We start from the raw sequence: 72,089 nt of genomic DNA, 5'->3' as shown, positions 1-72,089 counted from the left end.
GAAGGGGGGGAAAAGATCTCTCGGAGGAGGCAGGGGGGCCGTCGCTGGCGTCCTTATCCCCTCGGCGATGTGGCGGCGTGGGGCGGCGAGCAGGTCCGGCGGGGACGGCGAGGGGCGTGCGCCCTCGGTCGGTTGAACAGACGAGGAGGGGGGAAGACGACAAGGGGAGGGGGGAGGTGCTGGGCCGCTGGACCGATTCGGCCGGCTGGGCCAGTGGGCCAAGGCCCTTGGGGAGCCGGGGGGGGGGGTTTCTTTCCTTTTGCTTTCTTTTTACCTTTTATTTATTTTTCTTTTCTGTTTTATTTCTAGTTTCTCTTTTATTTTGTTTTAGCAAAATACCAAAATGGCACCTAATTTGTTGTTACCAATTATGTCACAACCACAAAAAGTTTCATCCCAAAATAATATAGTTTAATATTTTACAAAAATACAAAAGGCATTTAATTAATGGTTTTAGCTACTGATTTAATTAGTTTGGTGCATTTAAACATTTTATAAAGACTTGGTTCCTCCACCAATATTACATATGATTTATTTGTCACTTTTAGAACATTTTAGTTTTGGACATTTGAAAAGTTTTATTGTTTGCTTGAATTTGAATTTGAACTAACCCGAGGTTAACTAAAGTGATCATGGTGACATGGCATCGTTAGCAGAGTTTTACTGTAGCTTGATTATCCGGGCGTCACACGACTCATGGGTCTGGCGGCTCATTGGTCAGACAGCTCATGAACCAGACGACTCATGGATGGCCCCGACGACGGGTCAGATAGAGGACAAGGCCCAAGGCCCAGAAGGCCGGCTCACGTTTATGATGGGCCGGCTTAAGAAGAAAGGGATGACGAATATTTCCTTTACGAGGAAGCAAGACCCGGACTTGTAATTAACTTGTAAGAGAAGATAGACTAGTCCTAGTCCTACTAGGACTCCACATGTAACCCGCCCCTCTAACTTATATAAGGAGGGGCAGGGCACCCCAAAGAGGGACAAGCAACAAGAAACAATCTCTAGGGATAGACACAAAGAGCGGGCTTACCGGCGACTCTCTCATGAGCATAATGAGACCTAGCCACAAACAGCATGTAGGGCTATTACCGGATGATGTTTCCCGGGGCCCGAAGCTGTCTAAATCCTTGTCTTGTCTTGCGTCTCTCGATTCCGCCCAACCCCTCTCAAGCTACCACATAGATGTGCTGGCCTCACGACTAAGTCCTGACACTAAGGACATCTGCCGTGACAATTCCACGACAGTTGGCGACAAGTGATACGAATATAATGGAGTTCTACATCTTTAAGCCGGTTGAAGGTCACATGAGTATTTCAAGACCTATATTTTTAAACATTGGGAGCTGAGTCAAATGAATTATTCTTCAGTCTTTCTCTGTGAGAAACCAACGTCAGCAAATTGATTATGAAGTTGGCTTATTGACCCGGATTTTCTAGAAGAAGGGAATACCAAGGAATTAAGGATGATCGGGTGCCGGCTTACAAGAGCTTTTTAACCTGGAGCATAATCTGTCAAAATTGTTCTTGTGTTATTTTACAGGATCAGTTTAACATGGATAAATCCAAATTAAACTGGGGGCTAATGTCGGGGATATACCCCGTGGTATGACCCGGCCGGAAGTATGACCCGGCCGGACTTGGCATTTCGCTGATGACCCGGCGGAGGACTAGCGACTAATGGGTCTGGCGGCTCATTGGTCAGACAGCTCATGAACCAGACGACTCATGGATGGCCTCGACGACGGGTCAGATAGAGGACAAGGCCCAAGGCCCAGAAGGCCGGCTCACGTTTATGATGGGCCGGCTTAAGAAGAAAGGGATGATGAATATTTCCTTTACGAGGAAGCAAGACCCGGACTTGTAATTAACTTGTAAGAGAAGATAGACTAGTCCTAGTCCTACTAGGACTCCACATGTAACCCGCCCCTCTAACTTATATAAGGAGGGGCAGGGCACCCCAAAGAGGGACAAGCAACAAGAAACAATCTCTAGGGATAGACACAAAGAGCCGGCTTACCGGCGACTCTCTCATGAGCATAATGAGACCTAGCCACAAACAGCATGTAGGGCTATTACCGGATGATGTTTCCCGGGGCCCGAAGCTGTCTAAATCCTTGTCTTGTCTTGCGTCTCTCGATTCCGCCCAACCCCTCTCAAGCTACCACATAGATGCGCTGGCCTCGCGACTAAGCCCTGACACTAAGGACATCTACCGTGACAATTCCACGACAGTTGGCGCCCACCGTGGGGCTAGCGCACGATGGTGTTGAGTTCTTGGAGGGAGCTTTTTAGGGATCAAGAAGCGAGCAATTCATCAGATGAAGAAGATTCAAGAAATTAGGGTTGCATTAGGTGTGCCGTCACACGGTTGCCGAGTTAACGAAACCGCTTCGAGACGGACATACTTCTAAAAGAGGACGCATCAAGTCTGAGCCCTGCGTGATCGAGTCGCTGTCACCGCCTTTGTCTATGCGGGTTTCTGTCTCGATCCCCGTGGCCAAATCGCCAGGCCTCGCCTCTCGCCTGAGAGCCGCCTGTTGTTTTTGATTCGTCATCACCGCTGGATTTTTCCTGCTGCGGCACATACACTGCAATAATCGGGTCAGATGCTGTTCGCGAGAAGATAAAGTTTCGGAAAAAAACACATCTTCCGCTGCTATTCCCTAGCATGACGACCGGAGACTACAAATTAATTGGCAAGTACATCTGTACGTACGAGCAAAGACTACTTCTCAATGGCAAGAGTCACGTTTAATCGGTTTACAAGATCTAGATGAAGAAAAGTCAAGGTTGAACCAGCCAGAAGGGAATACGGTCTAGGCCTATTCCACCGCTTGCGCCCCCGCTGTGCTTTCGGAACGGGCCGCCTGCCTCGTCACGCCCGCGGCGACTGGCCGCGTGCGATTCGCCTATGCCGCCGCGCGTTTGAACCGCCGCGCCTGGCCGTTTACTCCTCCGGCATTGCCGCACCTCAAGCATCCTGCTTCAACTCGTCTTGGCCCCGCGCCACCCTCGCTGGAGTAGTTTTTTTGAGTCGCCGCCTCGCTTCTAGGTGCCGACTTGCATCAAACTGCTGTTCCGGCCTCTCCTGCTGCCATCTCTGTGTGACGCGCCACCACGAGCCGCCGCTGGAGAGCCGCCTCGCGCCTCTAGGCCTCCCCGCGATGAGCCATCACCGGAAAATCATCTCTGGAATACAGTGGTCGCCACAAGCTGTCGACCTCGTCCCCGCGCCGGCTCAATGTTCCGGTTCAGCTGTGTTTTGCCAAGAACCGCCGGCGCCCCTCCACCATGGCCTCGAGTTTACCTATCCAAGACCCGTACAGTCTCGAACTGATCCTGCGATGGCTCACCTCGCGACTACCGTCGAGCCGCTGACCTTCCGGGTCACCTCCGAAGCCGGTTCTCGCAAGGGCCAAACCACCAAAAACGGCCGAGTCGCCGCTCACGAGCTGCCACTGCACCTTGAGACGGCCCTGTCCGCAGGCCTCCGCTGGAGCCACACCCGAGTCCCCCGCCGCTGGACTCCGACTTTGTCACAACCCGCCGACCGCCGGCGTCGCCTCTGCGTACGGCCTTGTATACTCGACGCCCGCGCGCGGTTGCCGGGTCACCGCGCGCCCGCGTGCTGCCTCAACCTGCGGCTGTCTCCCCAGCCGCTTGAGCCGCCATCCATACGGCGTTGCCTCGAGCCGGTCCTGTTGCCTCGCCGTACGACCAATCCCCCGCAGCACCGAGCTACCTCCGTCTCGCTTCACCTCTGCCTGCGCTGCCCCGAGACGGCCCGGCGCCCCGCCTCGCCTCACGGGCTCCCCAGTCGGCTGCCGCCCCGCTCTGTCCGCATAGGCTGCGACCCGCGCCGATGCACCTTGGATTCCCTCTGTCGCCGTAAGTCGCCGCGGCCGAGAGGCTCCGCCTCGTCGCTACCTCGCGCTGCTGCGGCCGCCTCCTGCTCCTGAGTCACCTTCGCCAGGGGCCTCTTCGGCAGCGTCCGCGCCGAGTTACCGGCCTTGCTGCCATCTCCGCCGTGGTAGACCGCGCAGAGGGGGGCCACTGTAAACCGCCAGCTAAAGATCATCTGTCGTCTGGACGAATCAGGTGCTATTTATCTTATTTATTTTTAAGCACATAGTATTTCATCCGAACAAAATTACTTTGTCCTGCTGTATTTTATATGCAGGAGAATTATCCATTACAAAGTGGTATTACGCCACGGAGATGGAGGCGTGCCAACATCATTCGGCACAGGTGGTCGTCCTTACTCAACGGACTGCCGCACCAGCTTACAGAGTCGTGGCCGGTTCACCCATCCGCGCAGCCTTACAATGCCACGGACGACTTGCCCGTCCACCCTCACGGCCGGCTCACATGTCTGCACCGGCTTACAAGCTTACAACGCCGCGGCCGGCTCATCTGTCTGCTCCCGCGGCCGACTCGGCCGTGATTGGTTTCAGCTTCACCGTGATGATCATCGACTCCGCGGTGGATAATTTCTGGCCTGACATATCAGGTGAAATCAATCCAGTAAATTTTTATATATTATATATTGTTTTCTTTAAAAGAGCAATTACTCTGGCTTGCGAGGTTTTTGATACAAGACAATTGTTCACTACATCAACACAACGTGGTTGACTCGCCCATCCGCGCGGCTTACCGCGCCGGCGATCGATTCGCCCGTCCGGACCGGCTTACAACACCACGGCTGGCTCATCTGTCTGTGCCGCCTCTGATGCAACGGTCGTAATTTACCATCCGTCTCTCGCGGGTTGGTCTATATAAACACACTAGGCCGAACCTGTATGCATGAGCTGTTTACTGAATATGAGCAAGTCATTGCTTGGGAAGCCTGGTTTTCTTCCAACAAATTGGAGGCGAATTATCATGTATTATCAGCCGCTGTCTGCACTGGATGGTTCAATGGGCAGGCGCACAAGTCGCCGCCACTACAGTTTGGTTAACTTCAAAACATCCAGTTGGAAGGAACCATTGGCCGAGTTGCTGACACGGCTCATACGGGATCATTTATAACCCGCCGCAGTCACTTCAACCTTCTGTGGATTCACATCGCGCTATTAATACCAATGATATACACCTTATGCTATGATCAATATGGAGAATCTCAAAGCGAACTCCTCGAGTCGTCTTGAGACTCGGGGGCTACAATGATATGACTCGGCAGCATTGGTCGGTTTCAATGCATTCAAGAACTCCGGGTCATTGGAGGGAAAAATAACCCGGTCCCGGAGGCTACCGCCATATTGGTAAAAAGTTTAAAGGCCGTCAGTAAATTTCCGGCTTAAAAAGAAGGATTCCGGTTTAGATCCGGCTCAAGAGACTTGACATCTCCCACAAAGCACTGAAGCTCTTAAATATCCGGTTTAAAATCCGGTTCAAGGGAAATTTATCTGCCACAAAGTTTTGAAGCTCTCAAATCCGGTTCAAGGTAAATTTGTTTATCACAAAGCTTTGAAACTCTCAATATCCGGTTTTTCCGGTTCAAAAAGAATTTATCTCTCGCAAAGTTCGAGTTCCCAGGGAAAATTAAAGGGACCAAAAAGAGTCTGTTACAAAGCACAACCCAAACATAGGTACCCTGCTTTAATGACCATTGGGAGCTGATCGTATTCGAATTTAGCTTAAACCTTTTGGTGTGACACTGATCGTATTCGAATCAGAGTCGTTAAATATTCTCATGATCACTAGGGGGCTTCCTGTTCAAACATAGGTCGTATTCGAACCAAAGAGAACATAGCTATCGGTACCCTCTTGATCGGCACACTGCCGAGCTCACTAGCGGGCTTATTGATCGTATTCGAATCATAGCTCAACCCCTTTTGGGAACCGACGTGGATCGTATTCGAATCAGCGTCGTTAAACAACTCTCAAGGTCATTTGGGGGCTTCCTGTTCAAACATAGGTCGTATTCGAACCAAAGAGAACATAGCTGTCGGTACCCTCTTGATCGGCAACGCCAAAGCCACTGGGGGCTATATGATCGAATTCGAGTCTTAGCTTAACCCCTTTGGGACGGTTTTCTGATCGTATTCAAATCAGAAGCCTCAAAATTTTTGAAGTCTCTTTTTGCAAACAATTTTTTGGATTTTATTTGAAGTTCTTTTGATCATATCTGAAGCATATATGTGGCTTCGATTAACCCGGCTTGACTTTGGATGATAAGTCGCCATCATATGACAATCATAAACATTTGGAAGCATTGGCTTCTAAGGATTGGGTTATCGCCCTTACTACACAGGTCACATAAACCGGCAGTGAAAATTCAATATCACAGGTATAATATTATTATTATAGTTATGTTTCAAAGTTATGATTCATAACAGGCTTATCTGTGACTCCTTGTTACACATCAATGGTTATATGTGAGATATTATGACCCGCCCTGCGGTAAACCGCCAAGGGATCTTGTGATCTAATTACGTGCAGGATAAGACTACATTTGGGTGGTTACCCGCCCTGGCTTTTGACGTTAAGTCGTCAGGGCATATGTTGTTTAAACTCTGTGCAGGATTTACAGAGCTATGACTTACATAAATGATTAAGTTCAAGCCCGTCATCAAAGATTGAAATTGGTGTCTCAAAAGGGTTATCAATTCTTGATTTTCTCAAAGGCTATAAGCCGCCGGGTTATAAAAATTCCGGCTTACAATGGAGGCGTATTAATTTGCCATCGGCCAAGAGCCGCCGGATATTTAAACTCCGGATTTACTTATCAACAGATGAGGTATTCAAAGTCGCTTTGGCGCAATGGATATGATTTATTCTACAATGGAAGGAATAGTCCCGAGACGCTGTAGGCTTATGACCCGGCACTTGGGGGCTACATTATTCAAATTGATATTACATCAAATATGCAAGTCCCATGTCACTGCCAGCATGCACCATGGCACTTGGGGGCTAATGTAAAGACAATTTTTTGACCAACTTATTGAAGACCCGACTCATACCATTGTAATGAGACGGCCCTTGGGGGCTACCAATTGCTCATGTCAAAAATTCAAGGTACACAAGCCTCAGTTCATTATATTGAAAGATCCACTACTCAGTTGGTAGAGTACAAAGCTCTTAACCTTATGGACGTGGGTTCAAGCCCCATGGTGGAGATGACATCATATGATGTTATCATTAATGAATTATATACAAAGTCCCAGCTCAGTATTATCTTACTGAGCCGGCCCTTGGGGGCTACACGTTGCTGCTCAAGTTTACAAAGTCCCTGCTCATTATATCATAATGACCCGGCACTTGAGGGCTACAAGTGATACGAATATAATGGAGTTCTACATCTTTAAGCCGGTTGAAGGTCACATGAGTATTTCAAGACCTATATTTTTAAACATTGGGAGCTGAGTCAAATGAATTATTCTTCAGTCTTTCTCTGTGAGAAACCAACGTCAGCAAATTGATTATGAAGTTGGCTTATTGACCCGGATTTTCTAGAAGAAGGGAATACCAAGGAATTAAGGATGATCGGGTGCCGGCTTACAAGAGCTTTTTAACCTGGAGCATAATCTGTCAAAATTGTTCTTGTGTTGTTTTACAGGATCAGTTTAACATGGATAAATCCAAATTAAACTGGGGGCTAATGTCGGGGATATACCCCGCGGTATGACCCGGCCAGAAGTATGACCCGGTCGGACTTGGCATTTCGCTGATGACCCGGCGGAGGACTAGCGACTCATGGGTCTGGCGGCTCATTGGTCAGACAGCTCATGAACCAGACGACTCATGGATGGCCCCGACGACGGGTCAGATAGAGGACAAGGCCCAAGGCCCAGAAGGCCGGCTCACATTTATGATGGGCCGGCTTAAGAAGAAAGGGATGACGAATATTTCCTTTACGAGGAAGCAAGACCCGGACTTGTAATTAACTTGTAAGAGAAGATAGTCTAGTCCTAGTCCTACTAGGACTCCACATGTAACCCGCCCCTCTAACTTATATAAGGAGGGGCAGGGCACCCCAAAGAGGGACAAGCAACAAGAAACAATCTCTAGGGATAGACACAAAGAGCCGGCTTACCGGCGACTCTCTCATGAGCATAATGAGACCTAGCCACAAACAGCATGTAGGGCTATTACCGGATGATGTTTCCCGGGGCCCGAAGCTGTCTAAATCCTTGTCTTGTCTTGCGTCTCTCGATTCCGCCCAACCCCTCTCAAGCTACCACATAGATGCGCTGGCCTCGCGACTAAGTCCTGACACTAAGGACATCTGCCGTGAAAATTCCACGACAGTGCCTCCTGACATTTAGGGGTTGTGGCAGTGTCCCGGGGAGTTGAGCTCCGAGGTGTTGTCGTTACAATTTATCGTTGCAGTTCTGGAATACCTGAGTTTCGCCGACATCGAAAATCTCTTTTATGCAGTTGTTGGTGAGATCACCTCGACGCCGCCCAGTACTGGGGCGGGAGTTCGGGAGTATTGCCATAACTCGTATAACGTATGCTTTTCGAAGGTTGAGGTACACGATTTCCAAAGGTTTCTTGGTTATGTGTTGACGGATGGATACAGCTGGATCTAGGGATTGCTAGTTTGGGTGATATATTTTGTGTCCCCTGTATCCCCAACACCAGATTGCATAACCAGAAAATTTCGGGAGTTTATAGGTGGGATTCATGTAGCTTTTAGCATTTCTTCCCGCAGATATTTGGTTTGTGATTGGGTAATCCTTACCACTTATTTGTTCCACTCGTACCTTCTTATTTTATTCATCAATCTCTTATCAAGTGGCTTCTCACCTTAATGGAATTGTGATGTTTTACTATGGAATTCATTCGTTCATCCTCGTTCGAATGTTTTTTGTGAAGACTATATGTTGCAATTTCTATCCGTTGATTCAATTTGCCTATCTGTCTATCAAGATGCTAACGGATGTCACCCTCTTCAGGATGGCTCCGCCAACGCGTCAGAATCCGGAACGCAATGAAGGGAGTCAGGCGAACCCTCCGCCACCACCTCCGCCTCCGGAGGCATGGCAAGCTATCATGGCAGCCACCAACGCCAATGCTCAGATGATTCTGCAACTCTTGCAAGAACGCACCCAAGGGCAAGGCAATCAAGGAAATCAAGGTCAAGGCAACAATCAGCCTCACTTCGCTACCCTCAACCAGTTTCTCGCAAATCAGCCCAAGTCTTTCAGCTACTGTGCCGAGGCCACAGATTCTGATGATTGGCTCGTGGACATAAACAAGCATTTTGAATGTAGCAATGTCAGGCCTGAGGACTATGTCAAGTTCGCTTTTTTTCAGCTCAAGGACCAAGCTGCTGATTGGTATCAGCAATACAAAGATTCCAGAGGAGGTCGTGTGATCACTTGGACTGACTTCTGTCGGGACTTCAAAGCGCACCACATTCCACAAAGTGTTGTTGAGAGCAAGCGTGAGGAGTTCCGCAATCTCAAGCAAGGCAGCATGTCCGTGTATCAATACAATACTCAGTTTCAGAAACTCGCGCGCTTCGCTAAGCAAGACGTTCCTGATGAAAAGAGCATGATCTATCAATTCAGAGGTGGCCTTAGAGAAGATCTGCAATTACCTCTCGTGCTTTTTGAGCCGACCAAGTATGATGATTTCTACAATATGGCACTAAAGCAAGAGGCTTCTCAGCTCAAGTGTGAGGCTTCTAAGAAGAGAGTCAGGGACGCAATTCAGTCTTCTTCTTCCTCACTAGTGGCTGCTAAGCAATAGAAGTTCTGGTTGCCTCCTCCTCCTCCGTTTCGCCAGCCTTACCAGCAGAAGAACAAAGGTGGCCATGGATCTTCCCACCCACCCAACCCTGGCTATCAGAACAAGTCTTAGAATCAAGCTCCAAAGTCGAATGCTCCTTATCATCGTCCACTCTCAGAGGTGACTTGCAACAAGTGTCAGCAGAAAGGTCACTATGCTAACAAATGCTTCAACCAAAGGCGCCTTCCGCCTCCTCCTCCTGTGAGATCTTCCAGCAATGCAGTGGTCAAGCATAATCCCAAGTCCGCTAAGGTGAACATGATGAATGCAGCTCAAGCGGAGGAATCTACTGATGTGATAATGGGTAATCTCTCAGTTAATGATATTCCTGCAAAAGTCTTATTTGATACTGGTGCATCGCTTTGTTTCATGTCAAGATCGTTCTTTGCAAAGAATGATTTTACTTGGTCTTACCTGGATAAACCATTGGGTGTTGTTTCTCCGGGGAAGTCAATGAGAGCCAACTCAATAGTTCCTGATGTCTCTGTCAAGATGGGGAACTATAAATTTCTGTCTTCTCCAATTGTTTTTGGTGACTCGGATATTGATCTTATTCTCGGGATGGACTGGCTTTCTAAGCACAAGGCTCAACTTGATTGTGCTGCCAGGGAAATTCAATTGACACACTCTTCTGAGGATGTTATCATTTATGCCGCTCGTGATGAAACCATTCGGTTATTTTCTCTCAACGAGAAGGGCGAGTTGAATGCCATCTCTCAAATTCCAGTCGTTTGTGAGTATCAAGATGTCTTTCCAGAAGAGCTTCCGGGTATGCCTCCTCACCGGCCAGTTGAGTTCGTTATCGATCTTGAGCCTGGCACGGAACCCGTTTGCAAGCGTCCATACAAGCTTGGACCCAAGGAGCTGAAGGAATTGAAGAAACAGCTCGATGAACAAGAGCGTCTGGGTCTGATCAGACCGAGTTCATCTCCATGGGGTTGTGGTGTTCTTTTTGTCTAGAAGAAGGATGGCACGGAATGACTTTGTGTCGACTACCGTCCATTGAACAAGAAGACAATCAAGAACAAGTATCCACTTCCCAACATCAATGAGCTATTCGAGCAACTTAAAGGTGCTAAAGTATTCTTCAAGCTTGACCTTCGAATGGGTTATCATCAGATTCGCATTCGTGAAGAAGATATTCCCAAGACAGCATTCAGAACAAGCTTTGGTTCTTATGAATATACTGTCATGTCTTTCGGCCTTGTCAATGCTCCTCCAACATTCTCTCGGATGATGAATTTCATCTTCAACCCCTATACCAATGAATTCGTCCTGGTGTATCTCGATGATATCTTGGTCTTCTCCAAGAATAAGAAGGATCATGCCAAACATTTGCGATTGGTGCTCGACAAGCTCAGAGAGTATCAATTCTATGCGAAGTTTTCCAAATGTGAGTTTTGGCTTGATGAAGTTCTTTACCTTGGTCATATCATCTCTGCCAAGGGCATCGCTGTTAATCCCGAGAAGGTGTCTGCAATTGTGAATTGGGAACATCCTCAGAATGTCAAGCAGCTTCGCAGTTTTCTTGGTCTAGCAAGCTATAGCCGAAGATTCGTTGAGAATTTCTCTAAGATTGCAAAGCCTCTTTCCAACCTCCTCCAGAAGCATGTGAAGTATGTCTGGTCGCCTGAGTGTGACGTTGCTTTCAACACTCTCAAAGAGAAACTCGTCACAGCTCCTGTCTTGACTCCTCCTGATGAATCCAAGCCATTCGAAGTTTTCTGTGATGCTTCTCTTCAAGGTCTCGGTGCTGTGTTAATGCAAGAGAAGAAAGTTGTGGCCTATACCTCTCATCAGTTGAAGCCCAACGAAAAGAACTACCCCACTCACGATCTTGAGTTGGCGGCAGTTGTCCATGCATTAATCACATGGAGACATCTCTTGTTGGGAAGAAAAGTGGACATATTCACCGATTAGAAGAGTCTCAAGTACATCTTCACTCAGCCCAACCTCAACCTCAGGCAGACTCGTTGGGTCGAAATGATTCAAGAGTACAATCCGAGTATCGAATATACTCCAGGCAAAGTCAATGTCATTGCAGATGCTTTGAGCAGGAAGGCTTATTGCAACAGCCTAATTCTCAAGCCATTCCAACCGGATCTTTGTGAAGCTTTCCGCAAGCTGAATCTCCAAGTTGTTCCTCAAGGCTTTCTTGCCAACCTCATAGTCTCTCCTACTTTGGAAGATCAAATTCGTGAGGCACAACTCCTGGATACCATGGTGAAGAAGGTGAAACATGGTATCGACAAGGGCCTTTCCAAATACAAGTGCTATCGCATTGATGACAGAGACACTTTATTCTTCGAGGACCGGATTGTGGTTCCTAAAGGTGATCTAAGGAAAGTCATAATGAACGAGGCGCACAATTCTCTTCTTTCCATCCATCCTGGAAGTACGAAGATGTACCATGACCTCAAGCAGTCGTATTGGTGGACTCGAATGAAGTGAGAAATCGCACAATTCGTGAATGAATGTGATGTCTGTCGAAGGGTGAAAGCAGAATACCAACAACCAGCTGGTCTCCTCCAACCTCTTGCTATCCCAGAATGGAAGTTTGATCATATCGAAATGGACTTCGTGACGGGATTTCCCAAGTCCAAGCGTGGAAATGATGCTATCTTCGTTGTCATCGACAAGCTTACTAAAGTGGCTCATTTACTTCCAATCAAAGAATCCATCACAACAGCTCAGTTGGCAGAGCTATACACCTCCAGGATTGTCTCCTTGCACGGCATTCCATAATTGATTTCTTCAGATCGTGGGAGCATCTTCACTTCTAAGTTCAGGGACTCCTTCCAGAAGGCCATGGGCACCAACATTCGCTTCAGCACAACTTTCCATCCTCAAACTAGTGGCCAAGTCGAGCGAGTCAATCAAATCCTTGAAGATATGCTCAGGGCTTGTGTCATTTCCTTTGGCATGAAATGGGAAGATTGTCTCCCATATGCTGAATTCTCGTACAACAACAGCTTCCAAGCGAGTTCGGGCAAGGCCCCATTCGAGATTCTCTATGGTAGAAAGTGTCGTACTCCTCTCAATTGGTCAGAGACTGGTGAACGCCAACTTCTTGACAATGACTTAATCACAGAGGCTGAAGAAATGTGTAAAGTCATCCGTGAAAATCTCAAAGCCGCGCAATCGCGCCAGAAGAGTTACTATGATAGTAAGCACCGTGATGTGGCTTTCGAGATCGGAGACCATGTCTACCTCCGCGTCTCTCCAATGAAAGGCACTCGTCGCTTCAGTATCAAAGGGAAGCTTGCCCCTAGATACGTGGGTCCTTTCAAGATCATTGGCAAAAGAGGCGACCTCGCCTATCAACTTGAGCTTCCCTCCAACTTCGCGAACGTGCACGATGTGTTCCATGTGTCACAGCTTCGCAAGTGCTTCAAGATGCCTGAGCGCACCATCAATTTCGAAGAGATTGATCTCCAAGAAGATTTGTCTTATCATGAGCACCCCGTTGCTATTCTTGAAGAAACTGAGCGCAAAACTCGCAACAAGTCAATCAAATTCCTGAAAGTGAAGTGGTCGCACCATTCCGACCAAGAAGCCACCTGGGACCACTTCCGTTCCGAATATCCGGAGTTCCTTCAGTCCTAGATCTCGGGACGAGATCCTCTCGTAGTGGTGGAGTGTTGTAACACCCCGGATGTAACTTTCCATATTTGTAACTCCAGCTCTTGCCATTTTCGGCTATGTGTTATGATATTTCCTTCGCGGTCGGGTTTTGTTTTTTCGTTTTGCATTTTGTTCATGTCATGCATCTCATATCATGTCATCATGTGCATCTCATTTGCATACGTGTCCGTCTCATGCACCCGAGCATTTTCCCCGTTGTCCGTTTTGCAATCCGACACTCCCACATGCACCGACACCCCCCTCTTATTTGTTTTCGTGAGCCGGTGTTGAACGTTCTCGGAATGGACCGAGTCTTGCCAAGTGGCCTTGGTATAACACCGGTAGACCACCTGTCAAATTTCGTTCCATTTGGAGGTCGTTTGATGCTCCAACGGTTAATCGGGTAACCGCAAAGTCCTTTTGTGTGTTGCAGCAAAACCCCCCTCCAAACAGCCCAAAACCCCTCTAAGTCTCTTCCATGCTCTAGGTTGTTCGATCACGATCGTGTGGGCGAAAACCGTGCTCCATTTGGAGTCTCCTAGCTCCCTCTACCTACAAATAGGTGATCCCCCGAAATTTTTCTCGCAGTCCAAACCCTAACCCCGCTCCTCCGCGCCGCCGGACGCGTCCACTCCACGCCGGACGAAAGCCGCCGCCGCCCTCGCCAACCGCTGCGCGCCACGTGGCGCCCGTGCGCCCACATTGCCGCCGGCCCGCCCGGGCCCGGGGCAAGCCCTCCCGGCCCGTGCGCGTCTCTCGCCGCCTGCGGCTCCTCCGACCCGCGCCGCCGCCCTCGGCCTCCCGTCCGCCGCCGCGGTCCCGCCTTCGCGCCGGCCGCCGCCTCTGCCGCCTCCGGCGCGGCACGCCGCCGCCGACCGTCCCGCCGGCGCCTCGCCCGACCGCGCCTCCTCCGGTCGCCCTTCGCCATCGCCGCCTCCTCTTCTTCTCCGGCGAGCCACCGCGAGCTCGAGCCGGCCCGATCCGATCTGGATCCACCGAGAGGGTTGACTTTTTATTCCTCCCCGAAATCTTCTGTCTTGAGATATTTGCATTATATGCTCCTGTTCATCACATCATAACTCTCTGCATATAGCTCCGTTTCGTGCGTATAATATATCGAAATGGTCGTCTCGAGATGCTCTTCATTTTGTTCCATTATGACGTGTTCATTTGAGTCCATCTTGACGCCCAAATCTCTGGTGCAAAAGTGCTATATGTTGTTACCTGCTGTTACTTATCAGAACTTGGTGATTTGTTATTTTTGTTGCAATTGATGTGTGCATCTTATGGGCATGAGCTCTACAGGTGTTTTGATATATGCCATGCCATCTTTACAGAGGTGTATGCCATGTATTTTTGTGATCTCTGTGGTGACTAGCACAAGCATGCAAACTAGGCTTCGTGATGTTTCTGTTTTCAGAGACTTGGTAATTTCACTCTGTTTCTGCTGTTATTTTGTTGCCATGTATCCATGTGTCTACAGAGAGATCCATGATCCTTTTGATTATGTTCAGTAAGGATGTTTTGTAGATATAGTTGTGCTCTATCCATCCATTCCCCTGTTTGCAATTATGGAATGCCATAGAATGTCTTAATCTTGCTCTACTTTTGCTATAAAATATTTCTGGCAGATTGTTAACATGATATTCAATTTTGCCAAGGTTGTTGTAGTTGTTTCATACATGCTATGTATTTGCTCTTGCCATGGATACCTTCATAAACATGCCATCTTGATGTACGTATGCTTGTTTTGTCATGCATTGCTTTGTGGTGAGTGCATCAAGCTCACATAGATGCCTTCACAATACTGTTTCTGCCATGCTCTGTTTTCTGCTAAGTCTGGAACCTGTTAACGAAACTTGCTATGTTTACATGGTTGCCATCATATCTTCTTGTCCTTTTTGGCTCATGGTCAGTAAAGGACTTTTATTCTATGAATTTAGTAGATTCATGCCATGCCTTGTTTTGCCATGTTAAGTTCCTGTAGAATGTGTTTAGCTTACTCTGAACATTGCTACCTGATGCTGTTTCAGCCATGTTCAGTAATTTCACCAAGTCTGTGAACCTGATATCTTTTGCACTTTTGCCATGCTTGTTTGAACCTGCTGTGGTGTGATCTAGCCGTAGCTCAGTGTTCATCTTTTGTCAAGCATCTCCTGTAGATTACTGCCATATGCTTTGTTTCTATGTTAGAGTGCTGTAGCATAGTTACTTGATGTATTCTAAGTGGTATCATGCTGTTAATCGTAGATTCGTGTCATTCTTGTTTTGCTTGCCATTTGCAAACCGTGCATCCGTTTCCGGTGATTTTTATATCGATTTCGACCAAAATCATCTCATCTTTCCAGTGGCATGCTTGGTTTGCCAAGTTACTGCCTTGTTCATCATTTTTCTTCCGGAACACGCATATGCATCGCATATCATATCTTGCATATCATTCATGTTTTGCATCATGGTGCTTGTGCATTTCCCGTGATTGATTGTGGTTCCGTTGCTTGTTTTCTTGTTGTGGGTAGAGCCGAGAGACGAGTTCGTGAATGAGGAACCTGTTGAGTACGCTTACGAGGATCAAGCTTTCGTCAACTCTGAGAACCTTGCAGGCAAGATGACCATACCCTCGAAATCACTTCTATCTTTGCTTTGCTAGTTGTTCGTTCTATTGCTATGCTGCGATACCTACCACTTGCTATATCATGCCTCCCATATTGCGATGTCAAGCCTCTAACCATCCTTTCCTAGCAAACCGTTGTTTGGCTAAGTTACCGTTTTTGCTCAGCCCTTCTTATAGCGTTGCTAGTTGCATGTGAAGTTGAAGTTGGTTCTAAGTTGGAACTTGGATATTTATCTTGGGATATCACAATATCTCTTATTTAATTAATGCATCTATATATTTGGTAAAGGGTGGAAGACTCGGCCTTATGCCTGGTGTTCTGTTCTACTCTTGCCGCCCTAGTTTCCGTCATACCGGTATTATGTTCCTTGAGTTTGCGTTCCTTACGCGGTTGGGTTATTTGTGGGACCCCCTTGACAGTTCGCCTTGAATAAAACTCCTCCAGCAAGGCCCAACCTTGGTTTTACCATTTGCCACCTAAGCCTTTTTCCCTTGGGTTTTCGCGAGCCTGAGGGTCATCTTTATTTAAACCCCCGGGCCAGTGTTCCTCTGAGTGCTGGTCCAAACTAGAGCACAGTGCGGGACCGTCCCTTGGCAACTTGGTTTATGTTGGTACCTGTATGCTTCTCTTATCCGGTGTGCCCTGAGAGCGAGATATGTGCAGCTCCTATCGGGATTTGTCGGCACATTCGGGCGGCTTTGCTGGTCTTGTTTTACCATTGTCGAAATGTCTTGTAAACCGGGATTCCGAGACTGATCGGGTCTTCCCGGGAGAAGGTTTATCCTTCGTTGACCGTGAGAGCTTATGATGGGCTAAGTTGGGACACCCCTGCAGGGTATTATCATTCGAAAGCCGTGCCCGCGGTTATGAGGCAGATGGGAATTTGTTAATGTCCGGTTGTAGAGAACTTGTCACTTGACTTAATTAAAATACATCAACTGTGTGTGTAGCCGTGATGGTCTCTTCTCGGCGGAGTCCGGGAAGTGAACACCGTTTGAGTTATGCATGAACGTAAGTAGTTTCAGGATCACTTCTTGATCATTACTAGCTTCGCGACTGTTGCGTTGCTTCTCTTCTCGCTCTCATTTGCGTATGTTAGCCACCATATATGCTTAGTGCCTGCTGCAGCTCCACCTCATTACACCATCCTTTCCTATAAGCTTAAATAGTCTTGATCTCGCGGGTGTGAGATTGCTGAGTCCTCGTGACTCACAGATTCTACCAAAACAGTTGCAGGTGTCGACGATGCCAGTGCAGATGACGCAACCGAGCTCAAGTGGGAGTTCGACGAGGAACGTGGTCGTTACTATGTTTCTTTTCCTGATGATTAGTAGTGGAGCCCAGTTGGGACGATCGGGGATCTAGCATCTGGGGTTATCTTATTTTCATTTGGATTTGACCGTAGTCGGTCTATGTGTGGATTTTGGATGATGTATGAATTATATTTATGTATTGTGTGAAGTGGCGATTGTAAGCCAACTCTTGTTATCCCATTCTTGTTCATTACATGGGATTGTGTGAAGATAACCCTTCTTGCGAAAAAACCACAATGCGGTTATGCCTCTAAGTCGTGCCTCGACACGTGGGAGATATAGCCGCATCGTGGGCGTTACATCGACACTGGTTAAACAGCCTGCCTGAAAATTCTATTGGCAGCTGGGAGGACTTGGAAGAGGCCTTCCTCGACAACTTCCAAGGTACATATGTCCGGCCACCGGACGCCGATGACTTAAGTCACATAGTTCAACAACCCGGGGAGCCGGCCAGGAAATTCTGGACTAGGTTCCTAACTAAAAAGAACCAGATCACCGACTCTCCGGATGCAGAAGCCCTAGCGGCCTTTAAACATAGCATCCGTGACGAATGGCTCGCCCGCCACCTCGGCCAAGAAAAGCCGAAATCTATGGCCACCCTCACGGCCCTCATGACCCGGTTTTGTGCGGGTGAGGACAGCTGGCTAGCTCGTAGTAAAAATATGGCCAGCGAGGCAGGCCCCTCCGAGGCCAAAAATAGAAACAGCAAGCTTCGACGCAGCAGACACAAACGCCGAAGCAACGACGACAACACCGATGACACTGCTGTCAACGCCGGATTCAGCGGCTCCAAGTCTGGTCAATGGAAAAAGTCGTATCAAAGAAACAATCAAGGACCATCTAGCATGGACCGCATACTTGACCGTCCGTGCCAAATCTTTGGATCGTCGAGATCATCCGACCAGTATCCGGCATGGCGGATCAGCCGCACTAGTCCTGGACCCAATCATTGATGGATTCCACCTAACGCGAGTCCTCATGGACGGTGGCAGCAGCCTCAATCTGCTCTATCAGGCTACAGTGCGCAAAATGGGCACTAACCCATCACGGATCAAGCCCACAAGGACTACCTTTAAAGGAGTCATACCTGGTGCAGAGACCCACTATACGGGCTCAGTCACACTAGAGGTAGTCTTCGGATCTCCGGACAACTTCCGAAGCGAGGAATTAATCTTCGATATTGTCCCCTTTCGCAGCGGCTATCACGCACTGCTTGGACGAACCGCATTTGCTCGATTCAATGCGGTACCTCACTATGCTTATCTTAAGCTCAAGATGCCCGGTCCACGCGGCGTTATAACAGTCAACCGAAACACGGAACGCTCCCTCCGTACAGAGGAGCACACCGCCGCCCTAGCAGCAGAAGTACAACGCGACCTTTTCAAGCAGAACCGTATCCGGCTGCCGAGCCCCTGGACACCGTCAAAAGAGTCCGGACTATGTTGCAACAGGACATCTCGGCTCGTCAAGAGCTCGATTAGCAATTCGGCCTCCGTCCCAGCCCCGATCAAGTAGTGGCATCCGTACCACGCATACACAATTACGCACTCGAAATTCCATGGGCATCGACGGAGGCACAACTAGTTTGTGATCCATAGTTCGGCTCGACCGATCCCGGACACAAGTATACTTCCACCATTTCCTTTTTTCCTTTTTCAGATTTTCTTTTACATAAGCCTTCTTCGATGGCCGGATTACTGGCCCTGTCAAAGGATGAAATACACCAAGGAAGCAAGAAGCTTTGACGTACAAGGGAGGGCCTAGGTGGTCTCTGCTAACGATTGCTATACCTGTTTTACATACCCTCATGCAGCTCGCTCTTGGTCATGGCATGTTAAATAGCCTTACTCACTCATTGCATTACTTGCACAAGTACGCCTCGACATATTAATCAAATCACAAGGGAAATTAATCGGCAGTGTCAGCTTATTGCTACCTCTTGAGCACTGCGTTGGTTTTCCCTTGAAGAGGAAAGGGTGATGCAGCAAAGTAGCGTAAGTATTTCCCTCAGTTTTTGAGAACCAAGGTATCAATCCAGTAGGAGGCTACGCGCGAGTCCCTCGTACCTACACAAAACAAATAACTCCTCGCAACCAATGCGATAAGGGGTTGTCAATCCCTTCACGGTCACTTACGAGAGTGAGATCTGATAGGATTATATTTTTGGTATTTTTGTGATAAGATGCAAAGTAAAAATAAAAGCAAAGATAATAAATAAGTGTTGGAAGATTAATATGATGAAGATAGACCCGGGGGCCATAGATTTCACTAGTGGCTTCTCTCAAGAGCATAAGTATTTTACGGTGGGTGAACGAATTACTGTTGAGCAATTGACAGAACTGAGCATAGTTATGAGAATATCTAGGTATGATCATGTATATAGGCATCACGTCCGAGACAAGTAGACCGACTCCTTCCTGCATCTACTACTATTGCTCCACTCATCGACCGCTATCCAGCATGCATCTAGAGTATTAAGTTCATGAAAACAGAGTAACGCCTTAAGCAAGATGACATGATGTAGAGGGATAAATTCATGCAATATGATAAAACCCCATCTTGTTATCCTCGATGGCAACAATACAATACGTGCCTTGCTGCCCCTACTGTCACTGGGAAAGGACACCGCAAGATTGAACCCAAAGCTAAGCACTTCTCCCATTGCAAGAAAGATCAATCTAGTAGGCCAAACCAAACTGATAATTCGAAGAGACTTGCAAAGATAACCAATCATACATAAAAGAATTCAGAGAAGATTCAAATATTGTTCATAGATAATCTTGATCATAAACCCACAATTCATCGATCTCAACAAACACACCGCAAAAACAAGATTACATCGAATAGATCTCCACGAGAGAGGGGGAGAACATTGTATTGAGCTCCAAAAAGAGAGAAGAAGCCATCTAGCTACTAACTATGGACCCGAAGGTCTGAGGTAAACTACTCACACTTCATCGGAGAGGCTATGGTGATGATGTAGAAGCCCTCCGTGATGGATGCCCCCTCCGGCGGAGCTCCGGAACAGGCCCCAAGATGGGATCTCGTGGGTACATAAGGTTGCGGCGGTGGAATTAGGTTTTTGGCTCCGTATCTGATCGTTTGGGGGTACGTAGGTATATATAGGAGGAAGGAGTACGTCGGTGGAGCAACAGGGGACCCACGAGGGTGGAGGGCGCGCCCTGGGGGGGTGGGCGCGCCCCCTACCTCGTGGCCTCCTCCTTTGTTTCTTGACGTAGGGTCCAAGTCTCCTGGATCATAATCTTCCTAAAAATCATGTTCCCGAAGGTTTCATTCCGTTTGGACTCCGTTTGATATTCCTTTTCTGCGAAACTCTGAAATAGGCAAAAAAACAGCAATTCTGGGCTGGGCCTCCGGTTAATAGGTTAGTCCCAAAAATAATATAAAAGTGAATAATAAAGCCCAATAATGTCCAAAACAGTAGATAATATAGCATGGAGCAATCAAAAATTATAGATACGTTGGAGACGTATCAGGCAATCCCAAGCTTAATTCCTGCTCGTCCTCGAGTAGGTAAATGATAAAAACAGAATTTTTGATGCGGAGTGCTACTTGGCATAATTTCAATGTAATTCTTCTTAATTGTGGTATGAATATTCAGATCCGAAAGATTCAAGACAAAAGTTTGGTATTGACATAAAAATAATAATACTTCAAGCATACTAACAAAGCAATCATGTCTTCTCAAAATAACATGGCCAAAGAAAGTTATCCCTACAAAATCATATAGTCTGGCTATGCTCTATGTTCACCACACAAAGTATTTAAATCATGCACAACCCCGATGACAAGCCAAGCAATTGTTTCATACTTTTGACATTCTCAAACTTTTTCAATCTTCACGCAATACATGAGCGTGAGCCATGGATATAGCACTATATGTGGAATAGAATGGTGGTTGTGGAGAAGACAAAAAGGGAGAAGATAGTCTCACATCAACTAGGCGTATCAACAGGCTATGGAGATGCCCATCAATAGATATCAATGTGAATGAGTAGGGATTGTCATGCAAAGGATGCACTAGAGCTATAAGTATATGAAAGCTCAACAAAAGAAATTAAGTGGGTGTGCATCCAACTCGCTTGCTCACGAAGACCTAGGGCATTTTGAGGAAGCCCATCATTGGAATATACAAGCCAAGTTCTATAATAAAAAATTCCCACTAGTATATGAAAGTGACAAAATGAGAGACTCTCTGTCATGAAGATCATGGTGCTACTTTGAAGCACAAGTGTGGTAAAAGGATAGTAACATTGTCCCTTCTCTTTTTTTCTCTCATTTTTTATTTGGTCCTTTTCTCTTTTTTTATGGCCTCTTTTTTTTTGTCTGAAGTCTCATCCCGACTTGTGGGGGAATCATAGTCTCCATCATCCTTTTCCTCACTTGGGACAATGCTCTAAAAATGAAGATCATCACACTTTTATTTTCTTACAACTCAACAATTACAACTCGATACTTAGAACAAAATATGACTCTATATGAATGCCTCCGGCGGTGTACCGGGATTTGCAATGAATCAAGAGTGACATGTATGAAAGAATTATGAACGGTGGCTTTGCCACAAATACAATGTCAACTACATGATCATGCTAAGCAATATGACAATGATGGAGCGTGTCATAATAAACGGAACGGTGGAAAGTTGCATGGCAATATATCTCGGAATGGCTATGGAAATGCCATGATAGGTAGGTATGGTGGCTGTTTTGAGGAAGGTATATGGTGGGTGTAAGATACCGGCGAAAAGTGCGCGGTATTAGAGAGGCTAGCAATGGTGGGAGGAAGAAAAGTGCGTATAATCCATGGACTCAACATTAGTCATAAAGAACTCATATAATTATTGCAAAAATCTACAAGTTATCAAAGCAAAGTATTATGCGCATGCTCCTAGGGGGATAGATTGGTAGGAAAAGACCATCGCTCGTCCCCGACCGCCACTCATAAGGAAGACAATAAATAAATAAATTATGCTCTGACTTCATCACATAACGGTTCACCAGACGTGCATGCTACAGGAATCACAAACTTTAACACAAGTATCTCTCAAATTCACAACTACTCAACTAGCATGACTCTAATATCACCATCTTTATATCTCAAAACAATTATCAAGCATCAAACTTCTCATAGTATTCAACACACTCATAAGAAAGTTTTACAAATCTTGAATACCAAGCATATTAGGATTATTTAAGAAATTTACCATGCTATTTAAGACTCTCAAAATAATCTAAGTGAAGCATGAGAGATCAATAGTTTCTATAAAACAAATCCACCACCGTGCTCTAAAAGATATAAGTGAAGTACTAGAGCAAAACTATATAACTCAAAAGATATAAGCGAAGCACATAGAGTATTCTAACAAATTCCAAATCATGTATGGCTCTCTCAAAAGGTGTGTACAGCAAGGGTGATTGTGGTAAACTAAAAAGCAAAGACTCAAATCATACAAGACTCTCCAAGCAAAACACATATCATGTGGTGAATAAAAATATAGCTCCAAGTAAAGTTACCGATGGAAGTAGACGAAAGAGGGGATGCCTTCCGGGGCATCCCCAAGCTTTGGCTTTTTGGTGTCCTTAGATTATTTTGGGGGTGCCATGGGCATCCCCAAGCTTAGGGTCTTGCCACTCCTTGTTCCATAATCCATCAAAATCTTTCACCCAAAACTTGAAAACTTCACAACACAAAACTCAACAGAAATCTCGTGAGCTCCGTTAGCGAAAGAAAATAGAAGACCACTTCAAGGTACTGTAATGAACTCATTCTTTATTTATATTGGTGTTAAACCTACTGTATTCCAACTTCTCTATGGTTTATAAACTATTTTACTAGCCATAGATTCATCAAAATAAGCAAACAACACACGAAAAACAGAATCTGTCAAAAACAGAACAGTCTGTAGTAATCTGTAACTAACGCAAACTTCTGGAACTCCAAAAAATCAGCCAAAATAGGAATACCTATACAATTTGTTTATTGATCTGCAGCAATTGGAATCACTATTTTATCATGTTCTGGTGATTTTTAACAATTGTTTTCGTGAACAGAAAGTTTCTGGAAATTACAGCAAGATCAAATAACTATCATCCAAGAAGATCCTATAGCTTTAACTTGGCACAAACACTAATTAAAACATAAAAACACATCTAACCAGAGGCTAGATCAAATATTTATTCCTAAACATAAGCAAAAAGAAAAAAACTAAAAATAAAATTGGGTTGCCTCCCAACAAGCGCTATCGTTTAACGCCCCTAGCTAGGCATAAAAGCAAGGATAGACCTAGGTATTGCCATCTTTGGTTTTAGGGAAAAAGAGAGAAAACTTGTTATCTATGGAATTAATCTTTATATTTTGACATAGTACATGGCCATTAATGGTAGAAGAAAGATTAAGTATGCTGCGGAAATTGGCATCTAGGCTAGCTTTTATCTCTTTGATAGATTCGTTTTGGTAAGAAAGCAAAAGAGATGTGATTTCAACTTTCTCGTTAATGGGGTGCCCAAATATAGTTTTCATCTTTTCATAGGTACCTATGGGGTCCCCTTCAAGAAAACCCTCTTCAAAAATAGAATCCAAGACTTGTTTGAACGAAGCGGGCAACCCAACATAAAAGCTTTTTAAGTAAACCTCAATTTGGTATTGAGGTACATAGCTAGCACGGATCCTTAATAGCATATCCCAAGCATCTTTCAAAGATTCATCAAGTAAATAACGAAATATTTCGGAATCTTCTTCATCAAAATTGCTAAGGTTTTCATTGATAATTCCGGCAGGTTTTTCCATAGTATTTTTATTTATGAGTTTAGATAAGATAGTAGGATTGTCTAAAGCGCTGAAACTCGGGAGAGGAACCCCAACTCTTTTTGGTTCTGACATGGCGAGGGAGAAGTGAACGAACAGAGGCAACCGGAAAAGAGAGGGCGAATAAAACGGCAAGGGTGAAGTGGGGGAGAGGAAAACGAGAGGCAAATGGCAAATAATGTAATGCGGGAGATAAGGGTTTGTGATGGGTACTTGGCATGTTGACTTTTGCATAGACTCCCCGGCAACGGCGCCAGAAATCCTTCTTGCTACCTCTTGAGCACTGCGTTGGTTTTCCCTTGAAGAGGAAATGGTGATGCAGCAAAGTAGCGTAAGTATTTCCCTCAGTTTTTGAGAACCAAGGTATCAATCCAGTAGGAGGCTACGCGCGAGTCCCTCGTAGCTACACAAAACAAATAACTCCTCGCAACCAACGCGATAAGGGGTTGTCAATCCCTTCACGGTCACTTACGAGAGTGAGATCTGATAGGATAATATTTTTGGTATTTTTGTGATAAGATGCAAAGTAAAAGCAAAGAAAATAAATAAGTGTTGGAATATTAATATGATGAAGATAGACCCGGGGGCCATAGATTTCACTAGTGGCTTCTCTCAAGAGCATAAGTATTTTACGGTGGGTGAACGAATTACTGTTGAGCAATTGACAGAATTGAGCATAGTTATGAGAATATCTAGGTATGATCATGTATATAGGCATCACGTCCGAGACAAGTAGACCGACTCCTGCCTGCATCTACTACTATTACTCCACTCATCGACCACTATCCAGCATGCATCTAGAGTATTAAGTTCATGAAAACAGAGTAACGCCTTAAGCAAGATGACATGATGTAGAGGGATAAATTCATGCAATATGATAAAACCCCATCTTGTTATCCTCGATGGCAACAATACAATACGTGCCTTGCTGCCCCTACTGTCACTGGGAAAGGACACCGCAAGATTGAACCCAAAGCTAAGCACTTCTCCCATTGCAAGAAAGATCAATCTAGTAGGCCAAACCAAACTGATAATTCGAAGAGACTTGCAAAGATAACCAATCATACATAAAAGAATTCAGAGAAGATTCAAATATTGTTCATAGATAATCTTGATCATAAACCCACAATTCATCGGTCTCAACAAACACACCGCAAAAAGAAGATTACATCGAATAGATCTCCACGAGAGAGGGGGAGAACATTGTATTGAGATCCAAAAAGAGAGAAGAAGCCATCTAGCTACTAACTATGGACTCGAAGGTCTGAGGTAAACTACTCACACTTCATCGGAGAGGCTATGGTGATGATGTAGAAGCCCTCCGTGATGGATGCCCCTCCGGCGGAGCTCCGGAACAGGCCCCAAGATGGGATCTCGTGGGTATAGAAGGTTGCGGCAGTGGAATTAGGTTTTTGGCTCCGTATCTGATCGTTTGGGGGTACGTAGGTATATATAGGAGGAATGAGTACGTCGGTGGAGCAACAGGGGGCCCACGAGGGTGGAGGGCGCGCCCTGGGGGGTGGGCGCGCCCCCTACCTCGTGGCCTCCTCCTTTGTTTCTTGACGTAGGGTCCAAGTCTCCTGGATCATAATCTTCCTAAAAATCACGTTCCCGAAGGTTTCATTCCGTTTGGACTCCGTTTGATATTCCTTTTCTGCGAAACTTTGAAATAGGCAAAAAAACATCAATTCTGGGCTGGGCCTCCGGTTAATAGGTTAGTCCCAAAAATAATATAAAAGTGAATAATAAAGCCCAATAATGTCCAAAATAGTAGATAATATAGCATGAAGCAATCAAAAATTATAGATACGTTGGAGACGTATCACTTATTACTTGATTTTTTCCTTGCCTTTGTATTTATTACTACGCACCTGTACACTCTGGTACATACTACTTCGCCGGGGGCTTCATCATGCCCCGCAACACGACAGTAAATTCTGAACACTTTTTATAGTATAGTTCGGCACCCCGAACTTATAGCATTATATGCATCGGCTCCGAATCATGTCTTTGGTCAATAGTTGGGTTGCCCGGCTGCTGTGCTTACTACCTTACGTTCCGCTATATCGGCTAGGGTAGTAAAGGGAGAACTACTGCGATTGTGTCCCGGTTCTTCCGGACGAGCACCTCAGTAGAGAAAGCCGAAAACTGATTGTCATAATGCGGCGAGAGCTGGTCTGCTGTTCGAGAGGTTTCAAATCCTTAGAGATTTTTTCCGCTTTACGCGAGGAATCGGTTTCTATCCGATCAGGCGTGTATAGCGCCCCTGGTTCGGCCTTCCGAATACCAGGGGCTTCGCCAAAATTCTCATTGTCAAACTCCTATGGCTAAGTGAGGGCGATAAAAGCCGTATAGTCTGATTGCCTTGTTCGTTGCGCTAAACACCTCCTTTAAGGACCAGAAGGTGGAGCAAAGAGTGTTGAGATTTATCCCGAACACCCCCGTAGTATCTGCATGGGGGCAGAAGCCGACGACTGGTTAACCCTCAGATTTCATAAACGGCCGCACATGAGGTAAAATTTTAAGAGTCACAAGCATTATATTACATAACGACCTTGTTTCATATTACAGGACGGGATAACATGAATGTTTTCATGGGAATATAACATCCTTTGCACATTGCTCCGCCACAAGGCGGGATCCCTCCAGGACACTATCAAAATATAGCTTGGGTCGACGGTGCTCCTTGCCATCAGCCCTCGGTCATCAGCTTCTTGGCATCCATCTTCGCCCAGTGCATCTTGACGCGGGCAAAGGCCATCCGCGCACCTTCCATGCAGACTGACCGCTTCACGACTTCAAGCCGTGGGCAGGCACTCACAAGCCACTTCACCAGTCCGAAGTAGCTGCTGGGGATAGGCTCCGCAGGCCATAGCCGGACTATTAGGTCCTTCATGGCTAGCACGGCCGCCTTGTGCAGCTCGACCAGCTGTTTCAGCTGGTCGCTGAAGGGCACCGGATGTTCTGGTCTGAGGTATTGAGACCAGAACAACTTCTCCGTAGAACTCCCCTCTTCGGCTCGATAGAACTCAGCAGCATCCGATATGCTGCGCGGCAAATCCGTAAACGCCCCTGGAGAGCTCCAAATTTGGGTAAGTAAAAGGAATGTTTCCTTCACAGACTTGCTTTGCATAATGAAAGCCTTACCCGCCGCGATCTTCTTGGCCGCCTGGATTTCCTGACGGGCGCTCTAGGCCTCGGCTCGAGCCTCTTATGCGCTCTGGCGGGCCTTCGCAAGTTCGTACGCTTGCGTCTTAGAATCACGCTCCAAGGACTCGTACTTCTTGACAACGTCCTGGAGCTCTTGTTGGACCTCGCTGACCCGGGCCTCGTGCTTCTCGCACGCGGCGCTCTCCTTGGCCACTTTGTCCTCGGCCTCGGCTAACGCCTTCTTGAGGGCCGCCACCTCGGCCATGGCCCCTAATAAAGTTCATGTCACTTTAGTCAGCACGAAACATTCATCCTTCCTAAATATACGGGCAGGTTACTGCATACCTTGGCTGTCCTCCAGCTGCTTCTTCGTGAGGCCGAGCTCTTCTTCGGCCCGCTCCAGGCTCTACTTCAGGCCGGAGACTTCCGCAGTATGAGCGGCAACATCCAGCAGCGATGCCTGCTTATTCACATAGACATCTTATGTTAGACTCCTGCGAAAATTATTTTGATCCTCCGCTCGGCTTTTTCCTTCCGAACACCGAACAGAGCATCAGGGGCTACTGTCTACACTGTGATATTCTTTTTACAATTACATTACTTACCTCAAAGCCCGTTAAAAGGCTAGCGTAGGCTTCGGTCAGTCCACTTTTGGCGGACTGAACCTTCTCGATCACCGTACCCATAAGGACACGGTGTTGATCCACAACGGAAGCACCTCGCAGTGCTTCCAGCAGATTATCCGGTGCCTCTGGTTGGACAGAGGTCACCGGCGGAACAGGCACACCTCCTCCTTTCGGGGAAGGCCGTTCGCTGGACTCCGGAGCCGTGTAGGTCTCCGGAATGGTATCCGGCTGGGGGTCGAATGGAACTTGGCCCCCATCACCAGTCCCCATGGGGGATTTCTCCCCCATGTGTCCGGCGGCCGAGGAGTCATCCTTGGGCGCCGCCCCAACGATCTCCGGAACCTCCCCCTGACCTGAGAAGGTCCTTTGGGACACCACCTCTTCATTACCCTTGCCCGGGGGAGAGTGAGCGGGCGGCGGTGACACGCTGGCCATCTCCTTTGAATCTAGCGAACCTCCAGTTGAGGATCGCGGGGAGCTGTCACGGGCCGGACTGCAATGGCATAATTTAAATATATTAATATTACAAAGTGGAAAGGCCAGGCATTTGGATGTGCATAAGGTTTTTTACTTACGAGGCGGCCCGGGACTTGGTCCGGGGCATTCGTTCCGGACTACTATCGACATCCCACGTGGAGTTATCCGCAAGGGAGCCCTTCCCCCTTTTTGGGCGCCTTCGCCTCCAGATTTGTGGAGGCCCCCCTTTTCTTCCTTCCCCCCTCAGGGGGGGAGTCGCTTTATTTTTCCTCTTCGTCGTCGTCTTCGGCGGCCGAAGAGTCGGTCTCGTCTTCGGACGATATGTCCGAAGCACCCTTGCGGCGAAGGCCACTCCTGGTCCCTTTGGCCATTTTCTTGGCCTTCTTCTCCAGCACATCATAAGGCGCCGAAAATAGCATCTTCGTCAGGAGTGGGGTTTCCTCGTCTTCGGGCAGCGGGGCTGGACAATTAATCCGCCCGCTATGTCGCTCCAGGCCTAAAAATTGATAGGAAGGCTTAGACTCCTTCCTCAGAATATACCAGTAAAGGTTATACCTTGAAAGCATGAAAGAACTTACCGAATTCGCCTGGCTCTTTAAGCTAAGCCCGCGATCCTCGGTCGTGGGCGGTGGTGTCTCGCCGGCCTTGAAGAGCACTTTCCAGACATCTTCGTGCGTTGTGCCGAAGAGCTCTAGTAGCGTCTGGTGCTTGGCCGGATCGAACTCCCACAAGTAGCAAGTCCGGCGTTGGCACGGAAGGATCCGGCGAATGAGCATAACCTGGATCACGTTGACGAGTTTGATCTTCTTGGTTATCATGTTCCGGACGCACGTCTGGAGCCCTGTCAGCTCGTTCGAAGAACCCCAGGTTAGGCCCTTCTCTTGCCAAGAGGTGAGCCGCATCGGAACTCCGGATCGGAATTTCGGGGCCGCCGCTCAGTTGGTGTCGCGCGGCTCGGTGATGTAAAACCACCCCGATTGCCACCCCTTCACTGTCTCCACAAAGGAGCCTTCGAGCCAGGTGACATTGGTCATCTTGCCCACCATGGCACCTCCGCACTCTGCTTGTTAGCCGCTCACCACCTTCGGCTTCACATTGAAGGTCTTCAGCCATAGGCCGAAGTGAGGTGGGATGCAGAGAAAGGCCTCGCACACGACTATAAATGCCGAGATGTTGAGGATAAAGTTGGGGGCTAGATCATGGAAGTCTAGCCCGTAGTAAAACATCAGTCCACGGACAAAGGGGTGGAGAGGGAATCCTAGCCCGCGGACGAAATGCGCGAGGAACACCACCCTCTCATGAGGCTCGGGGGTGGGGACGATCTGTCCCTTGGCCTGGAGTCGGTGAACGATCTCCTTGGCCAAGTATCCGGCCTCTTGAAGCTCCTTGATATCTCTCTTCTTAACGGAGGAGGCCATCCACTTGCCCCCAGCTCCGGATCCGGACATGGTTGGAGTGCTTCCTCGGGCGGGGAAAGCTAGAACTTGCGCTGGAGCTCAAGGATGGATGGGCAGAGGAAGGAGAAGGCGTGGGTGAATGAAGATGAATCCTTATCCCCTTATAAAGGCCGCGAATGTCAAACGCCCCCCCCCCCCGCACTCGCCCTAAAACTCGCCTATTCCCAAGGGCTGTGTAAACAGCACGGTTGGGTTACCCACGCCCGTATTGATGAGAATCCCGCAATAAGGGGACACGATCTCTGCTTTGACAAGACGTGCCAATGGCAACCGCGTCTCGGAACGTGGAGTGGCAGACGGAAAACGGTTCGAAATTATGACCGGACAGACGTGATGTCATGTTACAAAAAGTTGTCAGCGGATTGGATTCGTGAAATATTATATTCTCTCTACGGTTGTGTGTGGTGTGTGTGTTACAGATCCGGACACATCGGTACATCCGAAGACTATTTCAGGTACAGTTTGGAAGGAGGAACCCACCTTGCAATGCCGAAGACAGATCTACATGTCAGATACTTTGTCATTGAAGCTAGGTTCAGGGGCTACTGAGGGAGTCCTGGACTAAGGGGTCCTCGGGCGTCCGGCCTGTTAGCCATGGGCCGGACTGATGGGCTATGAAGATACGAAGACCGAAGACTGCACCCGTGTCAGGATGGGACTCTTCTTGGCGTGGAAGGCAAGCTTGGCGACCGGATATGTAGATTCCTTTGTAACCGACCTTGTGTAACCCTAGATCCTCCCGGTGCTTATATAAACCGGAGGACTTAGTCCGGAAAGGGAGAGACTCATTACCATAGTCATACAGGCTAGACTTATAGGGTTTAGCTATTATGATCTCGAGGTAGGTCAACTCTTGTAACACTCATATCCATCAAGATCAATCAAGCAGGAAGTAGGGTATTACCTCCATAGAGAGGGCCCGAACCTGGGTAAACATCGTGTCCCCTGTCTCCTGTTACCATCGACCTTAGACGCACAGTTCAGGACCCCCTACCCGAGATCCGCCGGTTTTGACACCGACAGCTGGCCCTCCCCCTCCTCCACTCCTTTATATACGGGGGAGGGGGGCACCCCATAGACACACAAGTTGATCTTAGCCGTGTGCGGTGCCCCTCCACATATTTCCACCTCGGTCATATCGTTGTAGAGCTTAGGCGAAGCCCTGCGCCGGTAATTTCATCAACACCGTCAACACGCCGTCGTGCTGACGAAACTCTCCCTCGACCTCAGCTGGATCTAGAAGTTCGAGGGACGTCACCGAGCTGAACGTGTGCAGATCGCGGAGGTGCCGTGCGTTCGGTACTTGATCGGTTGGATCGCGAAGACGTTCGACTACATCAACCGCGTTACTTAACGCTTCCGCTTTCGGTCTACGAGGGTACGTGGACACACTCTCCCCGCTCGTTGCTATGCTTCTCCTAGATAGATCTTGCATGATCGTAGGAATTTTTTAAAATACTACGTTCCCCAACAATTTCTACCACTGAGGTCGTTCTCTCGAGAAGCATTCTTTCGAAGAACTATGTGAGAGATATCATAGTACCAATGTTTGCATTGGTGGAATAACTGACAAAGGGTATCTGACACTTTTCAAGAAAAAGGGAGCTTACACGTAACTGTCCCCATTCTTGTAGCTCAATGGGACATGCTTCATCCAACGTACAATTTTAGAGGTTGGTTTTGCTGCTTGGAAAATAGAAGAACTAATTAAATAGAAAACAATGGTTTACCTGACAAAGACACTGTCTACCTCTAGTTGCCTAGATAGTTTTTTGGGCTAGGTCCCAAAATAGTCTGTCTTTCGTCTTTTGGTTTGCTGGTTGTTTGGTCTGTAAGACTAGTTTCTGTTAATTAGGCGAGCTATATTTGTATGTATTAGCCACCGTATTGATGAATAATATTTGTGTCTGCAGGAAGGACTTGGTCTTGAGTATGATCAAGATGTCGATGTGAACTTCCAACTGTACAGTGAAATGCTGGCGAGTCTCAACAAAAGGAGAAAAGTTTCTCGATGAGGATGTAGTCATGCGAGTATCTCAGATCAGATGTATGTTACAGCAGTTTTATCAGCCGAAAAGCTCCATGGTTCTGGTAGTTTCTTAGGCAGCGCGTTTGTTGTAGTTTGTCCACACACATGATGTTCATCCGCTAATGTTTTGCATAATGTTTATCTGCTCGGAGAACTCTAGCTAGTAGCTTCAGTAGCAGTTTATCTCAGGTTTGCATAATGTTTTGAACCAGTTGTGTGGTATAACTTCTTCGCTATCTTATATATGTCAAGACGTCTTATTCTGACAACATCAGCTTATGGGTTTTGCTCTCTGTTCGATGAAAAATCGGAATCATATTTATATTTACTTTCCCATTTCTCTATTTACATCACATACACAAAATTTAATAGTAACAAAAAAGCGAACGGAATGCTTTACCTGCCAAAGATATATGGAACCCGTTCGGTTTTCCTCATTAGTCAGGCAAGTTATATGCATACACCCTAGCATATCCACTCCGGTATAAACTACAAAAAAATAACTTGGTCAATAAAAACAAGAATATACCCAAGTACATACCAAATCGAAGATCAATGCAATCTGATATGGGTGAACCATGAAACGGTGTTTACATCAACTTATAATCATGGAAATCACCTAGTGAATCTCAAAATAAGAAAGCTCTCGGATTCTAAGTTCTAAATCAAGGATACTTGTTGAATTGGGGGTGGTAAGGGTGTACACCTTGAAGACAGATGATGCATGCGGGAGTCACATTGTGACAAGATGGAGAAGGGCAGTGATTCAATGCAAAATTACACCCCCCCCCAAGTCGACCGCTCGCTTCCTTGGCTCGTGCGGTACACCCGCTAGAAATCCCGCTGAAGCGGTACTAAGAGTATTTATTGAAAGCTCTATCATGGTTCTTTTTGCGATGAATCGTGAGGCGGAATCTCCAATCTAGCCAATAAAAAATGATGTATGTGAGATTGTAGCTTTATTACTTTGCTTTGAAATCTACACTTATGTGATTTTGTTTTTAATTGAAGATTGTTCATTTTGATTTGAAAATCTCTGGTTATTTAGTCGAAACTTTTTAGCTTTTAGTTGGAAGCACAAGTTTATAGAGTTCTAATTCTCTGCTGAAAGCAAGTTTAGTGAACTAAAAGTTAGTAGATGTAATAAATTGGGAGCTCGGGATAAAAATAAAATAAAATACAATTAAAAATGTTCATGTAATTTTGTAATTGTTCGATTATTAGTTTTAATTATATAAAATACAAATATATTAAATTCTATGTTATAAAAAATAAAATAAATTATAAAAATATATTTATACAAGTAATTTAAAAAAGTAGATGTATATTTGAATATATTCTCATATAATTTGAAAAATGATCACCATTCTATTAAAAACATTCATGCTTTAATATAAAATTATTCTTCCTTAAAAAGTTATTTAAATAAAAGTTTGTGTGTTTTATAAAAAATATTATAAAAAATTAATAGAAAAATATGTATGGATAAATAAATAAGAGCCTAGTGTCCCACCAGACTGCCGATCCTCAAATGAATATTATTTAATATATAAAAAGAATTTCATAATTATATGAATATATTTTATAATAATACATCATTTTAATAAATCGTGGAAATTTGTTAATTTAACATATTTGTATGAATATTATTTATAACATACAAATATTATAACTTCATTTTTATTACTGTGATTATAATTTATATGTTTTTAAAAAATTTCTAAAAAAAGTCTAACTTGTGAAAAATGGACCAATATGATTGCAGCCAATTATTATATTTCATAATATAAATATATGGATATAATTATAATTAGTAAGTGCATTTTTCTGAAATTACATGAAATTTTCTGAAATGTAGTTTATTTTATTATTTTGGTATATTATTTAGAAGATATGATTATAATTTACATACAGAAAGATTAGTTATCCTTTATAGGCAAGATAAGTTCTCGGTTGAGTGGCAAGCACCTGTTGTAGGTTTCCATGAGGTCATCGGTTTGATTTCCTCTACCATAATTTTTCATATTGGATAAAATTTGTATTCACTGTTTCAATTCAAAGGCTATAAAGAATCCGTATTCATATTACACAACAGATGGTAATGATTGGGATGGCTACACATGCTCGCAAAATATAGAGGGTCACAAAAAAGGCCCCAAGCCTCGCTTGGCGCCTAGTCAGCGTCAATTTTGTATTCGGCCGTGATTAAAACCGTATTTTCATGTTCACCAGTTCAATATATGCCGCAAGTTTTAGTACTAAAGTGACCATTTTGATCAAGTTTAAGCACCGGTTGTGCACTTGGCTCTTTATTTTATTCCATGGAGGTGATCATATACGAAGTACATCGATCAACTCCTATTCACATTACACTTATGGGAGGGAGAGAGGAACATCATGCACTCACTCCCTACAACAAATTATTTAGTTGTTTGCAACCACTGCGCGCCCCTCCAGTTCGGCGTCGGCCTCAGCATTGATCCTGACATTGAGGAAGTCGACGGTGCGATCTCCCGCTGCAAACGCATCCCAGTATCCATCGGCCAAGGTCTGGACCAGGCACTTCTTGAACATGGCCGGGCGCTTCTCATGAACCAGCACCCCCGGCGGCCCTATGATCCTCTCCGGCTCCGGCTGGTAGAACATCGCCAGTGACAGCCTCTCCTTGTTAGCACTCGTCACCACACGGTGCCATGGTGCCTTGAAGATTGCATTGCTGACAATCTGTGTGCATAGAAATGAGAGTCTCGGTCATGATCAATGCAAACAATTGCATATTTGTCCATTATAGAAGTCCTTAAGTAATTGTGTGTGTATATGCATACCTCCATGCCCTCGCCTACGACGACCAACAGGTCATTACCGAGCACGGGGACATCAACCCAGTGGCCGTCCTTGAGCACCTGGAGGCCGCTGACATCCTTGTCCATGAGGAGGAGTGTGATGACGGAGTTGTCGGTGTGCGGCTTCAGCCCGTTTACGAGGTCCGGGCGTGGGCAGGGAGGGTAGTAGGTAAACCTCGAGTATGACTTGAACCTCTCACCCACCATGTTGATGAAGAAGCCTTCCTCCTGGTTCAGAAGCTTTGCCATGGCCTTCAGCACATCCATGGTCACTCTCCCACTCTCTAAGGTGTACTCATGTAGGAGATCCCTGCAGATTATATATGATCTCCAATATAAATGCAAATAAAAAATATTTTAAATCACCGAGGGTAAAAATTAATGTGTAGATCGAGTGCCTTAGATTTTGTGGCCAGAACTGGAGCCGCCTCTCGTCCTCCGGCTGGAGCTGGAGCCAGAGCCGGTCACACCAGTCGAGGATCTGCTCATCGGAGTCGATGCGGTCGATGCCGTACCCTTCGTTCTGGAACTTGACACCGTCGATCACGTTGCTGCACTTCTGCTTCTCCTCCAGCGGCAGGTGGAAGAACTTCCTCGTCGCCTCGAGGATCTCGTCGAGGAACTCCTTTGACATGCCATGGCCGGTCACCACAAAGAGGCCCCATGACTGCAGCGCAGAGCGAAGCTTGGCCGCCTCCTCAACATCGTCGGGCATGGCCAGACGGCTCACGTCCACGATGGGGATAACCAGCTTGGCTTGCTGAGCGACAGTGGTCGGCCGGTTCTCCTTGCTTAGCACGTACCTGCTCGGCGGTGCCACAAGTCCAACGTCCGCGGCCACCACCTGCACCAGCTTTCCCTGATCCTGATGAACCATCTTGACGCTAGAATAGGTCTTTTAAACCAAGTGCACGTACTCTTTTCTTTTGCGGTCTATATATATAGGCTTCAGGTGTGCGCCTATTTCAACGTTATCTATCTAGTATTTGGAGGCCACAGGCTTATCATATCCATACTAGATATAAATCCATATCTACATTCAACAGATCTCACCCGTCCACCCATGTCGATCCAACGGCCTATGTTGCTTTGGATCTTGGCGCCAAATTAATTGTCTTAGGTTCTTCGTATCTAGACAAATGTAAGACAATTAATTTAGGACGAAGGCAATATTATAGATAAATATGTAGATATAGGTATGGACGAAGAAAGAGCGGAACGGAAACCTCGTGTCCTTTTCAAGTGGTATATATAGATATATGTATGGATATATAGATATAGATAGATAGATAGATAGATAAATAGATGTAGATATAGATAGAGAGAAAGTCAAAAAGACATGGGACGGTTGAGGTGTTTTTATAGAAAACCCGATGGAAGAAAAACCAGAGATGAGAAGGGAAATCAATAGTGGGAGGAGGGAGGGGACAACATAGGGAATTTTTGTCATTTTGGACCACCCACTATGGATAGCCTAATGTGTAGTATCGTAAGTTAGTATCATGCATATGTTAGTGTACGATAATCTTCTTAATGCATAGTATTAGTATCTTAGATGATATTATTTATTGCCATGTAAGACACATGCTAGTACATTATTTATTTTTATACGGTATCATGGTATGATACTCAATCCTCTTTTTCTTCATTTACCTCATTAAAATTGCCTAGTTGACATACGTGATACTCTCATTACGAGCAGTCTTGTCACATACGTTTAAGACAAAATCTTTCCTTTAAATCAGCTGCTGAGCCCACAATCTTTCCTTTAAATATCCCATCTTTTACCACAATCCTTCTTTCAAGCCCACAATCCATTCTTTAGTTCGAAAATCCATCTATTTATCCCATAAAAAAATCCATCTATTTATTGATTTCTGGGGGACCGGTATAACCGGTGCAAGTCGGTTCCCCTCAAAGAAAAACTTGGTGCGAGCCGGTTCAAAAATTGGAGGTGGGACTAATCAACATCAAAATTTGCAGCTCAGTTGGTTTTCTTTTTGACAAAAATGGCAGTAGGGGGAAAACCCCTACTGTATTATCATATATCTATATAAATGGGGGGTTTACATAGACATATCAGCTACTTTTTACATCACATTTGCAACCACACCTTGGGTGAGGATGCCCAACCAGCTCAAACTATAAAGGAGGGGGCTATACAATGGAAGTACAAAAGTTGATCAGAGCAGCTCTATGTGCTGCCTTAACCCTATGTTGCAGTAAGGACAAATCTTCCTTGAATCGTTTAAGCCACGAGGCAACACTGGGAGTCAGTCCTCTGAAGTGTTTGTTGTTTCTCTCCTTCCAAATACTCCAAATTGCAGCTCAGTTGGTTGTTGTCGCTGAGAGACTCGAAAGGTCCTGAGTTTAATCCTCGAGGTAATATCACGGGCAGTCATAGAACTTGCACTCGATGTTCAGTTTGGTGCTAGAATTTTGAAAATACAGAATGCAGTCACTCAACTTGACTCAAGTGTGCACATACGGTCACAGAGTACGCATGCTGGCATATTGGTGTGTATGGCCCCACCTGTCATTAACTGGAGGTGCTTGACCGAGAGTTTTTTTTTGCATAAAACCCTTGCAGTTTTTTATCCATGGGAAAAGTTGACCACCGCGATGTATTTTTGCGCAAAACCACTTCATATTTTTTTATTTGCAGGAAAGTCAAACACTGTACTGCAAAATTTAACGCAAAAAATTGGGCGCACAAGGTGTGGAACGCACTAGTCGGGATTACCACACTAGCAAGTGTAGCCACTACACCAATCACATTAAGATGCCTGCTAACGATAAAAAGTCTATATGTACTGGTAAATGTCCCACCTATTATTCTCACAACCAGAGGCTAGCACAAAAGAAACCCTGGGCACTACAACATGCACCTGTATATGTCGATAATTGATTACTAGCGAGATATGAATTTAAATTTCTTTACTTAGCGGAGGATATGAATTACATAGGACAAAGGCGCTCATGCAGCCCATTTTGCACCTGTTTGGTATTTTAGAAATTGGTAGATAGTATGTAAATTATAATTGCAGTAATAAAAATAATCTTTAAATATTTGTGTGTTATAAAAATTGTACATACAAATGAATAACCTACTTTCAAAAAACATTATATATTATTTATTTATTTTCTATATTTATATTAACATTTATGAATTATAAAAATGTTTGTATGATACAAAATATTCATAATATAAAATGAAAAGTGTTGATATGAATATTAAATCATGTATAATATTTAAATTATATTATGAAATCATAAATATTTAGTAAATGTTTGTATTCATCATTTTGTATAGTTTAAATATAAGACATGAGTGTATATTTTATATGGATTCATTAAACATATTTACTTAATAAACATTTTCATTGTCTGCATTAACTAAATATTTTTATAGAATAGACAAGTTTATATATTTAAATGTTTTATTTACTAATGATCGTTTGTATGTATAATATGTTTTAAACACAGATATTTGAACATAAATTTATGACTTAAGTTTTACAAATATCTTAAATATTTTTGTCTTAAGTTTATTAAAATATTGTTTTTCATAATAAACAGGTTTATATTTAAAACAATATCTACTAATCATCGTATGTATGTAAAATATTTTTAACACACAAATATTTGAAAATAAAAATTGTACTTACATTTTGCAAATATCTTTAAAAATAGCGCGTGCAAAATGGGCCATATTATCTGCAGCCCATATGAACTCCACATGATTTCTTGTCCTATATATAATGTTGTTATCCAGATCAGACATCCAAACTTGATGGTTGGAGTGGCTAGGCTCGGTAATGTTGCTAGAGTGTGTCGCTTGTTTGAGACCTTGAGCGCACACATTTTTGGCATTAATTATTGCAGTATAGTGGTTTGCTTTTTTGCAAATAAAAAATACAAGGGGTTTTTGTGCAAAAATGCATCACAACGGTCCTTTTTGATGAATAAAAAATACAAGGGTGTTCTATGCATAAATGCGTCTGCTGAGTGACTGACGGGTGGGGCCTATACACGGATACGCCCGCAAAGGTATTTTGTGACCGTATGTGCACTCTTGAGTCAAGTTATGTGACTATAATTCCGTATTTTTAAAGTTCTAGCACCAAACTAAATATCAAGCGCATGTTCTATGACTACCAGTGATATTGCTTCTAGTTCACATAGCGTACATAGTTCATCTCATAGCATAGATAGATAAAAAAACTAGTCCAACACGATAAACACTACGGTGCAACTAGATAAAAACTACGGTGCAACTAGAACCTACTCCGAATCGTCCTCATCATCATTCTCGCTGGTGTAGTCTGAGGTATCGAGCCACGCGTCACTAGTGCAGAACCGGGCTACAGTCCCGGTTCATAAGGCCCTTTAGTGCCGGTTCTAGAACCGGCACTAAAGGGTGGGGACTAAAGGCCCCACCACGTGGCACGAACACGCGTCGGGGGGCTGCGGGCCGGTTGGTTACATCAACCGAGACTAAAAGGTTTAGGGATTTTGGGTTTATAGTTTGTTTTTTCTTTAATTTTGTGTTTACCATTTAATTCTTTTTTATTTGCTGGTATTTTATGATACTACATATTATACACATTATGCATATATATAAATAGAATTTCTTGTAGAACCGATCATATTGTACACGTTATGCATATATAGAAATAAAATTTCTCGTAGAATCGGATAATATTTAATCAAGCATGATAATGGTATTGAAACTAGAATTAAAGATATGGTAGCTAGCTGGTACTAGTTACTTAATTAATTACCTTGGGTCGACACCATTTCAGCTCTTTTTTTCATGCGCCATCAACCTGTTTGATGAACTTTTCCCAAGCCTTGCACGCCGGCAAAGAAAATGAATAAAGGAGTTATTAATTAGTTGATGTCAGGAAATGACGAACTAAAGAGGCCGACATATAGTTCAATAATGATTGAAATTACCTGTCGACCATCGCCCTCACGATTGAGTAGTCATTAACGTCTTTAAGTAGTGAGTCTAGTACTTGAATTTTTCCCTCGTCAACTTCAATGATTAACAAGATCCAGTGGAAACTGCATGTGCACACGTTTGCATGTATAATTAAGCGGGCATGTGCATAACTCATCAACTACCCTAAACCCTATACACTTATTAACATCTAGCTAGTAAGCAAAAACATAATTTGTACTACAAGACAATGTGGCTCACCCGAAGTTGTAAGGAAGTAGTATTTCTGGACAGGCATTTAGGCGCTTCAAGAACTCTAGAAAGCTTTTCTCTGTGTCTTTTCGATCCCATTCACATGTCCATGTCTCTTCATTAATGGTATTTGGGTCAATGAACCCAATGCCATAGCGTCCAGCTTTTTTCATTTCATACATCTTCATTCTGCATAATACCACAGAAAAGAATATAGTGAGGATAATTACAGATAATGATCAACGGGCACTACAGCTAGCTAGAGACTTAATTAAATTATAGAAAGAAATCACTTACAGACAATAGCAACTGACGATAGATTTGTCGAGTGCGTCTTGATTGAGTAACAGAAACAGTTCTGTAAACTCATCATACAAAGCATTTTCATGGTAGTAATGCTCTGGCTTGACTCTCACCATGAGGGGCTCTCGATCGGTAGTCTTGGTTTCTTTCATGTACCATTCATGCAATTCATACATTCTCGTTGATAGACTCTTGATCTCCTCAGGCTTGACATATTTCTGTTTTAGTTCCTCCTCTTTAAACTTTTCCATGGGCTCGATCACTAGGAGTTGATATACAGTGACACCGGCCTCTTCAGACATCCTTCTAAGATCGTCGCTTATTACCAGCTGATCGGCGCTGGTACTCACATGTGTTGGTACAATGAGCGGGGGGATCGATTGCACCGCCTGTTCTCCCAGCCGGGGAACAATTTTCCCGCTTTTTTGGCACCTGCTTGGCTGGAGCTCGAGCTCGACTCCTTTTTTGTGTGCTTGATATGACTTCTTGATTTGACGCTCATAGTCTGAGTCCCTATGCTTGGGAGCTGGTGGTTCAGCCATACGAATAAAGTGGTCACTGACATGCTCAGGTACGTTCTCCTTTGCCGGCGGGGGCGGTTTCGGTCCAAAATGGGCTTCAATTGGGCCACACTTCGGCTTTGTTTTCCTCTTCGGCCAGGTCGTAAGGCAAACTCGGAAGAGGCTTGAGGCTTGGACCAAATTTGTATTTCTTGCCTCCTGTACTTGTACCGCTAGCCGTCGTAGCCGAGGCGCCTCTCTTCCGCTGTTGCTTAGGCGGTGGAGCCCGCTGAGGCGGCGGAGACGGCTGACGCGGTGCCTGACTTGGAGGAGGTGGACTGGGCTGACGCGGTGCCGGACTTGGAGGAGGAGGAGTGGGCTAACATGGTGCCGGACTTGGAGGAGGAGGAGTGCGCTGACGCGCTGGCGAACTTGGAGGAGCAGGACTCTGCTGAGGCGGTGGCTGACTTGGAGGAGCGGGAGTCTGCTGACGCGGTGGCAGACTTGGAGGAGGAGCCGGCTGACGCGGTGTCGGTGGCCTTGGAAAGACAATGCAATCCTTTCTCCATAGAATGATATGATGTATGGACTCTCCCAGTATGCGCTCGTCGTCACCTCAAGGAATGGCAAGCTCTGACCCCGAATATTGTGCCACCACTTCGTCAACCGCAACACGAGCATAGCCAGCTGGAATCGGATGCAATGGAAGGTTGCTTCAAGGGGATTTGTATAAGCAACGCCGTCCGCCACCTTCATGGATATGTTCTTCATTTTAAAGTGTAGCTCACAATTAGTGTTATCCATGATGTCATCCACAGGGTATCTATCCAGCAGTGGCTCATCGTCCGGAGCGGAACCAACGCTGCTTCTCGGCATGGATGGGACAGTGCTATCCAATGCGGGATCCGCTAGCTGTTGCCGCTGCTGAGACCCCCTTTCCTGGCTAAGTGAGTCGATCTGCTGCTGCCGCCGCCGCTGGAAAGCGAGTGCCAACTCCGCGTGCCTTGATTCTAGGCCTTGAAGGCGGTCTGCTTCCTACTTCCTCTGCTCCTCCTCCAGCTTCCTCTTCTTCTCCTCCTGCATCTTCTTTCTCGCACGGCTTCTGTAGTCGGTGTTCCAGTCCGCAAACCCCTTAAACCACGGAACAACGCCTTTGCCTCATGTTCTTCCCGGGTGTTCAGGATTTGCCAGGGTGCGCGTAAGCTCGTCATTCTCTCTATTGGGCGTGAACACCCCCGTTCGAGCCTCTTCTATTGCAACAAGCACTACAAAAAAAGACACTTCCATGATGATACGTGTTTGTCATAGTAGGCCATGTTTTCTGTCATGCATGTACATCCATGACAAATTTATGACAGAATCAAGATAGTCATACCTGTGCTGTCGTAGAAGTGTTCCATGACATTATGAAAATTATCATCACGGAAGTGTCCACTTTGATGACGAAAAATCGCGCGTCATAGAAGTGCTTTCGTCAAGGGTGACCGACACGTGGCATCCACCGTAACGGGACGCCGTTAAGCTATCAGGTCCGATTTTGGATCCGATAACCCGTTAACAGCCCGGACCAATGGGAATTTTCCACGTGTAAAATTCTCATTGGCCGGAGGAAACACGTGTTGGCTCACCGTTGGGATAGATGTCATCCATTCATTGGACAGGAGGCACCTATGATACATCAACACATGGCATGGCCCAACAGAGGCCCATTCCGGTGAAAAGGCCGGCCCGTTTGACTTGGTCAAAAGGTAACGGGCCGGCCCACGGAAAGCCTGTTCCTATATAGCCCATTTCCAGCCCGCTAACTCACGGTCCGTTACGACCTATCAGAATTAAGCCCAGTAGCTTCATCTAGGCCGTCCAATATGATTCCAGACCATTGTAACTTCTGGCCCATGTATGACCCATGATGTCTTTCGGCCCATACGAGGCCATTTGTAACTCTTCGCCCATTAACGTCCCGTGGTGAATCTGGCCCGCAATGAACATTGTACCCCTTAATACCCATTAACGGCCCGTTATTCATTTGGGCCATTTCCAACCCGTGTTATCTTTCGGCCTTCTCAGGGACCATTTATTCTTGGGCTCATTTCCAGCATTCGGTTACTTACGGCCCGTTATTGGCCTTTTCTGCTTGTGGGCCAAATTCAGCCCGCGGTTACAATCGGCCCGTTTGCAGCCCGTTAATCCGTTGGGCCGTTTTCATAACATCGTCCAATACAGCCGATTAACAACGGCCCGTTATTGTCGGCCCATGAACGGACGATTCCAAATCTAGCCCGTTTACGGCCCATAATGCGGTCTGTTATTGGCCCATGTTTGGCCTATCGATCATACGGCACGTAGAAGACCCATTGATGCTATGGCCCATAGAAGGCCCATTGTTTCTACGGCCCATAGAAGGCCCATTGTTTCTACGGCCCGTAGGAGGCCCATGGTAACTACAGTAAATATGTAGCCCATGGTTATTGTGGCCTAGTTTTAAAAAATAGGTTATTGCGGCCACTAGCAAACCGCGGAAAAAGAACTTCACTGACTACAAGCAAACAAATAAACAAGACAACAAGGAACTAAATAAGCAAGCAACTTACGCTAGGCTATCACGACTATTACACATATTACATCCACTAGGCATCAAAGTTCGCTACCAGTGCAAATATAGGGAACAAAGCAGCATATCAGATACACTGGTCGTCAAAGTTGGCGACCAGTGCAAATAAACGCCGAGCAAAACAAGTCCAGAACTAAAACCACTTCAGAAGAGCTCAAGAAACAATATCCTAGGTACCCATAATGCTGGAAAGATGCTTAACAAGCTTATTAACTTTCTCTTGTTTGGCGCTTAAATCCTCCAGCGCTTGCTGTTGCACAAGAAAGTATGCATCTGAATTCTGTAGGGACTTCCTCAGTCCTTCAGCTTCTTGTCGCAGCACATCTGACTGATGCCTTTCAGCTTGTAGCTGAGACTGAAGAAGCCGAAGTGATTCAGGCAGCGAGGTCGAAGAGCTTGTGCCAGCGGTACTGGCCAGTAACTCAAACACTACGTCAACGCAGGACTGTGGGGTTTTCTCACTGTCTACAAGATCGTTTTTATCACCTTTCTTGGAGACCACCAGGGTTGTCTCACTATCTTGAACCTTATCTACATTACTTTCTCTACCATTGCATAGTGCAGTGCTCTTCTCCAATATTCTTTTCGCATACTACAAGAGAAACAAGCAGACACATCACAGGTTTAGCATGTAGTATACCAAACTCATTTTGGTAAACCGGTTCAGTAGTAAGGTGGACATGATAACAGCATGAAACAAACATATGTCTATGTACTATGGTCACTGTATTGTCGATATCATTCTAGTTTATGTTGCCAAATCAAAATAGAGACACAGTTCAACTCATATATTTTGAAGACACAACAGCATAGATAGAATATAAGTGTGAGAAACTACACAACATTGGCAACACTTGTAATGTGCATTAGATGAGAAAATAACTGTTTATACAACTGAAACTGATACCAACATAGAGCAAGAAGTTAGAACAACAATCCAGTTAAAGAAATAGGTTTAAAACATACCTGTTGCGCCATTGGAGTTTCAATTGGACCCTTCATATTCGAAAGTAGTTGGTATGAGTAAATACAGTGATGCAACAGCAAAGGAGTATGGACCATAGCTACGGAATCTGACCTGAGAACAGTTGCTCTTCTGCTTTAAACATGGAGTTTGGGTTCGCTGTGGTGGTCTTCGTGCTTTGGGCACTGGTGTTGCTTTACAAACTGCTCGTGTGGGGGTACTCTATGGTGGACATGGTGCTTTGTCAACTAGAAGTGGGTTACTATCCACTGGGGTTGGGCTAAGTGGGTTGTAGCTGGTTCTCTGCCCAACGGTCTAAGTGTGCAATCTGGAAGAGTCTTGATTATATGTGGTGGGGCAAGTTTGTGGGCCAGTACAACCATGGTTCTATCTGCATCGACGGGTAGCACTGTGTTTTGTGAAGAACGGGTTTTTGCTCCCTTAGATACTGCCATCACCCCCTCCAATTCAAATGGCTGATAAACAAGAAAAGAAATTGAACGTACATACATTGTATGAGAGACAGATGTGGTAATTCACATATATGTTGTCTAAGCAAACAGGACAGCATGACACAATTTCACATATATGATGCCTAACTAAACAGGATAGCATGACACAGTTTCAGATATATGATGGATAACTTAACATGATATAATGGCATAATTCAACATATGATGAGTATCTAAACAGGATGACATGACAAAACTATATGATGACTTTCTAAAATAGGTTGGGATGAAATAATTCACATAAATGTTGTCTAAGTATACAGGATGGCATGATATAATTGACATAACTGATTCATATACTAAGCAGCTGGCACTCGCATGTATGATCTCTAAACTAAGCAAATGGAATTCAATATTGTGCATATGATGTCTAAACTAAGCAATGCAAGACACCATATGCATGATATGAGAAATATAAACATTGCAACTTAGAGCATACACCTCAGGTGGGATATAGGACTGGTCATCTGTCTCTGAATCCTCCTCTAAGGAGCTCCCTGTAACCATCGAGATATATGCTTCAACAGGTACCATTGCCTGCTCTGAAGACCTTGTTTTCACTCCTGATTTTTCCATAACCGGCTCAAATGGCTGATACACATGAAGAGTAGTACACAGATTGTCGACAAATGGAATATGTAATGAAAAAAAAGATGGTATGAGATAATTCACATATATGATGCCTGGCTACATGGCAGTGCATAATTCACATATATGATAACTGGCCGAAAAACATGGCATTGCATAATTCCCATATACTCCCTCCGTTCATAAATATTTGTCTTTTTAGAGATTTCAAATGGACTACTACATACGGACGTATATAGACATATTTTAGAGTGTAGATTCACTCATTTTGCTCCGTATGTAGTCATTTGTTGAAATCTCTAAAAAAACAAATATTTAGGAACGGTGGAAGTATGATATAGAAACCAAACAGGTGGCATTCACACAAAGCAAATCTGAACTAAGCTGATGACATATAAGATGAATAATGTAAGCAATACGAGGCGCCATATGCATGATATGACCAACATCAGCATGCCAGGTTAGAGCAAACACCTCAGGTGGTAAATAGGAGTGGTCGGCTCCCTCTGAATCCCCATATGAACAGTTATCTTCCTCTGGAATACAATCTGGAATGGCGGGAGGGGGGCACTTTGCCCACCATGGAGCGGCGTCTGCATGACATTGTATTCCCACGCAATGGTCTTCTTTTTTTATCTACATGTTCAGTATGATTGTGTACAATAACTGACATGCATAATAAAAAATTAGTTAGATTTTGTAAGGCCTAAGGGGTGCATGCAGAAATCAAGACTGATGGTAGCAAACGAGTGGATAGATCCAAAACTAATGATAGCAGGTAGATTATAGCTTCAGTTTAAAAAGATAGACAATGGATCACCTACTGTTTGTTGCTCACCCAACATGAACCACATAGAAGACCCTAGATGAACAAGATAGTAGACAGATACTATTCGTTGCTGCCTCGATATGAGACCCACGAGCATTTTAAAACTCAAGTTTGAACGATAAAGTAGCAGGTAATAATAACCGATGTATAACGTAAGCAAACACGAAAGACTGCGACCTCTCTTACAGAACTGTGTAGTTCTCAGGTTCATCTGCTCAGTCAATGATGGTAATGCAGTTGGCGTGGCCGCCGACAATGGGGAAGATGGTCTGAGGCGGCGAAAGAAAATTTGCAGGGGGAATCTCTGCTACAGTGAACGCTTCTATCAAGGGTGCACCTCAGGTGGGGTGGATGACGGCATGGCAAGAGCAGGACATAACACACAGAGTTTTCTTTGACGCCTATCTGAAAATGAAGTAAATCTGTAAGGGCTCCTTAGAATTGGAGGATTCTATAAACGCATGGACAGGAAAACACAGGAATAGGAGAGGAATGCACGTGCAAAGCAGAGCATTTGGAAACATAGGATTTCTGTGAACCTCGGTGTTTGGTTCACATGAATTGGAAGAACACAGGAATGGAGAAACATAGTCAAATTAAAGTCAAACCACGTGAAAATGAAAAAATAAGAATCTTATTATGCCAGTAATGCAATTAGTCCTGTTCTTCATGCATATTAATTTGAAAAGGACGTCCAACTGGATATTAAAATTCCTACCATTTTTATTTGAAAGAGACACCAAAGGAAAAAAAATCCTCCTGTTTTGCTTTGCTCCACTCCTAACCAAATGCACGAATAGTAGTACCATAGTAGTTCCATAGCAAAGGATCCCTGAGGGATTGACATGAATGCACAGTAACAAAGTGATGCAACGAGTGTACAACCTCTTTGGCATAGCCTTGTCGACCTCAGCATCATTAGGTTGGACGTGGAGGGTGGTGATGCTGGTGTGACTATCGGAGGCGGGGAAGAAGATCTGAGGCCTTTGGAAATGGCGCCGAGGGTACTGCTCCGCTGTGATGGACGGTTCCGTCGTTGGAGCAGCTCCGGTGAGGTGTACGGCATCGAGGCTAAAGCAGGACAAGACAGACAATGTTAATATGAAGTGGGACTCTAATATCATCTGCAATAGATGATGTAAAATACATCACCAAAAAGTGCTACATGTAAAACGCATCAGCCGCGCCACGGCCGCTCCAACAGATCCTGTAAATACTGTTTACTCTGAACTTAACTGAAGAAACTGAACTTTACAGTCGAAACTGAATTTTACTGTCGAAACTGATTGAACTAGTAGAAGAGCATTGCAATAGATGTTTAGAGCGTTCGAGCACTAGTAGCAGAGAAGCAGTGATCTAAATCAGCAGACGCTTGAGCAGGGAACACACTAGCAGACAGCAAGTCGCACAGCAGAACTGCGAGCGAGTGCTAAAGCAGCAACTCCTGTAGCTGCCGGAGGTCGTGCAGCAGCAGCAACGCGAGCGAGAGCAAGAGCAGAGCAGTAGCACAAACGAGAGCAAGAGTGGAGCAGCAGCGCGACCGACAGCAATAGCAGAGCAGAGCAGCAGCATGAAGTGGCCGCCGAGGAGGCAACGACATGGGGAGAGATGCCGTGGATGAAGTGGCCGGCGACGGCGCCGTCGATGGAGACCCGCCATGGCTGCTCGGTATCGAGCATCGGCAGCCCCGTGAGATCGAATAAAAGATAAAATGCAGCGGTGAGTGCAGAACCTCCTTGGTGGCGCCGAGTTGGCCTCGGCTTCATCGGAGGAATTGGTGAGGGTGTTGCAGTTCCGGTGGGGCAGGTCAAGACGGCGCTGTGGGGATGGAGGTGGCACGATAGACGAGGCGAACATCGGGGCAGCTCCTTGGAGGTGGAGGACGGGGCGGCTGATCCGGCAGGACGACGAGATCGACGACAGATCCTCATCCGGTGTGGTGGATGAGGGACGGCGAGCTATTGCGGTGGACGACGTCATCGGGGAAGAGTCTCTAGCTGGGCGGGGGTCGGTAGGCCGACCAAGGAGCGTGGGGTTTCATGGGTTTTGGCGGCCTCGGTGTACGAATGGGGGGACGAAGGGGAAGGTAGGGAGGAGCCATGGCTTAGGGACACGCTTGTTCGAAATGTAGGGTAAGTTATGAGCGTACGCCCACTGGTTTTAACACCGCGACGTCGAGCCGGCATTTCCGGCTGAGGGGTAGAAGGGGGATTTCGCGTGTCTGGGCTGCGGGACCGATTTCGGATGAGGAGGGAGTTTTTGCGCGCGTCGAAATTTCAGGATAACAAGGCGCGACGCGGGTTGAAGAGGCGGGAGTTTCAAAGCAGATGAGACAAAAGATACTCAAGCTTAAATTTTTGGGATAACAAGGTGCGGATTCCTTGTTTGGCAGAACAAACTTAACGTGTACAAAAAAAACAATTCATACAAGACACAAGAGAGTCATGTCCCCTTTTACTATATTGCTATAAATGTCATTGAAAAAACTACAAGAAAAATGTAAAAAAAATTGGGAGAACAAGACTACCCTGTACAGTACCAAACCGATTCGCACTTCCCTCAACAACAACAAAAAACAAATCAATTCCCACCAAAAGAAAGAGTCATGTCCCTTTTTATATGATTACAAATGCTAGGATCTCGAATTTCAATATTTGAATTCGAATATATCGTTAGGTGACCTTGCGGTTTATAATGGATGTAGTCCTACATTTTGATCTTCCATCATATATGAACATTTTACTCCACCCTATGAACATATATATTGTCGTCTACCATATGCACTAAATTTGAATCAATTTTCCTTATTTGAATACGATTGTTGTCAAGTTATACAATCATTTAAATATTATCTTGATAACAAAAAACATGCATATAGCAGTAATCATATTTCACTATAAACTACATGTAACATACGATCTCCAATTCAAATATTTGTATCCATTTTATGTTGAATTCAAATCAGAGTACATTGGTCTAGGTGGCGAGATGTTCGGGATAATCTAAACCCTGTTTTCATATTTATATAATTCTTGGCTGAATTGGGACAAGTTTTGGTATAAGCTTCTTGCAAAACTGGAGATTCTCTCAACAAGCCTCGTGGTTCCGAGAGGGAACGTGTCACCTTTGTGTGCGAAACAATATACGCTGCCTCCCCCCAGATTTTCTTTACAGAGGCAACATAGAACTATATGAGTGCCCTGTTAAATTTTGGAATTATTCCGGGTTCGTTAGGCATTTTTATACATTAATTGAGTTTCTGGACATTTAATGTTGTCGGCGTTCTGGGAACGGGGGTCCCCAGACTTGCCTGCCTGCGGCCCGCGGCGTGGCTAAGCTAGCGGGCCCGTATGGCCCATCTTCATCAGCAAATCACCCAAGACCCTCGCGAGGGGCCAAGCCTCGCGAGGCGGACGACGCAAGGGCTCCTCAGGAGTGGCCTAGCCAGGCAGGCTCACGAGGAGCGGAGATATCAAGGCGGGGCAAACCTCACGAGGCTCTCGTGACGTGAGCCATGACGATCGGCACCAGGCGGGCGCCAGCACGCGCAGCGTCCTTGTTTCCTCTTTGGTGCTAAGGAGGCCAGCGCAGGCGAGGAGTACCGAGGCATCAGGCAAAGGTTGCCATATCGGTGCAACGAGACCAAGACCAGGAGGACGGCAAGACGAAGGTCATCGTGGAGCCCAAGACGGCGTCACCACCAGAGCCTTTTGCAGGCGGAGACTGCTTTTGTCAGGATAGCTTGTACTAGTTGTTCCCCTTCAAATTTGCTCGCCATTGTTGGCTCCCTTCCCGCTCGATATTTGGGAAGAGGACCAGGGCCTATATAAGTAGAACTAGCCACCACAGCAGGGGGGATCGAATACGATCGAGAGCCTACCCTAGCCACAAGAACACCTCAACCTCAGGAGGCTGTTCTTCCCTTTGTTCTGTTGTTCATCCGCCCAAGAGGCAATCCACCACCACCACACTGTAGTAGGGTATTACACCACAACGGTGGCCCGAACTAGTATAAACCTCATGTATTTCTGTGTTGTGAGTTCGTCGAGTTCATCCGCGAGATCTTAGTAACCTAGGGCGTGGATCGGTAGGAGGGAAAGACTTCGCGCGCACCCTAGAGTTCGAACCTTAAGGGTTTGCCGGAACCCCACATCCGACATTTGGCGCGCCAGGTAGGGGTGCGCCAGAGCTTCTTCCTTGACAATCGACTTACCGACACACCACGGTCAAGATGTCCGGCGACCCAAGGGCTGACTCCGACCGCTAGGCAGCCTGGCCAGCCCGGGCGCTGCCGCCTGCCCATGAAGACCTCGACCCGACGCTCCAGGCGGCACGAGCACCGCCCAATTCTGCGGGGCACGGGCAACGCGGCCAGGCGTCGTCCACCTTCACTCCACGGCAGGTACGAGCCGCTGCCAGAGCAGCAAGCCACGTCGCGGCAACGGCGCCGCACTCACGGCGGGAGCAAGCGAACATGCGGGCAGCACTCACGGTGGCGAGGGAGCTGCTGCGGTGCCGGCTGTTGGAGAGCGACCGGGATGCACTGCTGGAGCGCGTTGCCGAGCTACTGGACGCAGCGGCGTCGGGAGCGCCGCCTTTCTGCTATCGGCTTTCTCCTCAGGCCGCTGCTGGGCCTAACGGCGGGCCTCACCATAACCGCGCGACCTCGGGTATGCCTGGGGGCTTCGTCAACGCCGGCGCTGCCACCGGCGCTGGGGCTCCGCCCCCCATGCCGCCCGCGACAAGCATGGGCACAAGCGTCGCCTCCCATGGCCCAAGTGGAATGCCGCACTATCATCCTTAGGACGCCACGCTGGGCCGGGCAACATGGGGTGTGGGGCACTGCGGCGAGGTGTTCGGGGTGACGACCCCGGAAGCTTACGTGCCCCGGATGAGGGACCAGGAGTACGCTCCAGAAGACGACCCCAACTCGTTCCTCAGAGAAGATTGGGAAGAAGGGACGCTAGAAGTGGAAGCCTTCCAGGAACCGACGGGGAGCCACAACAAACGCGCCAGCAATGACAACTACAGGGTACCACTAATCTCTCAGGAGCAGGCTTACACTAACCATGGGCCACAAGTGAACCAGGTCACGGTGTCGGTCGACGGCCCCGGCGCGGCAACATCCTTTCCGCCAGGAGAAACACGCTGGGGGCTGCGCGGAGGAAGCCAGGAGCAGGCCCCCTCCCCACGACGCATGAAGCCGAGTGACGTCCGGAGGTAGGCCCTCTGCCGGGGAGGCTTCGATAACCCTTCCCCCGGTGGAGGACCCGTGGTCGCCGAGGGCGCCGCTGGCATCCCCTTTCCCTCTTTTGTGTTGTCCTGGTAGTCGGTCGGCTCAAAGGAGGTCAAGGGTGGCGCAAGGCGGGGCCCTCGTCAGGCGATATGAAGCAAGACCGGTACCTGTGAAGAAGGCCCAGCGCCTGTGAAGCTTGCCGCCCGTGACACTCTCACGTAATAATGAGTTGGGGCTGTACACACCCGGGAGTCTCAGGAGCGCCGACCTCAGGCCCTGGGGCTCCCTCCCACGCCTAGTCGCAGCACTTAGCTCCGCGCTGTTGAGAAGACTTGAAGACCGGAAGACTAGACTAGGTGCCGGACGCGGCCTTTTGCTTTGGATCTCTCTTTCTATAGCTTTGCTTTCTGGATCTGGATTTAAGTTGAAGTCGAATTTTTATCGATGCGCGCGGGGGGTGCCTTTTCTCGTTCGAGCAATTTCTTGCTTTCTGGATCTCGTTTCATCTGGGACTCATGTCCGTCGCCTTCCCCTCACGAGCTCCTCGCGAGCGGGACTGCACGAAGCGCACGCGCGCACCAGCACTGCAACTGGTGCTCACCTCTTGTGGGGCACCTTCTGATGGGGCAACAAGCTCCGCAAGATTCTCAGAAACTCGACGCCTCGCGGCCCAGCTCGAAGCTGGCACTGACTAAGGTAAACCACGACGAAAAACTCACCCCTGGATTCACGAGTTCACGAGGGCACATACTCAATATCGCATAGGAAAGTAAAGGCTGCAACTTGCTTACATGAGGGGCTCCCCCTCTCAAAATGCTCTTACAAGTTTTCCAAGGGCCACGCCCGAGTTTTGTGAACAGGGCAAAACGACAGGAGAACATGAAATCAGCCAGAAATGTCACTCGGTACACCACCCTCGGACGCGTCACTCGCGTCATCATCATCTTCGTTGGCATCGTCGCCGCCGTCGGCGACGCCCCCATCGCCGTCGTCGACCACGTCGCCCTCATCTGCGACGACCATCACTGCGTCATCCTCCGAAGTGAAGGCCCTGACCAACGAGTCCACATTGTCCTCAACCCAACGCGCCAGGTCGCCCCGAACGGCCGTGGGTACGGGGGCGATCGTGGTGTCGAAATCAAAGTTGGGGTCGGCATTCAGAAGGTGGCTGAAGACACGGGAGAAAGCGTGCTCAAGCAGGCCACGATCCCTTTCCTCCACAAGCTGGCGAGCTCTGTCAGATCGGGCCTCCAGGCGCATCACCACCTCGGTGAAGAAGGTCAGGTGGCTGGCATAGTCATTCGAGTGAGGGGCCAGTGCATCTTCGTCGCAAATATGGCCCAGGGCGGTATTGGCCCTGTTCCGGAGATCCTGAAGCATGGGGGCATGCTCGCGCTCCAGCGTTCATCGTTGGAGCACCTCCTCCCTGTTTTGCCGTGCGACGGCCTCAGCGTCATCAACCCGCCTCCGAAGAGAAAGCATCTCGGCGCAGGCGGAGGCCAAGTCCGCCTGCGCCGTAATCAGGGCGGCGGCCGTGGCTTCCGCACGCCTCTCAGCCTCATCCAACCTGGGCCTGAGGGCAGCGGCCCTGCCCGCATCCTCCGTACCCGCGAGCTTCAGCTTCAAGTCGTACCTACCCTCCAGGTCCGTGCGAACCTCGGCCACCCGGCGATCGACCTCCTCCTCGACTCTGGCCTCGCGAGCCCCGACGACATCTTCTGCTTGAGCAACTTGACGCTCCCTCGTCTCCAGTTGCTCGAGCTCGAGGCTGCGCTCCACGGCTTCCAGGGCAGCGCCTCCTCGCGCTTCTGGACCTCTTCCTTTGCGGGCGTCCCCCTCAGCGATGCAAGAGCGGCCCTGCGCGCCTCCACCTACTGCTCAAGGGACGCGCTCCAGGATTGGAGCTCCCACGCGCGCTTCTCCGCAGCCTCGCGATGGCGGTCAGCCTCGCGAGCCTCTTCCAAGGCTCGCGAGCGGGCTTCATGGGAAACCTTGAGGGACACCTCGGCCTTCGATTTCTCAAGGTCATGCTGATAGCGGCCGAGGTTGATGGCCACCCTCAGCTTGCGCCGCTCCTCCGTCAGCCGGAGACCTTCAGCCTCAAGGCGCGAGTCGAGACCCGCGAGCTCTTCACCAAGTCGACTCATTGCGCCCATCGCCTCCTGGAAGAGCTCGTGGCGAACTATGCTCCGCCCGTGCTCGAGCTCGAACGCTCGGCCCACTTCGTCCTCCACCTTGGGGGCTGCGGGCGGGGCGCCAAGCGGCACACCACCTCCCGGCAGGGGGCTGCGGGCTGGCAGTGCACCTGACGTCAACCAGTCCTCGCGAGGAGCTCAAGCCAATCGGGGCTCGCTGCTTGAAGAGGAACCGAAGATCGAAGCCAACCAGCTACCGTCCATGAGAAAAGGAGGGGTCTTGGGCACACCCACCAAGCTCCACGCCAGACCGTGGGGGAGGGGCGACCAAGCCGCGGGTTCAGCGCGCCGTGAAGGCGAGAGTGCTCCTTCAAACAACCCTGCTCCAGGGACTGCAAGCGGACCCGGGGCGCTCAAGGCCGATGAGGGAGTCGAGGAAGGAGGAGGCCGCTTCTCAGAAGGCGTAGCCGCCTCGACGGAAGGAGCCCTGAAGAACTGACGTCAGGAAATGGAAACAGCACACAAGAAGCCACGACGATACGGTACTTACACGTCGACGGCGATGTACTTCCTTCGTTTCAATGGCCCAAAGATGCTGTTGCCGCTCGGGGACCCTTTCCTCTTGCGGAGCTCCTCGAAGTCCACGCAAAGCCGACCGAAGCGCTGGGCATGGCGGCCAGCGTGGGGCGAGGCTGATGAAGAGCTCGGAGGAACCACTTCAGGGGTGCCCGGCTGCGGTGCACAGTCGGGCGCCATCTCACCACAACCTCACGGGGCACCCGAGGCCTTGGCCTCGGGAACCGCGTGCTGCGCCACCTCAACAACTTACGCCTCATGAGAGGAATCGCGAACTCCCAAAGACGACGCCCCGGGATCACCACACGGCATGTGCTCCTCGGCACTTAGGCCACCCGCCTCCGTCGGCGCTCGCCCCCCCTGCACCCTCACTCGGGGCGAGCTCGGCACTGGCAGCGAGGAAGGGAGCCACGACAGCAGGATTCTCGCGGGGCCCCACCAGGCCGAGCGATCGCAGCCCCCACTCATCGAAGGGAGGCATGCCCTCTACAAATTCATTCTTGTTCCTGCAGCGATACAGCAGGCAATTCTTCCCAGGAGTTCGGCCGGCAAAGGGACGCCCGTCAAGACCTTGAGCACTGTTTGTCGTATCCCGAGAGGGAGCCCGGACTCCTGAAACCTCATGTGGTCCTGACTCTTGAGCAAGGTCCACATCGGGCGGGAGTGGCGCTGAAGCGGAGCCACCCGACGTTTGACGAATTCCTTGACCACCATAGGTGCGGTCACGCCTTGCTCCTTCAGCTTCCCCAACCTGTACCAGACAGGAGCGAGTCGGGGGCTCGTGAGCTTCTGATGGCCCTAGCCGGAGTTTGGAACAGCAGGCCCCGCCGGAGCTTGGAGCAGGGGGCTGAGCACGCCGGCATCAAGAAACACCCATCGTGTACGGAACTCGCTCGTGGATGAAGGAAGCTCGAAGTCAATCCCCGCGCCCGCCGACGCGGCCACGGCCTGGAAGCTCACGCACCCCAAGCTTTGCTGGGGGTCGGTCAGATGCAATGAGAAGAAACGGCGGAAGAGGGCCATAGAAGGGGCAACGCCCACCATGGCTTCGCACATGAAGGCGAAGATGGCGAGAAGAGTCACTGATTGAGGGTCAAGATGCAGCATGTGGATCTGATAATGCTCGAGCACCGCGTTGAAGAAGGCAGTGAAGGGAGGAATCAGGCCAACCCAGAGGGCATCAATTAAGATTGGGATTTCAGTGGCTACCTGCGCCATGCGAGTGCGAGATGCAGGCCAAGCCACCGTCTCTCCACACTCGTTGAAGCTGGAAGCAAGCATCGGACGCACCTTGTCCATGGCCTCATCATTGAGCACTTGGGATCGACCCAGCGCTGGCTCGACGGCCGGAGGAGCACTTGGCGGAGACAAGGGCTTCTTTCCCTTATCTGCTTGCTTCGGCGCCATGGCAACAAAGCGGGCAGAGGGCAGGTCGGATTGGAGAAGAGGAGCAGAGTCTCGAGGAAGCAGGGAGATTGGGGAAGCCCGAGCGCAGGCGGTGGAGGAATAACTGTGTAGGCTACGGGGGCCGCATAGCTGGGCGGATTCAAAGGCAGCGTGGGGAAGCGGAGACGCCCACGTCCCATCAACCGCCACGCGTCAACCGAGGCTGCAGGCTTTTGGGGGCCCGCGGTGCTCCGTACTTGACCCTTGGCTTCGTCGTGAAGCCAAGCCTGAGCGCACCTTGGGCCCGGGGGCTACTGTCGGCATTCTGGGAACGGGGGTCCCCAGACTTGCCTGCCTGCGGCCCGCGGCGTGGCTAAGCTAGCGGGCCCGTACGGCCCATCTTCATCAGCAAAGCACCCAAGACCCTCGCGAGGGGCCAAGCCTCATGAGGCGGACGACGCAAGGCCTCCTCAGGAGTGGCCTAGCCAGGCAGGCTCACGAGGAGCGGAGATATCAAGGCGGGGCAAACCTCGCGAGGCTCTCGTGACGTGAGCCATGACGATCGGCACCAGGCGGGCGCCAGCACGCACAGCGTCCTTGTTTCCTCTTTGGTGCTAAGGAGGCCATCATAGGCGAGGAGTATCGAGGCATCAGGCAAAGGTTGCCATATCGGTGCAACGAGACCAAGACCAGGAGGACGGCAAGACGGAGGTCATCGTGGAGCCCAAGACGGCGTCACCACCAGAGCCTTTTGCAGGCGGAGACTGCTTTTGTCAGGATAGCTTGTACTTGCTGTTCCCCTTCAAATTTGCCCGCCGTTGTTGGCTCCCTTCCCGCTCGATATTTGGGAAGAGGACCAGGGCCTATATAAGTAGAACTAGCCACCATAGCAGGGGGGATCGAATACGATCGAGAGCCTACCCTAGCCACAAGAACACCTCAACCTCAGGAGGCTGTTCTTCCCTTTGTTCTGTTCTTCATCCGCCCAAGAGGCAATCCGCCACCACCACCCTGGAGTAGGGTATTACACCACAATGGTGGCCCGAACCAGTATAAACCTCGTGTTTTCCTGTGTTGTGAGTTCGTCGAGTTCATCCGCGAGATCTTAGTAAGCTAGGGCGTGGATCGGTAGGAGGGAAAGACTTCGCGCGCACCCTAGAGTTCGAACCTTAAGGGTTTGCCGGAACCCCGCATCTGACAAATGTGTATAATCCAAATTTGAACTGCAAGCACATGTTCCCATGCACCAAAGTTGGTGGAAAAATCACATGTGTGTCCTTGGGTGAATTTCTAGGCCCCATGCAAGAAATGGGAATGAAATTCAAACATCTGGGCGTCGTGACTCGGCCGAGAACATCAAGAAACTTGGTTTTTAAATTCATGTAAATCCAAAACTCGCCTGGAAATCATGAAACTTGGCATGGTGTCATGTCATGTCACTAACATGCCGTGGTAAAAAATTGGGCCGATTTGGAACAAGATTTGGTATAAGCTTCTTGCAAACTGGAGCTTCTCTCAAGAAGGCTCGTGGTTCTGAGAGGGAACGTGTCACCTTTGAGTGTGAAACGATATACGCTGCCCCCCTTGAGTTTCTTTACAGAGGCAACATAGAACTACATGAGTGCCCTGTTAAATTTTGGAATTATTCCGGGTTCGTTTGGCCTTTTTTATACATTAATTGAGTTTCTGGTCATTTAATGTGCATAATTCAAATTTGAACTACAAACACATGCTCCCGTGCACCAAAGTTGGTTGAAAAATCACATGTGTGTCCTCGGGTGAATTTCTAGGTCCCATGCAAGAAATGGGAATGAAATTCAAACATCTAGGCATCGTGGCTCGACCGAGAACATTGAGAAACTTGGTTTTAAAATTCTTGTAAATCCAAAACACGCCTGAAAATCATGAAACGTGGCATGGTGTCATGTCATGGTACTACCATGCCCTGGTAAAAAATGGCTGAATAGGAACAAATTTTGGTATAAGCTTTTTGCGAACCGGAGCTTCTCTCAAGAAGGCTCGTGGTTCTGAGAGGGAACGTGTCACCTTTGAGTGCGAAACAATATACGCTGCCCCCTTGAGTTTATTTACAGAGGCAACATAGAACTACATGAGTGCCCTGTTAACTTTTGGAATTATTCCGGGTTCGTTTGGCCTTTTTTATACATTAATTGAGTTTTTGGTCATTTAATGTGCATAATTCAAATTTGAACTACAAGCACATGCTCCCGTGCACCAAAGTTGGTTGAAAAATCACATGTGTGTCCTCGGGGTGAATTTCTAGGTCCCATGCAAGAAATGGGAATGAAATTCAAAAATCTGGGCATCATGGCTCGGCCGAGAACATTGAGAAGCTTGGTTTTAAAATTCTTGTAAATCCAAAACACGCCTGAAAATCATGAAACTTGGCATGGTGTCATGTCATGGTACTACCATGCTGTGGTAAAAAAATTTGGCAGAATAAGAACAAGTTTTGGTATAAGTTTCTTGCAAACCGGAGCTTCTCTCAAGAAGGCTCGTGGTTCTGAGAGGGAACGTGTCACCTTTGTGTGCATAATTCAAATTTGAAATACAAGCACATGCTCCAGTGCACCAAAGCTGGTTGAAAAATCACATGTGTGTCCTCGGGTAAATTTCTAGGTCCCATGCTAGAAATGGGAATGAAATTCAAATATCTGGGCATCGTGGCTCGGCTGGAAACATTGAGAAACTTGGTTTTTAATTCCTATAAATCGGAAACACGCATGAAAATCATGAAACTTGGCTTGGTGTCATGACATGGCACCAACATGTTGTGGTAATTTTGCTGTCCGATTTGCGAAGGCGCACACATTAACAATCAACAAAGTCATTTTGGAACAAGTGCTGTCACGTTACAATCGGAAACACAAGTATTATTGAAACCGTGTGCGTTCTATTTACCATTTACGTGCCACCACGCGTCCCCTTTTTTATTAGCTAGGAGGCGCCGTGCAGGGTAGCTATTTGAGTACGGGAGGCGTGCGATCAGACCCCTGCGCGTGCTTATCGGGAGGAGAGCCCTTTGACCTCCATCTGCCATCCACCTCTCTCCCAAGGTCTCCATTAATGGCGCCCGAGCCTCTGTTTAATGGCATGGCAATGTCTCACTCGACTGAGATTTAAGAGAGAAAAAAGAAAATATGAAAAGAAAATTTTGCACGGATCTTGATGTAAGATCCGACAGACCTATATAGCATCTACTGTGACTTATAGCAAGACTGATGAATATATATATAAGGACGACGAGAGTGGATAATAATTGTCTTACATAATTAGGAAGATAATTAAAAAAGCCACATGCGGCTACGCCCGAAATACACAAGGGAAAAAGAAGAAGGAAGACACATACAACGATCTGGCTCGCTGATATATACTTTCTTTATGCGCTGCAGGTCGTGGAGACTAGTTCTCGCGGCGGGCGATGATCTCTTTCATCAGTTTCATGTCCTTAATATGCTGCTTGGCAGCATCCATGGATTCCTCCACCAGCCTGTTGCGCTCGATGCGGACCATGGCATTCTCGTCCATAAGTTTCTTGACGATGACGCCCGTCCTCTGCAACAAGGCAGCGCTCTCCTCCTCCTACTTCGCTCTTCCAGTGATCTTCGCCCTTAGCAGGTCGCGCTCGCCCCAGAGCTTCGCATTGCCCTCCCCTAGTTGTCGGATTACGCCGGTAGCCTCGTCCTACAACCTCGCCCAGCCGGAGATCTGATCCATCTGGCTATGGACCATCGCATGCATGCGCCTGTACGAGTCCTCGCCTGCCCGCGAGAAATTTTCCCAGGCCGCCGTGGCGCGGCGGGACCTCCGTGCTGCTTCGGCGGCACGTCGGGACATCTCTGCTGCTTCCGCGGCGTGGCCGGACCAGTCTGCTACATCGACGGCGCGGCGGGACCTCTGTGCTGCTACTGCTGTGCCACTGGACATGTCGGCTGCTTTCGCGGCGAGGCGGGACATCTCCCGTGCTTCCTCTTCCATGCTCGCCTCTCCCTGGTGGAAATCTCTCGACCCAGAACTCACGCTGGCCATGGCTTGATTGACTTGATTGTTTTTTGTGGATGAGGAGTTGAGGAGGAATGTGGAGTCATCTTGGCATAGTAGTATTTATAACCGAGTACTACTAATACGCTCCTAAGTGGGAAACTGTTTAGCTTGTGATCAGTGTGAACAGGTTTGCAATTAAATATAGCGTGGTAGTAGTAGTAATTTGGAATGTGACGAGACGCGCTCAAAATTTATTGACGGTTCTAGTTTCGAAGTGCGGCACTATTCCCGGATGGCGTAACGTTGGCACGTGTTCTCGGCCGTGGTGTAGCATATGCCATGGTACTAGTTCTTTTTCTACTGCTGTGTATGTGCAAAAACTGGCATTGTCGGATACATATCTTACGCTTGGCGTTCGACAGGAATAGCCTCGTGGCGAGCTATAGACTAGTCTTTTTTTCAGACGCATTACATCTATCTCTCGGGACTTCTCGCACGCACCATCACTGCTCCCTAGGTCGATGCCACCCACATACACTTGTACTCTGAGAAGAGGTGCACGCACGCACTCGTCCTCTCTCTCACACGCATCTGTAGCTACGAATTGTAGTGTTCTCAACCATCCGATTGGCTCTATCATAGGTTTCACGTTGCTCCTTGGCCTTGAGATTGAGAAGTTTAAAACGCGGAGGCTAAGATGGAGGTGCGAGGTTTTGGTTAATGTGCGGGCCGCACACGACACCAACACGACACGAGCTTTGTCTGCCTGGTGCGCATGCAGTCGGGTGAGTTGTCCAAGTATAGACACAACTAGGCCCTCGTTGGTATCCGTGCCTCGACTTTGGCTGGTCATAGTGGAGAGTAACATAGACTTACTAGTCTATGTTACTAGTACCTTCATAGTGGGTAGTGTCGAGTATGTGATAACATAGTACTACTCATTTTGCATTGGAAAGCACTATGTGATGGTAACATATTAGGCTAGTCATAGTGGGAGTAACTTAACTACTCCCTCCGTCTAGGTGTGTAAGTCACCTTACGAAAATGAAATAAACCCAAAACTAGGCACGGTAATTAACTCCCTTCTCGTTTCTTGTTTCATGATGTATCAACCAATAAGAGATGTGGGCCGTGCATGCTTTTAATGACTTGAGACTAACAAACATGACATGCAGTGGTTAGTTCATTGCATGCAATGGTATTATAATTAGCAAAAAGACATTAAGTTCTCTCGTTTTCCCTCCGCCTTGGTCACGGTGCACAATCTAAGATGACCTATACACCTAGACGGAGGGAGTATTAACATAGCGCACTTCGAGAAAATTCTACTTATGTGGCAAGTAATTAATAAGAGGTGGTAACATAATATGTTGTACTGTAACATAGCGCTTTCTAAGACAATATAAATGAAGCCATCTATGATACTACTATTATGTTACTTTGCATTATGAAGGTAATAACTTAGACTAGTGTCATATGCATAACACTACTAGTCTAAGTTACTCCCCACTATGACCAGTCTTTATGTTACTCTATTTGCCTCTCTCCTCATTAATTACTTGCCACCTCATCATTTTTGCTGATGTGGCATCTATGTTACTACCTATGTTACTCCCACTATGACCAGCCTCATGCGCAGAGAAATTAGGATCGGAGGGAGTACTACTAGTAGTACTACTTTGATGTGTCAGGTCAACTCGCACAAGTATGCAACACTTCCTGAACAAACAAGCATATAAGCTGTTATACTTACTTCTTATAAGCAGTTATACTTCTTACCCAAAGGATCTTTATATCCAACAGACACAAAATATCCGTTCGACTGTTGGAAATTACTTTAACTGCTGATCTGATGTCGAAGTAATTGCTGCATCGCCAAAAGCCCACCATTTCTTAAGCTAAAGTAGACCGAGCTAACCCCTATATTAACATATTACTAAGATAAACAGAAGGCACTGTAGAATCATTTAGGACGTGAGCTTGTCAATCTGAATGTGGAGGGACACCAGCTTAGCCCCGGCCAGCAGCTTGGGCGGAACTATGAAGAAGGTCAGCTCGTGCACCGCGACGTCGCCGGGATCCTTGCTGCTTGTCACCTCCATTTCCACCTTGACGGCGTCGGTCCTGCCTTTGGGCTCCCCCGGCGGGCCATTCACCCACAGCTTGGCTACGTAGTGCAGAGGTGCGGACGACCCCACTCTGACGCAGACGACCGACACGGTGATAGGCGTGCCGATGTCGAGCACGCCGCCGACCAAGAAAAACGCGCAGCCATCCTCCTCCGCGAACAGCAAGAGCCGTGGCTCCGACAGTGGCACTTGCAGCTGGAGCACCTTGCCGTACTGGATCCTGTGCACGGGCATGGGATGCACAGTGCTGATGTGGTGGGAGTAGGGATGGCACCCGCAGGGTATGGGTACGGTGGAGCTACCCCATACCCTTACACGTCCTCCCTGAGTTTACCCATCACCCATACCCATACCCGTCAAGGGTACAATTTTTTCCCATACCCGTCACCCGATAGGGTATATGGGTACCCGCGGGTAAAAATACCCGCGTTTACAACACATCAATTGAGTAGAAAATAGTTGTAAAAAGAAACATATAATCATAAATTATTAATAGCAACACATTTTAAACAACAATGTACAACAACATATTGTAACAACAACATATTCTCATAAACAAAAATACTTGCCTATAAAGTGACATATAAAAATGTTAAATAAGAACACATAATCATAAATAACAACACATATGCATACAATTTAGGTTGACGAAATCATGATAAATTATAGAGATAATTGAATACACATTAGAGTTTTTACCTAGCGTGATTAGCAGGGGAAATGAATACATTGGGATATTAACGGAAACCCACCTGTCAACATTTTAGATGGGTACATGGGTACGCAGGCATGGGTTATACGATCCCATACCCGTACCCTCTCTACCCGATGGGTATGATATTTTCCCATTTAAGTACCCATGGGTAATTTTTTGTCTCATACCCTTACCCTAATAGGGTTTTTACCCACAGGGTAGGCGGGTAATGGGTACCCATTGCCATCCCTAGGTGGGAGAGCACCGGTGGCGGGCCTTCGTAGCCGCAGACGAGCACGGGGCATTTGCAGGACGCGAGCGGACACACGCTCTGGTGATCGGCGAGCTTGTGGTAAGTGAAGTAGAGCCCACAGCCTTCGTGCGGGCACTCCACCCTCACCGAGGAGAGGACGGCGTCCACCGCCGTGTTCCGCACGTCGAAGCCACTGCCGCGCTCGCACTTCTGGCACCGCCGCTGGTTCCCGGGGCGCTCGACGCGGCAGTCCGCGCAGGCCAGTTGCCCTCCCTTGCGCTGCACAAATCAATCGAACAACACATCAATCAAGAAACATGCACCTTGCTTGATGAGCCGAACGGTGGAGGTGTATTCGAACCTCATACACTGGAGGCTTCAAGGGGCGGAGGAACAAGGGGCAGTGGAGCAAGGTGAGGTCCATCGAGACCATAGAGAGCTCCATCGTCGGGTCCTGTTCCGTCTGCATGATCTCGCCCTCCTCGTGCACAACCATCTCTCGCTTTATTAGGGTCGGGGCATTACAAAGCTTTACCGTCACATATTCATACTACTTCAAGGTGCATTAAATCAACACATGCAAGTATCAAAAGGAGAGTCACGGCATGCATGCATGCGTTGTAACTAATGCATCGGTAAACGCAAATTATTGAAATATACCGAGTGTAGTGCTTTGATGTGTCGCGTTGATACGTCTCCAACGTATCTATAATTTTTGATTGTTCCATGCTATTATATATTATGTTTTGGATGTTTAATAGGCTTATTTATACACTTTTATATTATTTTGGGGACTAACCTATTAACCGGAGGCCCAGCCCAAATTGCTGTTTTTTTGCCTATTTCAGTGTTTCGCAGAAAAAGAATATCAAACGGAGTCCAAACGGAATGAAACCTTCGGGAACGTGATTTTTGGAACAAACGTGATCCAGAGGACTTGGAGTGGATGTCAAGCAACAGACGAGGAGGCCAAGAGGTAGGGGGGCGCGCCCACCCCCACCAGGCGCGCCCTCCACCCTTGTGGGCCCCTCGTGGCTCCACCGACCTACTTCTTCCTCCTATATATACCTACATACCCCCAAACCATCAGAAGCGGCCACGAAAACCTAATTCCACCGCCGCAACCTTCTGTACCCATGAGATCCCATCTTGGGGCCTTTTCCGGCATCCTGCCAGAGGGGGCATTGATCACGGAGGGCTTCTACATCAACACCATAGCCTCTCCGATGATGTGTGAGTAGTTTACCTCAGACCTTCGGGTCCATAGTTATTAGCTAGATGGCTTCTTCTCTCTCTTTGGATCTCAATACAAAGTTCTCCTCGATTCTCTTGGAGATCTATTCGATGTAATCTTCTTTTGCGGTGTGTTTGTCGAGATCCGATGAATTGTGGGTTTATGATCAAGATTATCTATGAACAATATTTGAATCTTCTCTGAATTATTTTATGTATTGGTTATCTTTGCAAGTCTCTTCGAATTATCAGTTTGGTTTGGCCTACTAGATTGATCTTTCTTGCAATGGGAGAAGTGCTTAGCTTTGGGTTCAATCGTGCAGTGTCCTTTCCCAGTGACAGCAGGGGCAGCAAGGCACATATTGTATTGTTGCCATCGAGGATAAAAAGCTGGGGGTTATATCATATTGCATGAGTTTATCCCTCTACATCATGTCATCTTGCTTAAAGCGTTACTCCGTTCTTATGAACTTAATACTCTAGATGCATGCTGGATAGCGGTCGATGTGTGGAGTAATAGTAGTAGATGCAGAATCATTTCGGTCTACTTGTCACGGACGTGATGCCTACATGATCATACCTAGATATTCTCATAACTATGCTCAATTCTATCAATTGCTCGACAGTAATTTGTTCACCCACCGTAATACTTATGCTATCTTGAGAGAAGCCACTAGTGAAACCTATGGCCCCCGGGTCTATTTTCCATCATATTAATCTCCCATTACTTCCGTTACCGTTTATTTGCTTTCTTTACTTTTACTTTTTATCATAAAAATACCAAAAATATTATCTTATCATCTCTATCAGATCTCACTCTCGTAAGTGACCGTGAAGGGATTGACAACCCCTTTATAGCGTTGGTTGCGAGGTTCTTATTTGTTTGTGTAGGTGCAAGGGACTTGAGCGTGACCTCCTACTGGATTGATACCTTGGTTCTCAAAAACTGAGGGAAATACTTACGCTACTTTACTGCATCACCCTTTCCTCTTCAAGGGGAAACCAACGCAGTGCTCAAGAGGTAGCACGCGTCAACTCGTACAAGACCGAGAAGTTTGATTACTACAATGCCCTCTCGCCTTAACCGCACATGCCTTTGGCTGCATGACAGGTGGGTCACCCACCTGTTGGGCCCACATGTCATAGACGCAAAGGCAGGAGCAGCAAGTCAATGAAGCTGCGTCCCTCCCTCGCCCATGAGCGTGGTGGCTGGCAGGACTAGGAGAAGCTTTCGTTCGCTACACGCTCTCCCTCCCGCACGCGGTGGACATGCAGCAATTCAATCGGTGTCAGATGGCCAGAAGCATACTATAGTACTCCTCCACTTCAGTAGTACTCCATCATTGTTCGACTCCCTGAAGAGGCGAAGAGCCAAGCGCAGCCCGGATGCTCGTGTGGCAGTTTCATGTGTAGAGTAGTCTAGGATAGCGTGTACCGTGCCTGTAAGCTTAAAATCGTTGGGGTCGGCTCCATGCTTTTTTTTGATTAAAATAATCTTCTAGCCCTACCTGTCATCCTAGTGATTCTAGTTTGCATGCTCATCTGGTCAAGACAGGAATATATATTTTAATTTGTGGTGGGGTAAATGTTAGAGGTTGCAGCTAATGGAGTATTGTACACTGCGGGTCTTTCAGCCAAGTTTAGAGGCAACCATGTGGGGCCAGTGCTATGATGTGTCGTGTCAACTCGTACAATGAGGAGAAGCTTGATTTTACTACTACACGCCTTCTCCCTCGCCCATGCGCGCGGTGGCTCGCAGACGAGGACAGGCTTTTGCTTATAGTACTACTATAACAAGCTATCCCTCCCGCTCGCGGTGGACGGACATGCAGGAGTGGATTCAATACTGTAGATGTAGTAGTAGTAACATCATTGTTCGTCTTCTCGAAGAGGCGAAGAGCCAAGCGCAACCCGAACATGGCAGTTTCGAACCTTGGAGCATGCATATAGCCAGGCTCTTGCATGAGACAAAATTGCTATGTGAGCCCACTTTACTTGCTAGTATAGCCCTGTAAACCAGAAAGTAGTATTTGCCTTTCTAGAGATTTCAACAAGTGACTAGACTACACCGAGACGGAGTACATATGGAAAAAATGAGTGAATCTACATCGTAAATAAATACGTAGTTCTCTCGTTTTCCTCTCCGCCTTGGTCGCGGTGCACAATAGGCACCATAGGCACCTCGTCGTCGACGGGAATGTCTCATGACACGTGATAGACGCGAGCGGCAGTCGCCTCCATAGGTGCTTGAGGCCCTGTTTGGTTCATAAGTCCTAGGACTTTTTCTAGTCCCAACTAAAAAGTCCCTAGTCCCTAGTTTTTTTAGCTGGGTTAGAGCAAACTAGCTCAAACTAACCCCTCTTGTTTGGATAATTTGAGGCTATTTCAACCCAAACTAGCTCCAACTCAGGGATCCAAACAAACAGGAGTAGTACTATACATGCTACAGTCTGGACCGTAGCACATTGTTTTTTATGGCCATATCAGCACATTGTTTTCTACTACTGATTCACTGGGCTACCGTGGTTCGCACTCCTCTGCCGTGGTTCGCACTCCTCCTACGTACTTCGCCGACATGTGGGAGAGCTAGCATCCGGTTTGACGTGTCATGCACCAGATTAGAGTGCGAAACGGAAGGGGGGCATCACCCCGGTCGTACCGCCAGTAATTCATGACTATAGTGAGTAGTCATATCACAAGTCTTTCCAGCAGTAACGAGCCGTCAAATCGGACAGCCCGACCTTTCCAGTAGTAAGTAAGTTGAATCCGCTACTCCCTCACCCTCCTCGCCTCTCTGTCAAACCGCCTACGCGAAAACTGCCACGCGTACTGCCCGGGAAAAGCCCCGCCCTCAACTTTTAACTACGCGAAAATAGTTCGAGCTTGATCATTCTATATAAATACTTAGTACTGTATGTTTATTCACCCGTGGGGTTGGTCAATGAATGGAGGGCCGGGGAGCACAAGTGAACAATACTACTACTACTACTACTACTACTACTACTACTACTACTACTACTACTACTACTACTACTACTACTACTACTACTACTACTACTACTACTACCACCTCCGTCCTAGTTTATTGGTCCCCATTGTATATTGTGTCAAATTTTGACTATAGATTGAACCAACAAAACGTTCATGCATGTTACCAAAAATTATATCATTGATAACTATGTTGAAATACGAATCCAACGATATAATTTTTGTTGACATGCATTAACATTTTGTTAGCTAAATATTTGGTCAAAATTTGGCACGAACTACAAAGGTGACCTATAAACCAGGACGGAGGTAGTAGTAGTAGTAAGTAGGAGTCGTACATTTACTCACCTTAAATAGAGTGTTTCTTTTCTTTAATGCCACATACACAAATTGAAACGCTTGTTGTGGAGAGAAAAAGATAATCATTCCACTATATATGTACGTCGGGGCCTGAGCGCTTGCTTTACTAGGGTTGCTCTCTTTATTCTCTCATCCTCTCCAGATCTAAACAAGACAGCGGTAGCGACATTTTCTCTCTGCTCACCGCTGGTCACAGATCTGGCCGGATCCCTTCGGCTGGTGTGTGTAGAGGACTAGGTGCATCCTTCACGCGGTCATCGCCGGCGAGGGAGGAAACCCACAGCTGCCGGAGGGGCCCAATCCTCTGCCCGTGCCGTTCTCTCCGACACAGTGCCGGCTCGGGAGGTCCTCCGACCCTTCTTCCACCCTGCCGTATTGTGCGCAAATTCGACCTACCGCCACCGACATCCCGATGACCCTCAGGTATAAGTTCTTCGAAATCGGCCTTGCTCTACTGCCCCAGCTCCCCATGTGTCTGCATGTGCATCTTTTTCTACTCCCATCAGCTCTTCCAAAGCCACCTAAATTTTTAGTATTATCAGAGGTAAAGCTACTTCATGCATTCGAATCTAGGACTTGGTTCAAACAATGAAGAAAGGGGGGAAAGTTGTAGCATGAATCCAGGACTTGATTCAAAGAGGAAATAATATGGTGAAAGTAGTAGAGACCGGATACCCAACCGGTCTCTTGGTTGAAAAGGGAAATAATGGGAAAACATAGTACAAACTGGATAAGGAACAGATCTATTATTGGTTGAAGAAAGGATAGAAAGTGGCGGCTGTTGGACAAGTCAACAGAGTATGTCCAGGATTAGATTTGTTGCCCTCACATAGTAAAAGGTCTCCAGGATTAGAATTGCTGCCCTCACATAGTAAAAGGTGTCCAGGATTAGATTTGCTACCCTCACATAGTAAAAGGTCTCCAGGATTAGAATTGCTGCCCTCACATTGTAAAAGGTCTCCAGAATTAGATTTTCTGCCCTCATATAGTAAAAAGGTCTCCAGGATTAGATTTGCTGCCCTCACATTGTAAAAGGTCTCCAGGATTAGATTTGCTGCCCTCACAGAGCATGAACAAACTCGACATCACCACTTTATGCCTCCTTGTAGGTACATTGTGCTGATGCGTCCACTGTCGCATGTCCTTATACCAACCTTTTGCTGTTGTTAATGTAAGGGCGCATGTAAAATGAAGCGATCGCACTGTTACCTTAGGGACATGTCTAACCAGTGTTATTGTTAATCTAATGCCTCCAGTGATATGATGAAATTAAACTGTGTTACAAGTGGTACTCCTGCTGTTTTCCCCAGTATGATAAAGTAAGTTGCTCCTTTACGCTGCTGAGTGTCCTGGTGTCCCCACGGTACCATGCCCTTAAACCAACTCTTTAGCTGCTGTTGATTTACTGTATCTGGTAAACAAGCAATGCCACCATTAAAGTGATCCCATATTTGACGAATGTCATTGTTGATCGTAATGCTTCCGGTAACATGAAGCATTGCTGACGTTTTAAAATTTCTACTGTCCTTGCGTGATTGCCATGAACATAATTAAGATGCTTCTTTTCATTTCATGTATGTTTTGTATATTCTTATTGAACAACAACTGTTTACTTTCTATCTTTTTGTGCAGATAGGGATATCCATTTCACCTTGTTGCTATTGTGACCTTTTGGTGAACTGCACAAAACACTCTTTTTTTGGAATGAGTGTCTTGTGCAGTTCAACTAAAATGTCACGTGGGCAACATCTCTCAATTTTGGTGGAACTGCACAAAATGGTGATTGGAGTTTCCAAAATCTCCGTCAAATTCTGCTGGTAATCTCGTGCAACATTTTATTAGCCTTTGCAAGATGAGCCGTCACTGTCACCACAATGGCACTTTATTTTAGTGGAACTGCACAAAAGGATTAGCAAATTATAGTTGCACCTTACATGAGCAGGACAGCCACCTTAATGTTCCTCAATTTTAGTGCAACTACTAATGAACCTGCCAGCTCACGAGAGCAAGTACTTCTTGCTAGTTGAATGATGCAACCTTTGCTTCATTTCAGGTGAACTGCAGAAAAAGGCGCATGAATTGAATCATGGAAGTCCAGGCAGGCCTCATCCGAGTGGAGCTGCATGTTGAGTTCAAGGAGTGCCACAATTATAGTAATCATGCTCTTCTTATTTGTGCGGTGCAAACAATAATACTCAACTACAGATGTTGTGACGGTCAAGAGCATTCGCCAAGTTCTTCGGTTGTATGACATGGCTAGCCAAGATGGATTTAATCCCGATATTCACTTTATCAAAAGGCTCTAATGGGTTGGTTCTGAATCTTGCAAGCTGGGAATCAATGAGATGTGTAGGCATATTTGTTGTACTTATGATTTGAATCTTATTTGTTGGTTAAGAATTTTGCAAGCTGGGAATCAATGAGATGTGTAGGCATCTTTGCTGTACTTATTATTTGGATCTTATTTGTTGGTTCTGAATCTTGCAAGCTGGGAAACACGGCATGATGATGCAGAGGACAACAACCATAACAAACAGTTCAAACTTGGTAGTATTATCTGTGTGAAAGTGCCAATACAGACCCGCTCGTGAACCGACGTGTGGCCGGAGTAGGTTTCTTAATGGAGGCGTTTGAATGCACCGAGGGTGCATCTTCTGCCAGGCGTGTAGCAGGCAAGGGATGGGTAGTAACTATTGTCACCTGTACACACTCAGTTTACTGTTGAATCCAGTTCCCCAAGAGCTAAAAACGAACTGCTGCCGCCGCCTACCCACTAGTTCACTTGAAGAGACTCCAATGGCGATCCGAGGGCTGAGCCTGCTGGATATGGACTTCAGCAAGGAGTTCCCCTTTGAGTTCGCCGTTCAGTCCTATGGCTGCACCAAGTTGAATGTGATGTACACCAACGATCCGGACTCGGTGAAGCTCTGCCTCGCCGAGTTCAAGCAGTACCTACAGGACGAGAAAGCACAAGTTCGCAGGACTTAGACCTTGTGCCCATCCATTCGTCTCCTGACAGGGACCAGCGGATCGCCGTCGCCCAGGTATGTGTGCGGGATGAGGTTCTCGTCTACCACTGCTGTAGGGCCATCAGAGGTTCTGGAGCATTCGCCCGTTTCATCGGCAGCGCCGACTGCACCTTCGCTACGGTGGAGAGAAGGAAGAACGCGACGATTCGGCCATCTGGTGCAACAAGCTTGTCGACATCCAGAAGCAATACAAGATCATCGGCAACGGGCAGGAGAAGGACTCTGTGGTTGACCTCGCCGAGACCATCATGGACCCCTGATACGCCAACATGAAAGAAGACAACGATACCAAGGACCTGAACACGTGGGAGGTACCTCTGAATCTAGCCTACGTAACCTACGCGGCCAAGGACGCATACGCATGCTATGACATGTACAGGCTGATCTTGTACATGAGGGCGTGTCTGCTTCCCGTAACCGACGAGTACACGGACAGCTGCAGCGTCATGATCAAGCGTGCCAGGAAGGTCTAGATGTTGTACTTTATCTGTTTATAAGCACCTTTATCATCTGAGTGTTTCATGCATTAGCCTATGTGTCGTAATTATCTGTTTTGTCCGAAATATTTCTTTTAAGAATGCATTAACCTGTTTGCTTTTTTAGTGGCTATTAGCTTATGTATGTAACTAGTTCACTTGTCCGTTAAAAAAAAACTAGTTCACTCGGCTGCCGTGCTTTGAATCTCCTTCCTGCCAACATATTCCCCTTCTCAGGTGGACCCAGCAGGTCTCGTACACAGACATATGGGACCAACCACCTATCCATTTGTAGTTCTTTATTTTGTTCAATCTTTCGTCCTCTTCCTATACAGCGGCTGGCCAAGTGGCCATCCCTCTACTCCCACACATTGTCCGGTGGCGGCAGCTCCACCGGCCCACCCTGCACCCGAACAAGTCAACCCTCGTACTCCCCTCCGCCTGCGTCTTCCCCCGCTCCGGTTCGTTCGGTCCGAGGTCTCGACACCGTCCTCCGCCTTGGTGCTCTCACCGCGGCGCCGCCGTCTGTCGTTCCCAACATGGTCAGAAAAACAAGAGGAATCGGGAGACAATTGTTCGTCGAGAGGCTGGCAGTCCCGGGCCCACCAGGTCCATGGCCTAGGTTTTGTTGTTTAACATGGGTAGCCCATGACATGTTTCAACATTTTTTGGATCCAGCAGGTATCAAGCGGCCTCTGTCGTCCATCACCTCGCTGCGCTCGGCGCGGCATGGTCAACAAACGAGAGTCATCGGAAGAGGACTGTACTTGGAGAGCCTGACGGCTGGGACCCACGAGGTCCATGGTCGCACGCAAGGAAAGTTCCTCCTTATTAAGCTGTTTCCTCCCCCTGACAGCTGGGACCCACCGGCTGTATCTTTGCACGGAAGGAAGTGCCTCCTTGTTATGCGAAAAAAACCATTCCTCCCGATGACAGCTGGGACCCGACAGATTTGGTGGCTGACTTGTGGGCCTACTAAGCAGACGTGTATGCAGGGCTTTGTCAACTTAATCAACAAATGATTCTAGCAGCTGGACCGTTGGATGTTAATCCAACAGTCGTGCTCCTTCTTCAACCTCTATTCTTTCTTCTGTCTCCCGTGGGCGGCAGTGCTCCCGCGCACCCGAACCAGTCAAGTTTCCCACTCCTCTCTATCTACGACCCCACTGCCGCGTCTTCCCCATCTCCGGGTCATTCCAGTCTAGGGCCTCGCCGTCGTCCACCGGCCTTGGTGCGCTCGACATGGTGTGGTCAACGTGGTCAACAACTGAGAGTCATCGGAAGATGACTGTACGTGAGAGGCTGACAGTGGGGACGCACCACGCCCATGGACACATGCATGCAACTGCATCCTTTTTACCCTAAAAATAATGTTTTCTCCCCCT

At 47.2% G+C, this 72,089-nt stretch overlaps 1 protein-coding gene across 1 annotated transcript; it reads right to left on the bottom strand.

Annotated features, from left to right (window-relative positions):
* Window positions 1-34,127: 34,127 nt before the first annotated feature.
* On the bottom strand, window positions 34,128-35,608 carry LOC109782800 (protein SRG1-like). The gene is made up of 3 exons (XM_020341412.3): window positions 35,099-35,608; window positions 34,683-35,010; window positions 34,128-34,581 (listed from the first exon to the last, which is right to left on the bottom strand). The coding sequence occupies exons 1-3, from the start codon at window positions 35,575-35,577 to the stop codon at window positions 34,282-34,284; spliced, it is 1,107 nt and encodes a 368-aa protein (XP_020197001.1). The 5' UTR covers window positions 35,578-35,608; the 3' UTR covers window positions 34,128-34,281.
* Between the last annotated feature and the right edge of the window lie 36,481 nt (window positions 35,609-72,089).

Source organism: Aegilops tauschii, chromosome 6 (genome assembly GCF_002575655.3).
Source record: "Aegilops tauschii subsp. strangulata cultivar AL8/78 chromosome 6, Aet v6.0, whole genome shotgun sequence".
Lineage (NCBI taxonomy): Eukaryota > Viridiplantae > Streptophyta > Magnoliopsida > Poales > Poaceae > Aegilops > Aegilops tauschii.
Note: the sequence above shows the minus strand (reverse complement) of the source record. Positions and strands in the feature narration are given on the sequence as shown.

Excerpts from the sequence above, each read along its gene's own strand:
- LOC109782800 (XM_020341412.3), bottom strand. The coding sequence starts at position 35,577 with ATGGTTCATCAGGATCAGGGAAAGCTGGTGCAGGTGGTGGCCGCGGAC. Across the intron at positions 35,011-35,098 it reads TTCTGGCCACAAAATCTAAG|GGATCTCCTACATGAGTACA; the intron begins GCACTCGATCTA and ends TATAATCTGCAG. Across the intron at positions 34,582-34,682 it reads TCGTAGGCGAGGGCATGGAG|ATTGTCAGCAATGCAATCTT; the intron begins GTATGCATATAC and ends CTATGCACACAG.